Source organism: Aplidium turbinatum, chromosome 13 (assembly GCF_918807975.1).
Source record: "Aplidium turbinatum chromosome 13, kaAplTurb1.1, whole genome shotgun sequence".
In the NCBI taxonomy this organism is placed as follows: Eukaryota; Metazoa; Chordata; class Ascidiacea; order Aplousobranchia; family Polyclinidae; genus Aplidium; species Aplidium turbinatum.
In genome coordinates, this window is record NC_137484.1 from 1946581 (window position 1) to 2018669 (window position 72089).

The 72089-nt window shown below is 39.0% G+C and overlaps 1 protein-coding gene across 1 annotated transcript; it reads right to left on the reverse strand.

Moving 5' to 3' along the window:
- Nucleotides 1-1108: 1108 nt before the first annotated feature.
- On the reverse strand, nt 1109-45972 carry LOC145782248 (uncharacterized). Its single transcript, XM_082594032.1, has 10 exons — nt 45805-45972; nt 23253-23382; nt 22856-23037; nt 11664-11809; nt 11461-11523; nt 11161-11295; nt 7896-7979; nt 6896-6973; nt 6355-6652; nt 1109-1778 (listed from the first exon to the last, which is right to left on the reverse strand). The coding sequence occupies exons 1-9, from the start codon at nt 45905-45907 to the stop codon at nt 6362-6364; spliced, it is 1212 nt and encodes a 403-aa protein (XP_082450158.1). The 5' UTR covers nt 45908-45972; the 3' UTR covers nt 1109-1778; nt 6355-6361.
- Nucleotides 45973-72089: the final 26117 nt, after the last annotated feature.

Consider the following 72089-nt stretch of genomic DNA (forward strand, 5'->3'; position numbering starts at 1 on the left):
TACATTTAAAAACGGATTATGATCCAACAAGCTCACTAAATGGAAGTCGCTGGACGCATAGGCGTAGCCAGGGGGGGGGGAGGGGCGAAAGGGGCCATGCCCCTCCCAAACTTTGGCTTCCGAAGTTGAACCCTTTGTTGAAAATATAATTTGTATAAATTTATATCGTTTTCCAAGACATCTGGCTATTAACACTCCCCAGGACTTGTTTTAGACACACAGAAAGACACCAATAAATTTTGCAAATCGCGCTAAGTTTACGCGATTTACGCTTCTTTTAACTAATACGTGGAAGCAATTTCAGAATCGCTGCTCTGCTGGGTTTTTGTGTAGCTGAGTTTTTTGTGTTCTCTAATTTTAGCCGCAGTTTTTGCCCGTTTGTGTGTAACAGCTACCTTTAATAAGTTAATACTGTAGCTGTTTCTCTGCTAATGAATTTCATACAAATATTACCCTGAAAGTGTTTCCAGAAAGCGCTATAAACCATTATTTGAGTGTAATTTTGCAAAAACTTTCCGGGGGAGCATGCCCCCGGACCCCCTTAGAATACGCGTGCCTTCGGCACGCTCTAACCCCCACTACCTTTATTGCTTAACCCACCAGGATACGCCACTGCACATCAGGTAGCGATGTCTTAAATCAAACACTTTGTCGTTCTCTTCAATTCATCAAATATTTGCTCCCCCCCTAAATTTTTTTTCTGGCTACGCCACTGGCTGGACGTGGATACTTCTCAAATCTGCTCGATGACGTCATTGCCAACAAATCAAATTTCGGTGCGAAATTATGTTGAGAAACATCGAGACGACGCGCGCGGCCGAGATGCCAACACAGCCCGAGGCACAGTTTCATAAGAGCTCTCGGTCTTGTTGACACTGAAGCTACTTGTTTATTGTTATTGCCAAGAACACAGGCGCAGTGGAAAAACAACATGAACCACCTCGCTAAACGAGGCCGATCTTGCTTCTCGCCAGCCAACCGAGAGTTCACATCTCATCCTTCTGCACCCTCAAGTGGGTAATCCATGAATCTCGAACGATAAAATGTGCCATGACTGAGTAGCAGGCCTACCGCTGGTTTAAATTAGACACCAGCCTGCAGTCATATAAACTTTGACGTACTAAGCTGGTTTATTTCTAAGTGCAAGGGAGTCGAAAATCGGCAACAAATTTCATGAAAAACAAACATGTTTGCGACGATGGATTACAAAATAATCATTTAAAAAATAAAATCAAGTAAAAAAAAACTACTGCAGCTAAAACCTTGCACACGTTTCTAATGCTGGTGCCGAGATTGATGACGTCAGCCACCGCACACAGATATGAACGAAGTGAATGAAAAGGTTACCACCGTACAACAGCCACCACACAATATGAGCAAACCACGATAAGCCACAATCACTTTTACGAATATTTCAACCCCATTGCAGTGGCAGCATTTATTACGTCATCGACAAACCCAGGTTGACGAACAACCCCTAAAGTTAAGCACGGACTGCGGGGCGAGTGCCCAAGTTTTCACTTGAACAGTCAACTCAGAAGCACAGCGATTAGGGGTTAAGAGCGATCGAGAGCAGCCGAGCGGGGAAGGATTCAAACACTTGTCGTTTCGCGGAAATCTAAAAGCGCCGGGACCGCAAGCACTGATTGTCGTTGGCCAGTCAAAATGCAAGAAAGCTTGTTCGACGCTTTTCACAGGAGCTCGTTGCAGAGTTGCATCTACGACTGACTGCGGCATAGACAAATGCGTTGGCCTTCTGTAGAATGATGGGGATGAGCCTGCGAATCAAACAAAACGTTGTCAATCTACAGATAAAGTTGATGGCCACTGCGGGTGACGGGGAAACTAACGCCGAGTAACATTCACAAATTGCACTGAAATGGTACGATATACATTACAATGATATTACGCTTGGTTCATATTTCCATAAAAAAATTAAAAAAAATCAATCAACATTGAATCTTTATTTTCGGATTGGGAAAGCTTCTTGCAGAGTTAAAGCTTAATCCTGGTTGTTTTGCATAGCCTACTTGCAGAGACATTGAATCAATGACGCAGGGTCAGTCACCGTGATTGAGATAGTGATGTTTCTGATTGTTGAAGTCATGTTGCCTGGGAATTATTCCATCCATTAGATGCCGCTGAATGGAGAGCAGTCCTTAACGTGCGGTGCTCAAGCGCACACCCCGAGAGTCGAACCAGCGCCGCTTGATCTTGAAGCTTCTTCGTTCCAGAAGTCACGTGCTGGCCAACCGAGCTCTCGGGGCGGATTGCGGCTAGGTAGACAGTAGACACGGTGAGCCAAGTTAATGAAGCAAAATTGGGTACTTTTTCAACAATTTGCCTACAGTTTGGAGAACAAATGCTATGTTCTGAAATAACCCTGATCAGTTGACCACTCGTGACCTCGCGCGTCAAAACTTGAGAAAAAGGCACAAGGTTGGTTTCCACAGCGCCAGCCATTTGGTTCGTTCAAATGATCGAAGCCTCGCTTCGGGTTACCTAATCTGGCTAATGAGTTTGGTTTTGAATCTTTATCCTCGGACTGACAAAGCCTTGATAGGTTATTCCTGGTAGCAGTGGCGTAGCCAAGGGGGGGTTTTGGGGGTTACAACCCCCCCCTTTGGCACGCGTGTGACGTCATGATATTGAGAATGATGCTTTCAGTCTAAAAAAATTGCCTAACTTTATACAAAACTGCATTAAAAGAGTGAGTTTTGCCAATACCAAACATTCAAACATCTCAGCCAGGAATTAGCAACAAGAAAACATAGACACTTAAAGTTTTATTTCCGAAAAATGCCGAAGAAAACATGATTTATCCTTTTGCTATGCTACCGGACAGCACCATTTTGCAGTAATATTCATACCCACATTTTTGTTGAAAATGCTCTCAGAATGCACCAAATTCAAAGTAATTTTTCAAAATTTTCTGGGGGAGGCCCCCCAGATCCCCCGCCGCTGGGTGTCGTTTTAGGCGAAAAACCCCCCCTTTCAAAATTCCTGGCTACGCTACTGCCTGGTAGTTATTCCTGGCATACTTCTAGAGGCTCTTGACGCCGGTTACCGAGATTGACAGAGTGAAGTTTTTCGAGTGAAGAGTGAAGTTTTGCCGGGGGAATTATTCCATCCATTAAGGCGCTTAATGGAGAGCAGTTCTGAAATGCATTGCTTAAAAGCACACCTCGAAAGTCGACCCAGCGCCGTTTGGATGCATGTTATGGCATTCACAAATGAACCAACCCAGAGGCGTGCACTGTGCTCGCTGAGAGTATCCACACACAAGTGGTTCAAACAAAATCTTAATCTTCAAACACCAGTCGCAAGACTGGATATGACAAAAAATAATTAGACGTGATAGAAGTTACTTAAAGTTAGCTGTCATGTAATCAAAGTATGCCAATAAATTCATTTACTTATAAGCTACTGCAATGTGAAAGGTGCGCCTGGCTTTGTGCATTTGTAGCCTTGGTCTTGGTCAGTGCAGAAAAAGCCGAATCGCACTTGCAGTGTGTCTCAGCAGTAAGCAGCAATCCTTGCTTAATTTGAAAACCTGCTCTTAAGCGGCAGGGTTGATCTCTTAGTGGTCAAAACTGGTTTTAACCACTAAGCGATTTAAACCTGGTTTTAACCGGTGAAAACTAGGTTTAAACCGGTCAAAACCCAGAAAAATATTTTTATATAGTGAATGGTCGGCTACCTGGGCTATGGGCTATTTAGGAAATATAAAAGCAGTTGTGAGTTGTGACCATTTTGATATGCAGGCCTCGAAATAACTGGCGGCCATGGCCGCCTGAACTTTCATTAATGGCCGCCAATACTGACCTGTCAGACAAAATTTGATGGCAAATGTTTTTCATAAAAATAAAATTTGTTGGAATAAATTCCTGTACTTCAGTTGGCTGTGCAAATTGTTCATCGTTCTACCAAGCATTTTTTGGTTCATCAGAAACTTATTTTTAGAATTTGAATTTTCTCAATAATTAAAATACCGTAACCAACTAATTGAAATATCAAAAATAAACTGAGAAATTGAATATTTTTTGTTCCAAATCCAGCATTTAGGTTATTGTTGATCAAAACAAAATATAGTTGAACATCATTACTGAACATGGAGGATAATATTTTTAATTCAATTGAAAAGCAACTTGATTCATACACCAAAGGGGTTTTGACCAGTAATAGGTGGTCAAAACTGCCTGGTTTAAACCAGGTTTTAACCGGGAGGTTCAAACCGCCCCGGTTTAAACCGATCAACCCTGTTAAGCGGCCCAGTTCAAGCTGGTAATATGCAGAATACGAGATTTTTATTTTGCAGTTAATCGGACGAGTGGTTTCTTGGTACCGTAATCAAAATAAATTGTCGGCGATTGATCGGCCCACAGCAACACGAAAGCAAATATACTCTCTTCTAAACTAATTTGACACTTTGCAGGTTTGCGCTTATGGTTGCAACGTTTAAATCACCAGGCTTTCACGGCACATCACTGTGCCGCGGTACACAGTTCGGGAACCTCTGGTGTAGAAACAAGTTTATTATTGCCTTGACTAGACCATTGCAATAAAGACACTCACTTTCTCATTATATAATTTCCAATCGTTCCATACATTTTATTTCAAGTAACAACTGTTTTCATTAATTCCAATTAGAGCAACCAAAAGTCAATAAAGTCAAACATTTTTCTGCCTTGTTCAAAGTTTATAAAACGTCCATAAACTAACTTTCAGGCTGACACGAAGAGAAGTTTCAAAGTTATTAAGTAAAGAAAAGTCAAATTTCATGGTTAGGTCAAAATTTTCTTTTAAGGTAGTTTTTCTTCTCTCTATTGATATTTTATTAAAACTACACAGATACTGATTTTTTGTTGCAATTTCTGTTGCTATTCTGACGTAATAATCCATTTGTTGCAATTACTGAGGTAATAATCTTGTTTCGCCTACTACTGACGATTGAATATTAAGTTTAAGTAGGCCAGGCGTGGAAGGAAGGTACCGGTAACGTGGTCTTTGTTCTTGGTTAGGTGAATGCTCAAACCATTATACTTATACATATAGTATTGAGTTTTAGCTTCCTGATGTTCTCAAATTTGTCTTTAGCTAGCCTATAATTATGCACAAGGTTAAACAATATATTGAAGCAAGAATCTGAAGGAATGACATCAGTATTGTGCAAAAGGGACGAGATGATATTTCACCACATTTATATAGCCTGCTGAGGAACTCCCAAGCAATTTCAGTATCAGTAGAGAAGCTTCTCCATTTTAGGAAAATTTTTGGCGAGAGACAGGAACTTTAAAGGCGATAATGTGAAGCATTACTTGACGTTGAAGTATAATACTGCAGAACCCTCTCAGTAATTTCGGGATATTTAAAGACACTCCATATTTATCTTTTGCAGTTTTTCGAGTGACTTTCATTATGTGTTCGTTAGCTGTGGTGTGGTTGAGTCTTCCACATTTTTCATTTATTTCATTAGAAAAAGAAGATATCCTTACCTAACGGTTTGATTTCTAATATGCTTTGTATTTCGCATTTAGGTTGCAACGCAGAAAATTATTGGTCAAAATTAGGTCAAAATTTTAAGTGTTTAGTTCACAAAATTGGTTGCCCTAATTATAATAAGAAACAGCAAAAAAAGTTGTAAAATTATAGCTGCAAAATAACTTATTATAAATTAGTTTACTGTAATTTTTGCTTAGTTCTGTAAGTCAGAAATGTGGCCTCATGCCCAGCAAGTGGCTATTGATGAAATGTAAAAGATGGTTGAGATATCGCTTGGTCCCAGCCAGTATGGACCCTTTGTGAAGAACTCAACTGTATCCCACTTGGACAGTGGTGACCATGCTAATAGTCAACCTCTTTTGTTGTTTGTCATAATTTATTTTATTAGTTTATTTATTTCTTTCATTGCATATAGCCTGCTATGATGAGTAAATGTTTCATTGCATATAGCCTGCTATGATGAGTAAATGTTTTTAAAAGTCCAATTGATGAATCTGCAGTCTAGTCGACTGATGCTTATCGATATCTTAATTATTTCATAAAAAATATTTTAGAGAAGCAAAAGTGCAAAATTTGTTCCAGCATTTAAAATTTAAATAGATCGCTTACACAAAAAAAGATTGTTATTTAAAAAAAAAAACATGTTTAAAAAATGACTCACATCCGTGGTAACGGCCAAGTAAGATTTTGAGTGGACAAGTGTATTTCAGTCCACCTGACTGCACATAATTAACTTCGAGCGAAATCAAACATGATCAAGCCACATAGCGTGCTAAAACAGGGACTTTAGCACCAACTCACGGCTGTTATTTCGCAGTTAAGACAATAAAATTGACCACTAGGTGCACCCACCTGATCATCAAGTTGCACCCTGTGGCCGCACTGGTGATTGTGTGAACGACGTCGTGGTGTCGCCGATGCGGTGAGATGTCTTGTCGGATGAGGAAGCGATGGCGTCACCACCAAGATCCCCATCGGGATGAGAAGTTTTCTCACCCGTAGAGTCATGCGACTCTTCAAACATTTTTTCACCAATTTTGGTCTCCCGTGCGATGACGGCAAGTCGGGTTTCTATCGCCTCCAAGCGCGCCAGCATCCTCTTGCTCCGATCTTTAAGAGCAAGCACTGTGGTATTAACGGAGGATATACCCTGAAATATAGACGAGTTCCATCAGTCGGACTGTAGCGGATGACCATGCAAAGGCTGTCGTGGCATGAACACATGCAATACTGGAAAGGTAAATAGTCATTTTGTGAATATACATTTCCTCAGATCAACACCAAAGAACACAAACACAAGGCACAGCAGGTCAACATAAGATAAAGTGAAAGCAGTAGCTTGTAATCTTGACCGCATCGTGCGTCTCATGTGTTGACGACTGATGGTGATTACCTGAGACAGGTGTTCGTACAGAGTTGCAGTGGCTTTCTGTCTATCGCTTCCTTCCATCGAAAACAGTGAAGTCTCCAGCTGAGACACAAGGATTAGTTGAGTTTACATGGAAATCAAATACGATCAAAAGGTGTAGCCACAACTGCACTTGTCAGTTCCCCGCGTTATGCGGAGAGGCTAATGTCGCAAAACAAAAGTGAATACTGTCCGGTCACTCTCAAATGTTACCGTGGTTGAATGAAACCTAAATTGAAAGGAGAAACCTGTTGGTACGCAATGGTCCAAGTAATATCCCAGCCCTTCCACCCCATCTTGTGGTGGTGTAACTTTGACATTTTACTTTAGCTCGAGTGATCCACCCATAGCCCGAGGGGATTTCCAATAGTCTTGAAGCTGCAATACGAGTACCAAACGTCACTTCTTCGCCGTAAAACCAGCATCTAGCCACTTCCTCCTCGTTCTTATGACACGAATCTATATTTGAATTGTTTTTATCAAACACCTCATTACGGAAGAAAATCCTCGTGCGGGCGAAACACTTATTTGACGCCCCTTAATCTGCAAAATATTCCCGTTTGCATCTTTCTATAGTTGTGTTTTCAAAGTTTTTAGGATCACGGCACACCAGACTTTTAGAATCTATCGCGATACATCGACTTACTACTGTACATCAATGGCCTTTCGAAATATTGTTCTTCGTTAATTCTTTGATCCATTACGTTAAACAAACTATCCTTGATAGAATTATTTAAAGTTAGTTTTACTTAATCAGTGAAGACCAGTAGAATCATATACTTTCACTGCAATGTAAAAAATGTGCATGTCTGGATTCGAGGCTTGACAAGAGTTGGGAATGGTCTGATGGTCAAGCTTGGATGACGGCTGAAACGTTCCATTCATCAGACTTTTACAGGAAACTTTCGAACTTTTTGCGGCATACACTTGGGGAACTCACACTTGTACAGTTAGTCTTAGTCTACAACTTGATATGTCAACCTACCGCAAGCAGCCGGTCCATGATGAGATGAAGGGTGGAGTTCGTTGCCTCCACCTCAGAGTCTTGGTGGATCCGCGTGGTGATTTCCTACGGAGCACGGAATCACAGTTACGTCAGTAGGTGGTTGTCGAAATGTCAAAATTAGACATGCGTCGATACCGGTATAACTTTCTGTGGCCAATAGCAATATTTTTACCGATACTTTATATTAGTGTTGCAAGAATACGTAGCAATGATAGTCAAATTACATAACAATGAGTTGTATTAAGCCACAAGACGAATTTTGCTTGCACAATGCTAATCAAAAACGGGCTCATGTCATATTCGTTTGTTTCATTGTTGCTTATCGATTGCTTTTGAGACGTCATAATAGCTACAATAAAGGAACGCAAACTATGATAAGTGTTTTGTAAATTAAACAAAGAGCTAGCGTGAACTCTCACTGAAAGTAACCAAACGGCGGTACCATAGCGTGAGATCTACAGCCACACGTCGCCTACTTTGGTGTAGTTTACGTGTTTTGTTCAATGTCTATTGTCTACGTGTGATATATGGAAAAACATTTTTATTTTCATTATTCAAGTCATATCAACAAGTCAAGTAGTTTTATGAGGAGGGAACGACCTACATGGCAGTCAGCACAGGGCTGTGTAGTGTGTACTCACTCAAACACCTAGCAATTGCGTTTACATAACTCTGCAACCGCTATAACGATGTAGCCTCCATACTGGTCATTAAGACTTCCCAATCAAGAATGTTTATCGGCGATCGATTGTAGCAAGAATCGACCGCACTAGACACGTGTTTCGTCCACTCCAGATCCATGGGCGAAACTTGTTAAAACATCCACACACAATCTATGCGTAATATGCAATGCGTATTCATGCCCACACTAGTAACGGGATTCGGTATTCAACCTTGCGGCGCTGTTAATTATTACTAGGGAGATTATTATTAGTTATAAACTTATAATTATTTATAATTCAATGACGAACCTTAAGACTAGAAGTATGGCCGAAACCGTTTATTGCTTTGTTTCTTCTATTCTGTTAAATTCCGGGTCGTTGTCGTGTTTCGTCTGTTTATCACATCACTAAATAGCGCAACTTCAACAACTAATTATTGACACCTAGTGAGAGATTTAAATCTTTGATAAGAGTTAGAAGTTTGATCAAGTACGTCGCTCGAGTCTTGCCGCCATAAAGTCGCTCGAGTCTTGCCGCTTTTATTTCTGACCAGTCGAGTGAAGCAAGAATTGACAATGATACAAACGACTGCTGAGAAACATATGTTTTTGGAAAAAACTTGATGGTAAGCGTGGATGCTACACTGATATGTTTAGCGAAACGTGATGCTCGCTGTTCTAGTGAGTAGGCTGCTTAGCCTTGCGCTGACTGCCAGGTAGAACTTACACTGGTCAACAATTTTTTTAAGCACGAGATGTTTTAACGGATTCTGAATGAGTTTGGAATGCTGATTCTAAATCTGCAATCAGTTCGTTTTTACATGCTCTTGTTTTTGTAAAAGCGACAATTATTATTTTTGATGGTATAATTTCAGTGCTTAAATATGATTTACACGAAATCATTTTTATTTATCCGTGCCCTTTTCTTTTATACACATCATTTTCAACTATTGCAAACATCAGATTCATGGCTGATTGACTTGCACGTGGTGGAGTTCAGTAGCGAATCCGGGGAGTACTAATTGGTTATGTGCCCCCTCCGTCTAAATAAAAATAAACAAATATAATTTGTTCTCTTATTTTTCAAATTTTTCTCGCTTGCTTTGCTCGCTCAAGTCCATTTAATTAACTTGTCAGAGGCATTAGGTGCGCAGGGTTTCAGGAGCAATGAATTTAAGGATGAAAATGATTTCTGAACTCCTCAAAAAAAACTATAAAAATATTGCAATAGCCTATTCCGAAATAAACCAATTGCTCATTCAAATAGTTAACAATTATATTGAGCTATTTCATTGTTTATAAAATTTAAGGTGAAATGTGCTACGAAAGTTTACTAAAAGACTACACAACACTAAACAAACCTTGAAAAAATAAATCATTGAAATCCTTGTGTGGTCATAAGAAAAATATTTAAAACGCACTTAATTTTAAAACAAAACTTGTCACTCAAACCGCTAAGGAAATCCAGTTTTGATTTGATAAACTTTGGAAGATACAAAGTGCAAGTCTTCACGGCCCAAAATGTTGCCTCAAGTGCATCACTAATTACACGTCAGGCTAAGCACTTTACATAATGCATAATTTTTGTGCAAACTGTTAACAATTTCTTTTTTGAAAGTAGTTTAATGATTTTCAAAAATACTATCTCCACACAACAGCTTCTTGATTGCAGTGGGTACGTTTTCACGGGTAAGAAGAGGTGAAAGTATCATTTTGAACATGTATTAACAGACAACAGTGTCAGCATTGAAGTATTCATGACCACTAAGCACAGTACTTATTTTCACTATTTTCCTACGTTGTCATTGTTGAATATCCCTGACCTACATTTTGAACTTGCAATTATTTGACAAACATGACCAAAATGTCACATTGTAAAGAATTAACATTAAAAGAGGTTGGTAGGCTAGTCAAACATTTTACTTCATGAAAAGGATGAATATATGTGTTTGTCTGGTATTAGTTCCATGACGACCATAAAATGTCCACTCAGTCATTTGGGGCTCTAAGCATTGGGGTAAAAAAGGGCAATTTTTGTCTGATAGGGTTTCAGACCCTCATAAGATCTACTTTAATGGCACCACACCTTTTTAATTCACATTAGCAGAATACAAGCTTTCAAATATTACAAATAATTGTGTTTTAAACAAATAGTTTGATTTGTTTAGATGTTAGTAGCATTTAAAAATTGAAAAAACACTTAGCCTATATGGGGCAAAAACATAGAATTTTGATGACCCACCAAACAACTGTGCATCAAGAGATATTGTTTTATACTATTTAATTGTGTAGTATAGTTTCTAATGAACTCGTACAGAAATTTTTAGTCCTCCATCACAATTATAATAGAAGTTATAAGGCTCTGCAAAGTACAAATGGAAAAAGTTACTATACGCTACCCCCACAAGCCAAAAACGAGGTATCGCCGGATATTGAAATGGCCGCCTTGAGCAAACCGTTTGAGATATTGATCTAAAGCTTGGAATTTGTAAAATACAATGATAGCTGCTATAATTTCATGATCACTCAAACATTAATTCATATAGACAAGTATCGATAGCTTGTTGTTTATAAAAATCGAACCTGCACAGCGCCCTCCAGGGATTGAGTTTTTGCACGCAACCCATCCACTGCAGCGCTCATGATTGAGTGCTTCGAGGCGATCTGTACCGCTGCACTGCTCGTGTCATGGACAGTACGTTGCATCTTCGATAGCCTCTGCAACAGATACAACATATCGGCAAGTGATGAAACCAGCGAAAGGTATGAAGCAGAAATATGGTAATGCCAATTCTCCCAAGTTAGCTGAATTTTAAATAGTTTCCAATACAGTAAGGCTTTGCAATGCAGTCACGTCCCAGAATCAGCAAAACACGTTCTCACGTTTTCCAGCTTATCAATGTCCTCCTTGCCCACTAATTGTTGAACCTTCGGGAGCGTCTCCATCTAAACAAACGGAGAAGGCATTGAGGTTGATTGAGAGTAGTACGACTCGGTTCACCCATAAATCCTTCAGCATATTAATGTTTGAAAGGATTATAATTGATGAGCACCATCAACTATTTTCAGTAGGTGGCATGATGTACCTGGTCAGCGAGCATCGCAATCTTTGTATTGGCTGCCCGGACTCCGGTGTTTCCCTCTCTGAGATCCGTCAGGTCATGCATGAGCGACGCCAACGACGCCTGCACATCCGCCAGAGAGGCAGGTTCGTCATCCTTCCATAGCTCCACTGAAAGCATAATATGGTTATCACAATGGAATGCAGTGGGTTGAATTATAGTAAATGTACAACTCATTGGTAAAACAAAACAATGCTAGCCCAACCAAACAAGCGCTCGCTTCAACCGAAAGATTGCTGCATCCCGAGGCAGCATGAACATTTGAATAATCACTGAGACATTTTAATTGAACAAAGTGCAAAATTAATACGGTACTAATACTTTGACTACGAAAGCTCATTTCTTCAGCTACATTCACATGACGTTTTTTGAGACCGAAATGAAAATTTTCCGTTCCGGTTCGTCTGCCAGACAGGCAATCTGTGTACATGTGATGAGTGATACGAGATTGGTGGCGGTCTGGATTTCATGTCGGCAATTGCAACAGAAATGAAATCGAAATCAAGTGGTCGCGGATGATGTAAACACACCGCAATGAGTTCCTAGCAACTAGATTAGCCCTAACAGTTCGCAGTCTGTTAGAGTAGCCTATTTATTTGTAGTGTAGTAAGAAAAGAGAAGTTGAGCATTACATCAGTGCAATGGCTTTGTGATTGTGAAGTCATGATGATATACAATAATACATTTTCAACTGGGACTAGCCCAGAATGTTAGTTGCTTTTGGACTGAGCACAATAACTTGAAAAAACTTGTTGCCAACGCCAACTCTAATCATTTGAGAGATGCACAAGACATACACTGGTGTACTACTAAAGCGCAAACAATAATCAGTCAATAAATTAAGCCAGTCCATTCTTGAACACAAATTGCTCTGAACTTGTAATGTTATTGACGAAAAGAATTTTGAAAAAACTTGAGCTATTTCAATAATGGTTACCCTCAGGAATTGCATGTTTTATTGTAGAATCTATGTTTGGAATGTAGAAAACTATATCATAGTATTAGAATTCCAAGAGATTGGTTTTCAAGTAAATACCATTTGTTTGTATTATACAGTAGGTTTTTAATTTATCATGCAGTACTCTACACCAGAGAGAAATGAAGGAATCGGGAAGTGGGTGTTGTACATGTCATATTGACTGTACTAGTGTACCAACTCGCGATACCATTTGGTCAACGTCACAGTCGATGGAAACGATTGTAGAGAGAACTATGCAGCAATAACTAGTTCTATTGTGCAAACCTAGCAAGTGCATGCTTCTGAACTTGGCCAGACCAACTGAAGATGACCACGTTTAAGATTATGGTGTGTAACAAACAGACTTTTCTTATTCTGATGAGTAAATCTGCTTTATGTTGATGAGTTGTTCTCTGCAAATGACTGGTCTGGATTACATAATGGCAACTGCAGACATGGGCGCCGGGTTTTGAAAATCGCCGGGGGGGCCAACTTTCTAGCCGACTGATTGCTTACATTCAAAATACTGATGTTTGTTTGTCAGCATTGATGCTTGTTTGCGTCTATATGCCATTGTATATCGCCAAGCTTTATAATGTAGGCTCAGACCTCGAAATTCACGGCAAACATCGGACATGTCCGCTAGGGTGCATCATCTGCCCCTCATTTTTTTGTTTGGTTTTCTGCAGTGGATTAAAATGTTCCTTTTTATGATTGTTGAAGATGTGCAACTTTTCAGAAGAATTCATTAACATCTAGGGGTACCACAATTAGATAAAATTATGTCATTTTTTGTTATTTTGGGGTCACTTCATGGCGACTGGTGCAGTTGTTGAACCATATGTCGTAGATTTTTATGAAATTTGATATGAAGAATCTCCATGCAATTCTGAGAAAAGTGATACCAATTTTACCAAAATCGGCCCCGTACTTTTTGAGATATCGGCGATTGAAAATTGGCCCTTTTCGTGATCGCTCATGCGTAAAAATCAACTGCAAATTTTGTTTGATCTATTACACTGGTCTACACAAAATTTCAGGTTTGGGTTTTGACAACTCATTTTAGCTAATTTTGGGGCGCTGAATCCGAAAATGAACTCAGATTTTCTCTATCACATCACATTTTTGAGATATGAAATATCCCTAATTATTGAAAAAAATCAATTTTTGCCCCCCCCTTTGTTGTCAAAACAAGAAATTCTGATGCAATAAACACTGTTTTACCTGCAATAATCTAGCTTTAATTAGAAAACAAGCATTCTATATTATATTCACACAAATTTGCGTTGTCTTTATTAAAATTTCATGCCTTGGAATAAAAAATAGGCATGCAAAAGAGCAACCATAATAACATCAAACGCTACATTATGCTGACAAACATGTCGAATGTCGATAGGACAGTAACAAGGTATTATCTGAATTATAGCCTACAGTTCACACAATATGCACGTAGACATCCAATGGAGTGCAGAAATTCTGAAGACACACACAGAAATAGCAAAGTGCCAAAATAAAGATTGACTCAAAGGGACTTGGGCAGGACGAGTTCAGAAAAAGTCAAAAAAAGAGCTTTCATAAAATATGAACTCTTCACTTATAAGCTGAAAAATGCTCTTTTGAGGGACTTTCTTGTATGAGCAGCATCTGGAATTTCTCTTTTAAAACTCCAACAATAGTCGGCCATCATATGACAATCCCACAGACCTTGATAACGTTCCTCCATAATTTTAATATCCTGGTGGAAACGTTCACCCTGTTCTTCACTAACTTTCCCATGGTTTTCTGGAAACTCATCCGCATGGCTCTTCAAATAGTGAACTTTGATGCTCATCCTGCATCCCAAATCTTCAAAACTAAGCAGTAGCTCCCTTAAGAGATCTTTATAATTTTCTGCTTTTCTGTTTCCCAAAAAATTTCTCACAACAGCACCGAAAGCATTCCAAGCTCTAGCCTCGAATGGCAACATTGATTTTACAAAATTTTCATCCTTCAACAATTGCCTGATTTGTGGTCCATTGAAAATCCCAGCTCTTTTTTTCTCTTCACTGAGACCAGGAAAAGCATACATATATACTTAAAACACTCTCCTTCATGATCCAAAGCTTTTACATATTGTTTCATGAGACCAAGTTTGATGTGAAGAGGAGGCAAGAGGATCTTTTTGATATCAACTAACTGATCTCGTATGATATTTTTGTCTCCAGGTGTCAAGGTGAGCCTTGGAGGCCACTCTTCTTTGTTCCAGTGCTGATCCTTGGCCCTGCTGTCCCAGTAGCATAGGAAACATGGGTATTTGGTGTAGCCAGTTTGTTGCCCCAGTAAAATGTTCACCATTTTTAAATCTACACAGATGAGCCAACCATGCTCATAGTAGTTTAACATTTCAAGAACGGTTTTGATGTTCTGATACTCTTCTTTCATTGTCACCGAATGTCCTATCGGAATAGAACCGTACAGTCGTACACGTTACCATTGTGAAGTAGAACACACTTCAAACTTCATTTGGAGCTATCAATGAAAAGTCTCCATTCGTCTGCATCATACTGTGGTAATCCCATTTCTAGAAGAAGCCCTTCTATATTGTTGCAATAAACGAAATCATTGTGGGAAGCAAAATATGGAAGCAGTTCTTCTTCTCGTTTGCGATAAAATGTCACGCTTGTACCAGCTTTGAAAAGTTTCCTTTCCTATAGCCTTGATGCCAATAACTCCGCAGATTGCTTAGGCAAATACAAATCTCTCACTAAATCATTTAATTCCATCTGATTAAACTGGGAAGGCTTGTCTAACAGATCTTCGGGTGCTGGTTGAAAAATTTCACTTTCTCCTTCACTAAAAGATGCTTCTGAAGAAGAAATAGCCTCTTCGTGTAGTTCTGAAAGTGATGTAAATACTGGCAGTGGCTTTTCATCACTGTGAAGTACTGGCCGCAATGCCGAATCCAGATTTGGATATTTCAAACGATGTTTACTCTTTTTGTTATACCCTTTCACACTAACAAGACAAAAATAACAATCGTCAACATGATTTCGTTGCTCTCGACAAATCATGGGTATTCCAAATTTCATTTGTGAAGCTTTTCCTTACGACCAACTTCTCAGACATTCAACGCAAGTCTTACACACTTTATGAAGAGCCCAGCTTTTGTCCTGGTTCCCCAACTTGACTTTAAAGTACCGGTAAGCAAGATATGCCCTTTTTACAAACGTGGTAATATTGCATTGTTGAGACTTCAACATGAAGCATCCACAAATGTAACAAAATATATCCGAATCATTGATTTCTATTTCAAACAATAATGTTTGTCGATTTTCCTTATTTTTGTTTACGGTACACAGTAACTATTTCCGTAACTAAGGAATTACGGTACTTTAATTATTTAGTTTAGGTGAAATATTTAGCTATATTGCTAAGCCTAAGAATGTGTTGCTAATTCAGTGAAATTGCTTCTTAGTACTTGAAAATTGAGTTGGCCCTATTTTTGGCCCCTTGTTTTAAAAGTTGGCTCTTTTTTTGGCCTTTTTTGAACGTGCAGTTGGCTCCTTGCCAAATTTACATCTGGTAACCCTGCTGCATAGAGATAGCAGCTGACCCACAGATAACGCCCGAGAAGCCAAGACAGGGAGTTCTAACCAGCATGAAAAAACTCAACGCTACCAATCTCCACTATGTCCTATTACGATTATCATAACAGGATTTTTTTTATTTTAGAGAAAATCTGAACCAATTTATGAATTTAGTGTAAAAATATCTCTATGTTTGAAAGTTTATAGCTGTCAGAAAATAATTATATTTGACATTTTACTGCACTAAAAAGGGTAAATATTGGTCAATTTCATAAAATAATGGCAACGATAGAAAGAAAACTTGATGTGATAGAGAAAATCTGAGTTCATTTTCGGATTCAGCGCCCCAAAATTAGCCAAAATCAGTTGTCAAAACCCAAACCTGAAAAAAAAAGTTGAAATTTGTAGACCAGTGTTATGAAGGTGTTTCAAAGGGTAACTTGAAAATTCCAATGCATATGAGTTATCCAAAGTAAGGAGATTCTGAAAAAATATATTGTTTGTTTGTTTTTATATCACTACAGGCCACCAAGTGGCTAGTTTCACATTTGACTATTTGCGATCAGTCATGCATGACGAAACTTTGGATCGCTTGTAGCAAAAAACATTCTACTTCGATTTTTCTGCTACTTGGCTTATATGAAAGGTAATTTTCTTGGCTTTGTAGCTTCCAAATATGAAGTGGGATATTTGAGTGGAAATGAGGTAGTTTGCTGTAGTAAGTGTACCATGTATTTTTTAAAGTGAAGGAAGGATGGGTAGCACAGTATAAACAACTGACTGAGGGGAGACGTTAAAACCAATTCCGTGACCGGTTACAACGTCTTATACAACAGTTACAACGTTAAATTGGGATTCTCATGAATTAGAAAAACACAAACTGAATGGGTTCTGGAAGCTCCTGCCAAAACGCACCATTTTGGCATTAATGTGCAAAATTTTGACAAACCAATCTTCATATCTGGTTGTATCTTTTTAAACTCCTGATACAACTCATTTAGTGTCACCAAAATCAATCTTCCAAAACCTCAACCACGTCAACAAAGGGCTTTCCCTCAAGAGATTATTGATTCTGTATTGAAGTTCTATGAAGATGATGAATTTAGTAGGCCTAGGTCAAAAGAGGGTCAAAAGGATAAAGTGTCTGTGGGCAAAAAATGCTATCAACAAAACGATTGGTTTTGGTGACACTAAATGAGTTGTATCAGGAGTTTAAAAAGATACAACCAGATATTAAGATTAGTCTGTCAAAATTTTGCACATTAGGGCCAAAATGGTGCGTTTTGGCAGGAGCTTCTGGAACCCATTCAGTTTGTGTTCGTCTAATTCATGAGAATCCCAAGTTACTGATAGAGGCGGGAAACTTGGCAGAATCTTACAGACTTGCTTTCTTTAATGGTCTGTGATATTACCGGTACTTAAAAAGAATGCATGTTTTGCAAGTGTGACCAATGTCCATCTTCAAAAGTTTTGAGAAGCCACCTTAACTCGCTGTTGGAGGATCATGATGAACAAATCACTTTTAAACAGAGGACGACAGTTGATGGAGCAGAAATTGTTACGATGATCCCGAGTGTTTCAGATTTCATAGAAACCTTGATTGAGAAGCTGGTCTAACTTTTTCCACATAGTTATGTGTCCAAAGCACAATCAAATTATTACAAGTCCAGAAAAGAAAATTTGCAAGAAGGTGAAGTTTTGATTGCAATGGACTTTTTAGAAAATTATTCCTTTCATGTGCAAAATGAAATCTTGGGCTTTCACTGGACACACGCCCAAGCAACTGTGCATCCAGTACTTTGCTATTACAAAAACACCGACTCCGACATGGTTGAACACTTATCCCTTTGCTTTCTATCAGACATAGCCTACTGGTTCATGACGTGCAAATGGTGTATTATATTCAAACTGCAAAGTTTAAACGTCTTGTCAAATTTATCTTGTCGTGCTATGGCTGGTACTGGTTTTTAGCATTGTGCCAAGTCAATGCACCAACAAACGACTTGCGCTTTATTGAAGTCTTACACCAATACAAAGAAGAAGACAAGCTGGTAGCAGAGGTAGCGCTCAAGTATTTCATGCTACACACATGGTACTTGTCTGAGGAACTTGCTCCCTTTGCCCTTTTCAGCACCAAGACACTGCCAGCTGAGAAAGCAGCAATGGCAAGAGCAATACTAAAGAAAATGAAAAGTTTCAGACAGCCATTAAAAAGATTTGTAGAAGGTTTTGGAAAACCAAGGTTGATTCTAGTGTTGCCAGCCACCAAGTAGTTGGCTGATCTAATCAATGAAGATTCCTGGTTCCTTTTTGCAGCACTAAAGCTTGGCCATTGTACAAGTTTCATGGACAAAGATGTTCTTCAGTGAGACAGCTGTCCTTCATATGCAGCTTGCTGCAGCACAGTTGTAAGGCAGGATGCAGCTGAACGGGGCCGTCAAGCTTGGATGCGACTATCTTTCATCGGCAAAGTGTGAACAGAGATTCCAAACTGTTCTGCAGACTGTTGAAGGGAGCTATCGGCAGTGTCCGAATTTACGGAAAAAGGAAATGAACAATAATGTTCAATGGATACTGCATATTTAGTTGAGCAGGAAACTGTGCCTTTTCCAACTGTGTTATTTCAGTTCGGAAATTTTGCAAATTCAGCAAAACAATGTGCATTTATTGGTGTTTTGTGACCAAAACAGTGAATGTTAAAGTTTAGATAAAGTTCAGCGAATATTTTTTTGCAATAAAATGATCAAAAGGTGTGCAGTTTAGAGAGAAAAACCCTAAAATGAATGATTTAACGCTTTTGGACTAACGGTACATATGTGTACCACAGACATGCCATCTGAAACTAGGCTTTTCGCATTTTTTGCTCGACGTCTATATGTCAAAAATTCATTTGCGATGTGGTACCCCTAGATCCAAATCATTTCGCATAAAACTTCACAGGTGTGTTTACTTTGACAAAAGGAACACTTCTGACAACTGCAGAACAAACTTTAAACGAAAAAGGGCAGATGATGCACCCTAATGTCCGCCCACAGCATGTGATGTCCGCGGGAAGTACCATCTAGATCGGTCATATTTGTCCGCCGAGAAATAACACAGGAACTAGCGATACAAATCGTCATTGCATAGCACGAACAATTGTTGCAATAATATATTTTCCATCGCATTCTAGCGCGCATCTAGAAAATGTGAATGCTGTATCCCTTAGCTTCCATTCAAGGAGGAAAACTTTCGATTTTTACGTTGCTTCAACGGTTGATGACATTGAATCAGCGTAACAAAGGTGAATTCTTCGCTAAGAGTCGATAGGAGTACAGGTACTTCTACAGTGCACCAATCAAGCGCAATTTAGTTCAAGTTTTACGTCACAATGTCTGGCTTTGATCTCCGAGTAATAATGATACGGCAAGGTTGGTTACAAAATTAGATTATACGAGTAGGCTATTACAGCAAGATGCAACAAAATTTGTTAAGTTTTGGTAATACAATTTGGGTAGAGAGGTAACCAGGGGCTCCGGACACTTCCTGAGAGTGGGGGGGGGTAATTTAAGCAGAGCGGGAACGATGTTTTGACATCGACAGGGGGCTTATTGGATTATCGCATCACATATACTTCTGGGAGGTCGCTTCCCAGACCCTCCTTCGCATTCCTGAAAGCTTCAGTTTCTTATACAGCGTCTTAGGCGGCATGTTTTGCGCCGAAGGCGCAAAATTTTTGCCTTTCAGCACGATTTAAGGTCGAAATATTATTTCAACGAATCTAAAATCGCGAGCAAAAGCTCTTTAATATTTGCCACATTTTTTGAGGTTTTTAGACAAATTTGACTGGAAGAGGGGACGTAGGCCTACGCAAAAATTCCTCTCTGTATTCTTCCTTGGCTCAAGTCTTCCAAACTTTGCGCTTCAGACACTAAATGGTTAGATTTAAAAGATCAAAAGCGTTAAGGTCCAAGCTTTCTATAACTTAATTTACAATTGCATGAATACAACACGATAACCTGTGCCCTAACATCCACAGTGAAAGAAAAAGTTTCGGCATCTAGGGTCTAGGCCAACGGTGTTTAACCTGCGGCCGTATGCGGCGTCGATGAATAATTATGCGGCCGTTAACACGTAGCCTAATTTCATAAGCATGTGTTGGCGACCGTGTCCTATTGTTGAAATGAAAAAATTATTTCATTAAAAAAATGAAATGTATTTTAAATATTATAGACTACAAGGATATCTAAAACCACTGGATACCTTCAAATTTTAGAGCTTGAAATACATTTTCATCGTAACTTTTTGTAGGCTAGACTGTATTGTTAAAATCGTTTAGAGACAAAACTTTTTCCTCGACCCAATTTCATTGTAACATTAGCCTACATTGCATTATGTCCTTAAAAAGAAAAAGAACACTAGCAGAGCAGAAAAGGGTATTCAGTTCCAAATGGGGTTGGATTATTTCATGATCGAGACGGCAGCGCATACTATGATGTGTCTAATATGCAGTCAAGTAGTTAAAACTGTTAAAGGAGATAATGCAAAGCAGCATTTTCGTCGTCATATGTCACACAATTACGCAAAATTAGGCAAGTCGAGGAAAATCTGTGTCGAAAATGTGGAAAAGTGCACTTGATTATCCAATGTTGCGAGAATTGGCAAGAGAAACTCTTGTTCTTTTCGGAAGCCCTTAGGCTACGTGTGCGAGTCTGCCTTTTCACAAATGAAGTAGCCTACCTGAAAAACGAGTAGCCTACCGAACGCGATTGTTGGATGGAAACCTGGAGTCTCAACTAAGACTGTATCTCGAGAGGTTCTCAACTTAGCAATTTTATCTGCTCGTATGCAAAATCAAGGGAGTCACTTGTTGCAATGTCGCAGACGGAGTAAATTCATTTCAAAAAGTGTTATGGCGCTATTAGGTATAAGTATGATAAGTTTAGTAGATATTAACGAATAAATTCTTCTCTTTAATAACGCAAATTAAAAAAAAATCATTTAAAACTTACTAGCGGCCGTGCTTTGTAGAATTAATCTGAATGCGGCCGGCAATAGCAAAAAGGTTGTGCACCCCTGGTCTAGGCCTACATTCAATTCACAAAAAAAATAAAAATAAAAGCTAAAATGCATTAACTTTTACAACAACCAAAAGTATAAAGACATTGAAACAGTGCAACTGCAGTGGGTTTCGTTCGTGAGTGGTAAAAGCGAAATTAAACAGTTTGTAGCAGTGAGAAACTATGACGTCACACACAGCGCATTGCAATGCGTATATTTTTGACAGGATTCATAGTTTGGCCATAGATGACTTGGCGTTGTCTTGCGAGTCGGAGTTTCCAAGCAAAAACCTCAAAAGTTGTGCAAAAAAAATAAAACATAAAAATAAAACACAAAAGTAAAAAATATATTAAAAATGAAATTTTTATCTCTACATTAGTGGGGGGTAATTTTGCATTAGTTACCACCCCACTCCGATTGATGGGGGGGGGGGGTAATCATCCCCCCGGCCCCCCTCTAACGGAGCCCATGGAGGTAACTCTTTTAAGTTATGAGTTATGTCTGTTTATGGTTTTGGTATTACAGTAAGAAAGAAAAGACCCAAGGAAAATTCACTTTCGCTCACATGACACGCAAAAATAAACTTAAAGAAAAAAGCCTGTGAAACTTTACACAGCAGAAAATAGTAGCGTTAGTGTAGAAATTCTCCGACTCCTGCCCAGAGCATTGTGATGCAATAAGCCACACGACCTCGTTCGGTGGAAGTTAATCAGTTATGTGGCGTATTGACCAGCTACACGGCGCTTTGACTCTTCAAGCGCACATCGTTGGTCTGATGAAAGCCTTTCAGAGTGACTTTACTGAATTTTTAAAAAGCCTTCTAAAACCGTAGTTATAGTTCTGAAATGGCGAAGAATTATTATCAAGATAAAGTGATTAAGCATGACGATCGACGGCTAAAACTAGTGTGTCAGCCGTAAGACTTAATTTGTCCGCCGAGATAGCTGCTCAGACCGGACACGTTTGTCCGCCGTCAACAAAAACGAATTTCGAGGCCTGTAGGCTACTTAGAATTATATACTAGTCACTTTGAACTTTAGCTCTTAATACGTGTAGATACTAAACTGAGCAAACTGCAAACCGCACCTCGTTATTGACACTCCCAAGAAAAAACAAAGCAAAAGAAATCAAGAAAAACGTTTTTCAGTCATTGTTACTATGCTTCAACGGCACCACGCTGGCGTTTATCAGCTACCGTACTTCTGTTTCTTTTGTTATCTTAGGAACAGCGCTCTTGTTGCAACAAGTAGATCTTTTAATTGAGATCGATCCGCAATGAAGGTCAAATTAACGCAAATCTGAACTTAGAAACATTTGATTTAGGATTTTTTAAAATAATTTGCGGGGGGGCAGCCACCCCAAGATAAATTCACGGGGGGGCGCCGCCCCCCGTCCCCTGGAATCGGCGCCTATGACTACAGATGACTATGAAACACCATGACCACGAAAGTGGCTAAGTAAGCAATGTAAGTTTGTAATTTGGAGTGGTCACTGATCAGGCCAATACAACAGTAGACTGTAGACAACAGTAGACTGGATTTTAGGATAGAAAAATAACATTGGTGGACTGTACATTACAACATTTTACTTACATTTTAAAATTCTGTCTTTAATCAATTCCATGTCAGCTTTCAACTGCATTTGCATCCATACGATTCCTATGGAGCTTGTGACGCAAGCAGCTATCAAGGCAAGAACACAAATGGGCAGACACAGACAAAAGAGGCGTTTTGAAGTGCAACCACCACTTTTGGAAGAGATTCTTTTCCCTGATCTAAAAGTAAAGTGCAGCCGTTATCAAGCGCAGGTGTAAATGGGGGTCGAACATCATTTAGCACTTTAACTACAATGAAACAAACCCTCCACAACAAGCACACATTGAACGTTAGCTGATCAAAGGATGATATGCATTATGCAACAAGCAATGCGCTAACGTTTCTGAATGAGCTGAGAACTAGAACGTCATTCTAAAGCAGTTTTGTAAGTCACCTTTTGGGTAAAGTGGAGAAATGCTTGGAAGACTGTTGAAAGTATATATCACCTTCTCTTGAAGAGGAGCTCACCATTGCATGCCCATCAACTCTGCGGAATTGCTCATATGCTGAGCAGCCACGGTTCCCTTTGACAACATATGAATACAGACAGTTAGAATACTTTTTACAAAGACTTTGCAACAGCATATCAACACAGTTAACGCTTGACAGTAGTCATTTTCATGTTCTTTCCTGGGATAACAACACTTACGTTTTTAAGAAAATGTTTTAATTTATATAGATAGTAATAAAAATAATACGATGAACACCCCGATGATGTTCAGCCAAACATGACTAAGCCGTTGAAATTAAAAAAAACTTCCAGGGAAAAGTAATGGAGAAGGTTTGGAAATTGCAGGGGGAACTTGTGTGGTTTAATGAGTGAGATGATCATAAAGCTCATTTGATTCAAGACTTATTCTGGCTTGCCAGGCTAGCTTATCTTGTTGACATATTCGCTTAATGAGTTCAACGCCACTCTACAAGGAAAGGGAATTGATATATTCGAAGCGACCTCAAAAATCACTTCATTCAAGCAAAAAATTCAAATTTTGAAAGAAGAAATCTGCAGTAACAGTTTTAAAAGTATGAGGACGCTACAGACCTTCATGTCTACATGTAAATGGGGAAAAAAAAAAGAACACAAGTTGGAGCAGCGTATCATGAAGGTGGCGAGCTCTCATGTGCCCACTCTGCTTGATAGTTTTGAACCTCATTTTCCAAACCATCAGGCAGAAGCATTAAAAACAAAGCTGTGGGTTTTGAACCCCTTCGGTGAACAGAAGCCTCCGGAACCTTTGGGTCATACTCTCAAAACCGATTTCTGCCAGTAAGCATTTTTCAATCGAGGAAAACATGCTGAATTTTAGATAGGAGTTCTGGATACTTCTTATAAAGATCTGGCCATCCAAGCACTAGAAGTTCTTGTACAAAACCCCAAAACTTATTTGGCCGAAAAGGGCTTTAGTGCACTAGTTGACATCAAAACGACGAAAAGGAGTTGTCTTCTTGATGGCCTAATGCAGAGCTTTGGAGCAAGAAGTTGTGCCTAACTGGTCTGAAATTTCCAGAAATATTCAGCAGCAACCGAGTCATTGATAAACCAGTAGCCTACTTGTTGGATATTTGAATAAAAAAGTGTTAAGTCTCTTTATTTTCTTTTTGTGTAATAATTTTCGGTTGGTTTGTGCGGATAAAATTTTTGCAAAAAAAATGTGCGGATGGTTCTCATAAAGGTTGAAAAGCATTACTCTAAAACATTACCGGTAAATACATTAGATCTGATTTAATCAAATATAGTAATAACTATATTTGATTTAATTCGCTCTGCTTTGCCTTTTTGCTTGGCATTGAGCACTTTTTGTAGTATTAATAGTTTTCATTTGTTTTAGATCTGATTTAAATACCATACATCAGTGGTTCCCAACCTGGGAGTCGTGATCCCCAAGGGGGTCGCAGAGCATTTTATAGGGGGTCGCGAAGCTGTTGCTCAAGCAACAACAAAAGTGAATGTAAGCAGGATGAGGTACCGGTCCGCTAGTAGTATGTGCTTTAGGCTACGTTTACATGACGTTTCATTGCGGCCGAAATGAAAATTTTTCGTTTCGGTTAGTCTGCCAGACTCGTAGTCTGTACTTTACATGCGATGACCGAAATGAGATTCGTGGCAGTCTGGAATGCATGTCGGTAGCTTCAACAGAAATGAAACGGTTGCGGGTGATGTAAACACACCACAATGAGATCCTAGCAACGATTTTCGTTTGTCTGGATGCAGGTGGCATTCCTGATGAAATACAAGATCAATATTTTGATCTTAAGAATCATTCTCTACCATGAAAAGTCACTCTCTCAATTTTGGTGTGAAATGTATGATTCATACCCACAGATTTCAAAGCTGGCTTTTCAAGTATTACTGCCCTTTGCTACGACGTATCTAAGTGAGAGTGGTTTTTCAGCTCTTCTGCATATGAAAACGAAGGAAAGAAATAGAATGGATGTGGGAGACGACATGAGACTGGCTCTGTCTAGCACGCAACCTCAAATTTCATGGTTAGCTGCAGACCTACAAGGTCAGGTGCAAGTATAGAATCCGCCACACTGGTCAACATGACGTCACAAAACGGACGCAACTACTACATAAAGGGTGAAAAAAAGGATGCTGAAAAGCGGCGGAATGAAGGTGATAAAGAGGAATGGATATGGATTTTTTGACAATTTTACTGTATTTTTACAATAAAAACATTAAACCAACGTCCAGTGTTGAATATAACTAACTAGAATGACATAAAATTTACTAAATTGCATCAATTCAACTAAAAATTTACCCATTAAACTTTAAAAATAAAAATATGAAACGTTTGCAACTAAATATGTTGTAAAGTTCTATCTAATTTCTGCTCGCATTTTAATTTTTACAATAAAAGTACCAATGTAACGCAACTGCAAAGAGTATGTCTTGCTTTATGCACCTAAAAAGTTTCAGGTTTATATCTTATCTACAAAACGGGCAATCGTCGTTCAAACGTAGCCGCTGGGCGACACTTTTTTCCAATGCGTTGTAAAGGCGAATCGATCCTTATTCAGTATAAGCCACCCCCTGTTTGCAGTGATCGGTAAATAGTGCTTCTACTAAACTTGCTGTAGTTTTCTCGTTTGTGCTCGGACTTTAACAATTTTGCCATCGTTGGAAAGCACGATCATACATCTACATTCTACACGAATCAATTAAACAGTAGCACAAAATAAGTACTTGCTTTATCTTGTGATAACTTAAACTTCACCAATTTGTACCGATTCTCAGCAATTTAATTTTTGCAATAAAATCATTAAATTTTTACAAACTAAAAGAATACGTCTTGCTTTATGCACCTGGAAAGTTTCAGGTTTATATCTCATCTACCAAACGAGCAATCGTCGTTCAAACTTAACCGCCCAGCGAAGTTTTTTCCAATGCATTGTAAAGGCGAATCGATCCATTTCAGTATACGCCACCCCCTGTTTGCTGTGATCGATAAATAGTGCTTCCACTAAATTTGCTGTAGTTTTCTCGTTTCTGCTCGGATTTTAACAATTTTGCCATCGTTGGAAAGCACGATCATACATCTACACGAATCAATTGGCTACAAATCCAAAACAAGTACCATCTTTTTCTTGTGATAACTTAAACTACACCAATTTGTACCAATTCTCAGCAATTTACTTTATACAATAAAATTATTAAACTTTAGCAAATTGAAAGAGTATGTCTTGCTTTATGCACATGAGAAGTTTCAAGTTTACATCTCATCTACAAAACTGGCAATCGTCGTTCAAACGTAGCCGCTCGACGACACTTTTTTCCAATGCATTGTAAAGGCGAATCGATCCTTATTCAGTATACGCCACCCCCTGTTTGCTGTAATCGGTAAATAGTGCTACAACTAAACTTGCTGTAGTTTTCTTGTTTCTGCTCGGATTTTAACAATTTTGCTATCGTTGGAAAGTACGATTATATACCTACCTTAATCAATTAAATGCAAGCACAAAGTAAGTAGCCTATTAGATTTATCTTGTGATAACTTAAACTTCACCAATTTGTACTGATTCTCAGCAATTTACTTTATACAATAAAATCATTAAACTTTTACAAATTGAAAGAGTATGTCTTGCTTTATGCACCTGAAAAGTTTCAGGTTTATATCTCATCTACCAAACGAGCAATCATCGTTCAAACTTAACCGCCCAGCGAAGCTTTTTTTCAATGCATTGTAAAGGCGAATCGATCCTTATTCAGTATAAGCCACCACTGTGTGCAGTGATCGGTAAATAGTCCTTCCACTGAAAGTGCTGTAGCTTTCTCATTTCTGCTCGGATTTTAACAATTTTGCCATCGTTGGAAAGTACAATTATATATCTACCCGAATCAATTAAATGCAAGCACAAAGTAAGTACTTGCTTTATCTTGTGATAACTTAAACTTCACCAATTTGTACTGATTCTCAGCAATTTAATTTTTGCAATAAAATCATTAAATTTTTACAAACTAAAAGAACATGTCTTGCTTTATGCACCTGAAAAGTTTCAGGTTTATATCTCATCTACCAAACGAGCAATCGTCGTTCAAACTTAACCGCCCAGCAAAGTTTTTTCCAATGCATTGTAAAGGCGAATCGATCCTTATTCAGTATACGCCACCCCCTGTTTGCTGTGATCGGTAAATAGTGCGTCCACTAAACTTGCGGTAGTTTTCTTGTTTCTGCTCGGATTTTAACAACTTTGCCATCGTTGGAAAGCACGATCATACATCTACACAAATCAATTGGCTACAAATCCAAAACAAGTACCATCTTTTTCTTGTGATAACTTAAACTTCACCAATTTGTACCGATTCTCAGCAATTTACTTTAAACAATAAAATTATTAAACTTTTGCAAATTGAAAGAGAATGTCTTGCTTTATGCACATGAAAAGTTTCAAGTTTATATCTTATCTACAAAACTGGCAATCGTCGTTCAAACGTAGCCGCTCGGTGACACTTTTTTCCAATGCATTGTAGAAGCGAATCGATCCTTATTCAGTATACGCCAACCCCTGTTTGCTGTGATCGGTAAATAGTGCTTCAACTAAACTTGCTGTAGTTTTCTTGTTTCTGCTCAGATTTTAACAATTTTGCCATCGTTGGAAAGTACGATTATATATCTACCTTTATCAATTAAATGCAAGCACAAAGTAAGTAGCCTACTAGATTTATCTTGTGATAACTTAAACTTCACCAATTTGTACCGATTCTCAGCAATTTACTTTATACAATAAAATCATTAAACTTTTACAAATTGAAAGAGTATGTCTTGCTTTATTCACCTGAAAAGTTTCAGGTTTATATCTCATCTACCAAACGAGCAATCGTCGTTCAAACTTAACCGCCCAGCGAAGCTTTTTTTCAATGCATTGTAAAGGCGAATCGATCCTTATTCAGTATATGCCACCCCCTGTTTGCAGTGATCGGTAAATAGTGCTTTCACTAAACTTGCTGTAGTTTTCTCGTTTCTACTCGGATTTTAACAATTTTGCCATCGTTGGAAAGCACGATCATACATCTACACGAATCAATTGGATACAAATCAAGAACAAGTACCAGATTTATCTTGTAATAACTTAAACTTCACTAATTTGTACCAACTCTTAGCAATTTACTTTATACAACAAAATTTATAAACTTTTGCAAATGGAAAGAGTATGTCTTGCTTTATGCACCTGAAAAGTTTCAGATTTATATCTCATCTACCAAACGAGCAATCGTCGTTCAAATTTAACCGCCCAGCGAAGGTTGTTTTCAATGCATTGTAAAGGCGAATCAATCCTTGTCACAATCAATGTGTATTGCCTCGCGATGGGTTGCTTTGTGTCTTCAATGAGCGTTGTTTTGATTGTAAAATTCTGGTGTGATGTGTTAATATCGGTCATGACCTGAAGTAACCTTGGATTGCGAATCTTTGTTATGAAACGTAGTTCTGGACCATTCTGTAAGATGCGAACCTCGTACATTCTGTTGTTTTCTCAATCACCAATTATCGTTTGTCATGATGTCACAAGGATGTTTACCAGTAGATGTCCAATTGCGAAATATTTATTATGTAAGAATCTTCTACTCCTATGTGACATTCTTTAGACTTCTTTAAGCTTCTGCTTGTTGACATTTATTGCAACTTGACAGAACAGTGTGACATTACGTAACCTTCTGAAATTTGAAATTTGCAAGCTGGCGTGCGGACGTTTCTAGAAAGCAGTGGTAGCGCTCACGCGACTGTGCCTTTAACCCACGTCAGTTAGCTTGTTCGTTTTTCTGAATACGCGATTACTCAAGGCAAAGCAGCATGTCAGAAGTTGAAGCAAAGCTTGATACTATTCTGTACAGCTTGAACAATCTAACATCCAAATTTGAGGAGATGAGTGACAAATTGCAAAACCTGAATAAAAGACTGAATAAAGTTGAGGAAATAATTGACCGAAAACACAGTCACCTGGAGACGAGTATCAAAAACAAAGCTGATAAAAGTTTAGTAGTGGAATTATCAAAGATAATCGAAACATTAGAATTCTTTATGGACAAAGACAAAGAAACAAATGCACTCTTGCAAGAAAAAATTACAAACCTAACCAATTTAGTGACCCGTTATGAACTGCAAACAAAAGAAGATTTGATCATGAAGGACCTCTACAGCAAACGCTTTAACATTCTGATCCATGGCTTAAATGAACAAGAGAGCAAGGCGTGGGAAACCCGACAAGAAACTGATGACATATTTCGAAAATTTCTGAGAACTGCTCTTGACTACAAAAACCCTGAATCTCTCAAACTCACAGACATACACCGGCTTCCTCAGCATCCAATCTATTCTAACAAGCAGAAACAAACAAGACCAATCATTGTCAAACTCACCAACATTTTTGACAAGCAGGAACTTATGAAGTCTCTCTATGATACAAGCTAAAAACCTTCAACGAAAAAAGGAAAACCGATGCTCAAAATTCATACGTATATGTGACTGAACATTTACCAAAAGAACTTCAACAACAAAAAAAGAAACTTTTGCCGATATTCAAAAAAGCAAAAGCGGAAAAAAAGAAAACAAACTGGTCAGTGACAGAAGGTAAATACTGTTTGTATGTCAATGGTGTGAAGCACTTATCCAACGAAACCTCGAACTAAATTTGTACCTAATTTTCTCAGGATTTATTTTTCCACATGTTTATGTTTAGTATTATATCTGATAACTGTTGGTGTTCACCGTGGCATCCGTGTGGTTCTACTGGTTCTTTTTATACCGGCCTGGACCACATGGGTGCTGTGGTGAAAGCTGACAAGTTTGCTATTATTGTTATTTTTTTCCTTGTGTAACGTTCTGTTTGTTTCTTACCATAAGCCGAGCTAACTGACATAAATGAGCCTAGCGCTCGAGGCACCAATTTTTATTTCTGTTTTGTAATACTTTCAGGCACTCTGCGTGAGCGCCGCATGTACCTAGACTCTACTAAAATTGCTAACGCAACTCTACGAACTCCTAATAGATTTAACTTGAATGATTCACTTACGTCCTCATTGACTTCTAATATTAAATTGTGCAATTACTATGATCCTGATACTCCAACCTTCAGTAATAATCGACAAAAATCGCTACTGGTATTGCACGTTAACATCCGATCCATACAAAAAAACATTGATTTACTACATGAATTTCTTGAATCCTTTAAGAAAGCCCCTGACGTCATCTGTATAAGTGGGTCATTCTATTATAATACAGTCACACTGTGTAACCCACCCTCTCAGAACTTCTTCATTTTTTAATATGTTAGAGCTACTGGAAAATAATAAAGATTGGCATTTACGCTGTCAAAATCCATCAAGCGGTTTTCAAGATATCGACAGTTACATTTTTGCCACTAGAGGCGCTGTTTTCGCATCACAAAAACAAAAAAGGCTTATAATTCTTATTTTATAAGATACAGAAATAATGAAAATATGTATTCTTATAGTTTTTGGGGCAAGGAATTCAAATATGTTATTACATTTGTGAAAAAAGCAAAGAAAAACACTTTAATTTATTGAACAAAAGTTTTGGGGTGCTTCATTTCAATGCCCCATATCTCAAATCTGCAAAAAGATTTTTTGCCCCAACCAATGCTAAACTGTCAAGAAAAGCTACCTGCTTCATGTGCAAAAGTATGATAAATACGTTTTGTTTCAAACTTCTGCAATTGACAAAAATGTTTCATTGCTATATTCACAATGTTTTCAATCAATAGACTTGAAGTGTAATATGGTACCTAATACATGATCACATTTTATTCTGTTTGAATTAAGGCACTAATGATGCTCTACAGTAGCAGAGCGAAATGCATATTCCATAAATAGGGCTCTGCTGATTCTCCATGCACTTTTAATAAAAAATACATGATCACACAGCATATGCAATATGCATTATGATGTCAATCATGGTAAATGTTCTGGAGTAACAAGATATCCAGGCTATTGTTTCATGCGTAAAAGTAAGATCAATGTAATTTGTTGCAAACTTTTGCAATTGTCATGAAAAAAAACAATATTAGACAAACAACATTTTATGGGTAGCCTACTTCAAAATGCACTTCTACACAGTACACAATAGTTAGTGATGCTATCTATGATTTGATATGTAGATTGAATGTAGAGCATACACAAAACTGCAATATATCAGGACTGAAAAGTGCCAGTAATAAGTCAAGGAGAAACCAGAATAATGAGTGCAAGATTTTGCAAGGTTGATCGGTTTAAACTGGGGTGGTGTAAACTGCCCGGTTAAAACCTGGTTTAAACCGGGCAGTTTTGACCACCTATTACTGGTCAAAACTCCTTTAGTGTATGAATCAAGTTGCTTTTCAATTGAATTAAAAATATTACCCTCCATGTTTAGTAGTGATGTTCAACTATATTTTGTTTTGATCAACAATAACCTATATGCTGGATTTGGAACAAAAAATATTCAATTTCTCTGTTTATTTTTGATATTTCAGTCAGTTGGTATTTTAATTATTGACATTTCAATTGCGTGGTTATTTTTATTATTGAGAAAATTCAAATTCTAAAAATAAGTTTCTGATGAACCAAAAAAAGCTTAGTAGAACGATGAACCATTTGCACAGCCAACTGAACTATAAGAATTTATTCTAACAATCTTTTTTATGAAAAACATTTGCCATAAAATTTGCGCAACATTTGCCCTCCCGTTGCGTAGCACATAACACGTAGCACGACATGTAATGTCTTGTTTTTGGCGGCACTGAAACAAGAGAAAAATCCAAGATAATTATAATCTTTCGTATGAATTTTACAGGCAGCCATCTGTGGCTGCCTGACAGGTCGGTATTGGCGGCCATTAATGAAAGTTCAGGCGGCAATGGCCGCCAGCTATTTCGAGGCCTGCATATCAAAATGGTCACAACTGCTTTTCTATTTCCTAAATAGCCCATAGCCCAGGTAGCCGACCATTCACTACATAAAAATATTTTTCTGGGTTTTCACCGGTTAAAACCAGGTTTAAACCGCTTTGTGGTCAAAACCAGTTTTGACCACTTAGAGATCAACCCTGATTTGATAGTTTGACAAAGATTTCTAGCTAATTAGTACAGTGGCAGCCAACCCTCAAATAAAGAGAGGGCACTTAATGATGATGAATAGAAAATTACAGCTTCCACTAAGATAATAACGCAAACTCTGCATCAGTAATTTGATAAACACGTCCAGTTCTGCTGATGCTCGGTGCAGCAACTTTTGATATAACTTAAAATTGTCTTAGGAACATATAAAATATCATTATGGTTTGACCATTGAAACGTTTGACGTGGCCCACTGGGATGCATGAACTTGACTAAAAGTTCTTCATCAGCTGCTGCATCATTCAAGATAATACCAATCCACCATGCCTGGTCGTATTTCACTGCAACATACTCCTCAACATTGAAGTTTTCAGTTTGCTGATGGCTATCAAAAAATTTGAAACCACCTGCAAACAAATGATCCTCTGCTGTGAATTTAAACCTGATGCTTGCAATACATTCCGAGGAAAACAAATGATAGCTTCTGGTCCCTGGTATTGTGTGGCCTTGAATGTATCTTTTATTTGAAGCTAGTCGAATATCAATGAGCTTTTCTTTGGATAAAAATAAAAACTGATTGAAGGCATAGCTGATTTGCAATAACTGTAAGCATCTTTCGCTGTCAGAATTTGATTTTGGCATGGCTGAGCTAAATTTTTGTGGAAAAGTTTTCGCTTAATTGCCCCACCAAGTCCATCACAAGAAGTCTTGTCATGACTTGTAACGAAGAAATTCTAATTTGCAGAAAATCCAAAGAGCTGTTGATGATAGGTCAGACTTAAAAAAATTTGAAGTTTTTTGTATTGCCCAGCACACCCATCTGAAAAGTACATACTCGATGGGTTGAATGAATGGATAGTTTTGTTTCAAATAGTGAGCCAATTCTTCTTGTATTGCAAACACAAACCTTGTATTCTGATTCAGGTCATCAGAAAAGAAGGCCATGCTCTGTTGAATATAAGATGAAGTAGATACTGCAGAGCATCATTAGTGCCTTAATTCAAACAGAATAAAATGGGATATGTATTAGGTATATACCGTATTACACTTCAAGTCTATTGATTGAAAACATTGTGAATATAGCAATGAAACATTTTTGTCAATTGCAGAAGTTTGAAACAAAACGTATTTATCATACTTTTGCACATGAAGCAGGTAGCTTTTCTTGACAGTTTAGCATTGGTTGGGGCAAAAAATCTTTTTGCAGATTTGAGATATGGGGCATTGAAATGAAGCACCCCAAAACTTTTGTTCAATAAAATAAAGTGTTTCCCTTTGCTTTTTTCACAAATGTAATAACATATTTGAATTCCTTGCCCCAAAAACTATAAGAATACATATTTTTGAAGAAAGGCGTTCTTCCCGTCTATTCGATGCTACAATCGGCTGCCAAAATAACTTAAACGTTTAATTGGAGGTCTCAATGGCTGGCGTGGAAGCTACACCGTTCTGGTTAGCAAAGCGTCACTGCAGCACGCTGTGCTAGTGAGTAATCAGCCTTGTGCTGATAGCCGGGAAGAACGCCTTTCTTCACATTGACCTACCCCTGGCACCTGCTGGTTTTGTTGGCTCTTTCTTTCCACAAAGATAAGAGTTAAACTGACTGGTAAAGCGGCGGTCGATTACTCAAGTGGCAAGAATACGGTGCGATACTGATGAGCCCAGCCTCATGGGCGAAACACGTGTCTATCGCTGTCTATTCGATGCTACAATCGGCTGCCAAAATAACTTAATACATATTTTTATTATTTCTGTATCTTATAAAATAAGAATTATAAGCCACTTTTGTTTTTGTGATGCGAAAACAGCGCCTCTAGTGGCAAAAATGTAACTGTCGATATCTTGAAAACCGCTTGATGGATTTTGACAGCGTAAATGACAATCTTCATCTTTTTCCAGTAGCTCTAACATATTAAAAAATAAAGAAATTCTGAGAGGATGGGTTACAAAATTTCAAAATTTTGACTGTATTATAATAGAATGACCCAAGTGAAACACGGATTAGAGATGTGCCATGTGTAAACATATCACTAACAGGTTATGATTATGTGTTTAAAAATTCTCATACCTCGGCAGGAGGAGTATTGATTTATATTTCGAATAATTATAAATTTAACATTGTAACAGAATATCAAATTGAAAGTAACGACTGTGAAAACCTATGGGTTAGCATTGATATAGACTCTTCTCAATGTAAGCTTATAATTGGAGCAGTTTATCGCCACCCTAGAACTAGTCAAACTAACTTTGTTGAAGCTGTTGATGCTACTTTGTCCAAACTAAACAACTCGAAGAAAAAATACTTCATACTCGGAGATTTTAATATAAACATTTCTGACTTAAACAGATGTCCCCTTGCAAACAATTATCTTACAATGCTTGCAAGCAACGGAGTTTATCCCTTAATAACTAAACCCACGAGAGTTACTGAAAAATCTTCGACCATCATCGATCATATCCTTACCAATGACATCTCTCATTGTTTAACGCCGGGAGTTATTAATTACGATATGACTGACCATTATCCAGTTTTCTGTCTCATCACGAGTTGCAATTCCTCATCTAAGTATTCAACAACCTACTCACGCGACAAACGAAGTTTTGAATTGGAAAGTTATTGCCAAGAAATTTCTGATTGTGTGGAAAAATTCATGCCTTGCCTTACGGCTATATCATCTGTAAGTCTAAACGATAAATTCTCCGAGCTAATTGAAATAATCAAAAATGTAATAGATAATCATGCACCGCACCCCTTAGAAAAATCTCGCGTAAAAAGGCTAAATTGTATAGAAAACCCTGGATATCTAAAGGAATTTATGTGTCCATTAAAAATAAGCAAAAGATGTATAAAACTCATTTCTTAAAGGGCAATGACATAAGTAGGTTCCTTTACAAAAAGTACTCTAATAAACTAACAAAAGTAAAATCTTTCGCAAAAAAGCATTACTTCGAACAAAAACTATATACAAATCGTAATGATGCCAGGAAAACATGGCAAACTATTAACTCGCTTTTACCAAATAAAAAATCATCCCAAGCCACTGTTGGTACTATTAATGTAGAAGGAACACAGATCTCCCAACCAAATATCATAGCTGATAATTTCAATAATCATTTCTGTAAAATTGGAAAACACTTGGCCGATAATGTTGAACCCAGTAATGATGATGATTATCTCAGGTATCTAAATAATCGAGTCAAATCTTCCATCTATTTCGAACCAACGGATGAAACTGAAGTAGACAATGAATTACGTCTTCTAGATACTAATAAAGCGTCTGGTTATGATAAAATATCGCCATATTTTATCTGACCTGTATCAAGTATTATCGCACCTCCTTTGACAGCTTTGATCAACTATTCATTCTCATATGGCATTTTTCCAGACAAGTTAAAAGTTGCCAAAGTTATACCAGTTTATAAGTCTGGTAACAAACAAGATGTATCTAACTATCGACCTGTCTCGTTGTTATCGTGCTTCTCAAAATTATTCAAAAAGATAATATTTAAACGGATTTCCTGTTTTATTGGTAAAAATTCTGTACTCATTCCTACGCAATATGGATTCCGTACTAATCGCTCTACAACACATGCCGCTCTCGATATCATCAGCACTTCCTATGATCAAATGAAGACCAACGATTTTACAGGGCTTGCTTTCTTGGATCTAAAAAAGGCTTTCGATACTGTTTGCCATAAACGACTCTTGCGCAAACTTGACCACTATGGCATCCGAGGAGTAGCAAACGACCTTGTCGCATCCTATTTGAATGACCGTCAACAATATGTTGAGATTAACAATTACTCTTCCACTCATCAGCCTATTGAGTACGGCGTTCCGCAGGGATCCACACTAGGCCCACTGCTCTTCTTGTTATATATAAATGATGTGTCCAATAGCATATCATCAATACCAAGATTGTTTGCGGATGACACGTGTCTCATTGTCAAAGCTGAAAACTTAAGTCTGTTAGAAAACAAGCTCAACTCGGATCTAGTCGAAATCAATAGCTGGATAAATGCCAACAAGTTAACTATCAATGCTTCCAAATCAAACTTATTAGTAATTCCGCCAAAAAAAAACTACAGTAATCTTGATAAAATCAATGTTCTCTACAACGGTGATAAATTAGAAATAGTTGACCACGCTAAATATCTTGGAATAACTATTGACAATCAACTTTCGTTTAAACCCCACATCGATGATATAAAATTGAAACTTGCTCGGTCCGTCGGCATCTTGTATAAATTGAAATCTTTCATTCCTCCGAAAACAAGACTTCAATTATATCACTCGCTTGTGCATCCTCATATACAATATGCAATAACAATATGGGGTTCCACTTTTAAGACGCATGTCGACAAACTCCAAACATTCTAAAACAAAGCAATAAAAATAGTCGCGGGAGGTCGATGGTCGGATCACGTGACTCCATATTTTAAACAACTAAATGTTCTTAAAATAAAAGATTTGTTCAAACTCGAAACTTCAAAATTAATGCACAAATATGAAAACAATTCACTACCATGTACTTTTTCTAATTATTTTAAAGCAAAAAATGTACATTCTCGCAATACCAGAAATGCAATTGACAAGGATAATTTTTATGTTCCTCAACATTCATCTTCAAAACTTCAACGTAGTTTCAAGTATACAGGAGTGGAAATTTGGAATTCAATCCCATTGGAAATAAGAAAAAAATCACCTAATTCATTTAAAAAAATTTATAAAAATTTACTACTATCATTTTACCAATGATGATGGCTTCAGGACTATGTAGAACTTATATTACATGATGTATTTTGTGTTCATTCAAGCAATTATACCGTAAATTTATGTTTTAGATTCTTTTGCCTCGCTTCATTGATGTTTAATTTGTTACTTTTTCTTTTGTTGAGGGTGGCTGCTCGACTAGAAGACCTTCCAGGTCACTTCGCAGCCACCCATTGCAGTATCCACACATAATACATTTTACGTTATCGTTTGTTTTATCCGATTTTGTTGAATATGTGTGTTTATACTCGCAACAAATAAAATGTCAATCAATCAATCTTCTCGATGTTACTAGACCGAAACAACTTTCTATAAATAGTGGTGTAGTTTGCGTAATGATTATTATTGAGTTGATTATGTGATTATGGGAGTTGTATTATGACGAGTTGATTATGAGAGTTGTGTTATGAGTTGTGGATTGGTAGTTGGTGCAGAAATTATTGGTGATTGAGACTTGAAGTAATTAAATACCAGTAGATGAGAATTGGTGCTGATATAAATAGTGTTCGAAACTAGAGTTATTGAGAAGCCGTTCGTTAAAGCCCTTCAAGAAGTTAGATTATCATTTCACTAATGGAACCATTCGACATTTAATTGACTGCTTTTCGGTTATAACCCATTAAACTACGTCATTGAATCTTTCCAAGTCTTTTTCCTGGTAAGAGATAGAAAGAAATCGTGACAATCCTTATTCAGTATACGCCACCCCCTGTTTGCTGTGATCGGTAAATAGTGCTTCTACTAAACTTGCTGTAGTTTTCTCGTTTGTGCTCGGATTTTAACAGTTTTGCCATCGTTGGAAAGTACGATTATATATCTACCCGAATCAATTAAATGCAAGCACAGAGTAAGTACTAACTTTATCTTGTGATAACTTAAACTTCACCAATTTGTACTGATTCTCAGCAATTTAATTTTTGCAATAAAATCATTAAACTTTTACAAATTGAAAGAGTATGTCATGCTTTATTTACCTGAAAAGTTTCAGGTTTATATCTCATCTACCAAACGAGAAATCGTCGTTCAAACTTAACCGCCCAGCAAAGTTTTTTTTCAATGCCTTGTAAGGGCGAATCGATCCTTATTCAGTATACGCCAACCCCTGTTTGCTGTGATCGGTAAATAGTGCTTCCACTAAACTTGCTGTAGTTTTCTCGTTTCTGCTCGGATTTTAACAATTTTGCCATCGTTGGAAAGCACGATCATACATCTACACGAATCAATTAAACAGTAGCACAAAGTAAGTATTAGCTTTATCTTGTGATAACTTAAACTTCACCAAATTGTACCGATTCTCAGCAATTTACTTTATACAATAAAATTATTAAACTTTTGCTAATTGAAAGAATATGTCTTGCTTTATGCACCTAGAAAGTTTCAAGTTTACAATTTATCTACAAAACTGGCAATCGTCGTTCAAACGTAGCCGCTCGGCGATACTTTTTTCCAATGCAATGTAAAGGCGAATCGATCCTTATTCAGTATACGCCACCCCCTGTTTGCTGTGATCGGTAAATAGTGCTTTCACTAAACTTGCTGTAGTTTTCTCGTTTAAAATTAGGCAAACTTTGTTTTAGAGACATAAAGACTGAAAGCATCATTTTCAATATCGTGATGTCACACGCGTGCTAAAGGGGGGGTTGTAACGCTCAAACCCCCCCCCCTTTGGCTACAGAACTGGTAGGAAGGCTATGAGCTACCCTCCAAACAATCCCAATTCGAAGGGTTTAATTTGTGTAGCGTGTTCTTTGAACTGGACGAATGACAAAAACGGCTAGCATCTTGCTCTTTTCCTAGATGTGAGATAGGCTGGGCCAAAAAAGGGGTTATTTTTAAGAATTTATACTACGAGGTTGTAAGTCACCTAAAAGTTGTGAATGGGTATCAGGAGCAAACCCATGATAAAATTTTTATTTTTTAATGAGATCTTACGGTCAGACAGTCCGTTACCATAGCAACCGTTTCCGGCAAGACAACAAATTGATTAAATTGGTGATTTTTCAGGCTGTGAATGACTGCCAGTGCCAGGGCTCACTTTGGTATCAAAATATGCAGAAAAGACAGCCAAAGAGCATGGAACATATACACGATGTCTATGAAACAATTAATTCCACTTTTAAATAAAAAAAAAACATATTTTCTTCACATCTATGGTCAATTATTGAACAAAATGAAAATTAGTTATCCCGAAATCTACCAATGGAAGTCAATTGCTTCCAAGTAACATCAGTACACAATACACACTCATACAATAAACATTCATATTAGTCCCGCACAAAACGGAGGCCAGAAAATTTTTTGTCACAACCTCAGTTGACGTTGCCTGTCCATGCACCTTCTCTCGGACACCCTTCATAACTCTGTATAGTGCCTGGAGCGGAGCTGCTCTTCAGATTTGGAGGCTTTTTGTGTTCAAATCTGTGACGAGTCCTAGTGCCCGCTTTGCTGCGTCATTGACAACACGGAGGTTGGCCACAACTTTCTTGCCATGACGGTAGTTGTCTGAGGTGGTCCATTGTGCAATGGGGAGCTTGACAAAGCTGGAGTCTCAAACATGCTCCAAAAGTCATGTCCAATGAAGTTTTTGAGGGCTTTTGTGCCCAATTGATGTGAGGCTGGCATCTCCTGTTTTCTTGTCTGTGTACTGTCTGTCGCGTCATGGTACCTCAGCAATCAGTATAGCCTTTCTCATCGTCTTTTTGTCAGATAATGTACGTTCCGAGAAGAGTGCCAAAGAGACCAATCTCTCTGAGATACCACATATGGTTTGTAGCTTCTGTCTGGCCAGAACAACAAAGGAGAAAAATTTCGCAGGCCACTTCATTGGGTCCTTGCTGATACTGGCCTCTGCCTTGAGGAGGTTCTTCATTAGTGCCAGGTCATTCGATGGTGCATCAGCAGCACTCGGGCACGTTAACCATGCTTTTGTGTAGAAGATTGCCAAGACTACAGCAAGACTGGTGAAGAGTGGTGATGTCTTCCAATTCTTCGGGTGCATATACATCTCCAAGCTGGTATCGAAAGAGTGCCATCTTAAACGTGTAAAAAGTCTTGCTAATCCAACGGGCGTGGTGGAATGCCCCAGGCGCTTTGATGGTGATGGATCTCCGACTGGCAGGGACAGTCCCTCCATGAAATAGCAGTTTCAGTTCTCTCAGCTCCAGGTAGTCATGTCGAAGTGTCTCCTTGGTGCTGTTCTCGATCCATGTCTAAAGGAAGGTGATGGTGTTATGTACTGTATATAGCCTGTCAACTCTCTTTATGGAGCAGTCACCTCGACCAATGTGTAGTTGTTGTGATTCTATTCGCTCCAATTGTTGACCAGTCGCTTGAACAGCTGTTCATTGGGTCCTGTGGTTGGGCCATACACAATTTAGCAAGATGCCCCTCAATCAACTCATGGATGTGGTGTCTACATGCCAGTTGCAGAAGACTTCTACCAAACTCTGTCTCCAGTCCAAAATGTCTGCCTCGTGTTGCCAAAAACTCCTCCTTTTTTGGTCTCTGTATCTGTTGACCTATTCCTCTTACTTAGTTTGTATTCTTCAATAACTGTAAGGATCATCTGCTCTATGGCTTGCCACGATTTAAGGATAATACTAGTATTTTCTCACCAGTCCTGCAAGTCCTTTGTTACAAGTCTTGCGGTATCCAATGCACTAGACTGAAGATGGCTGGCTTGCTACAGTTGTTTATGATACCCTTGGTATTGAAGAAGAACCTGTTCCCCAGTTTGGTGGATAAGGGCCAGTGAATCTATGGTTTCCTGGTAGAGCTCGACCGATATATTGTATCGGCTATTTTTCGCCGATTTAATAAACTCTCTTGTTTTAATTATGTGCATGCGGCTGCACACAATCCAATTTTGCACGCAGCACATGGGTAAGCTTTCAAATGTCTTGTTTTGTGCACGTGGAAGGACGCTCTTCTAACTGCCTATGTAGTTGGTGCTGCCTGGTTAGAGTTCCCGCTCCAATTGCTGTATTTGTGCTTCTGTTTATCGGGCTAGTGGCGGTGACACCGGTCTTTGTGCAAATCCTAGCAGAAACTCCTGTCGTGTTGGACTGATTTACGATGACAAAAGATGTTCTCTTCTTGGCATTAATGCTGAGAAACTATGTTTTTTGAACTACAATTTGAAACTGTTGAAGTTTGATTATTGATTTGAACACAAAACAGTAGGCCTATTGCATTTGGTTGTTTCTGTTTTGTTTGGTGTTTTTTTTTTGTGATTAATGTTAAGAATAGTTTTTCTATTAACTCAACCAATGCATAAACTTTCTCGGACTGGTTTGTTGCTTAATAACTTTAGTAACAAATTTTTCGTAGTTGATGTATATCATATCGATATCGGCCTAAAAAAGTGATATCGGTCAAGCTCTATTTCCTGGTACACTGAAGATGGGGGGACACTTGTAAAAGAGCCACAGCAAGGTCTTGGTTTTGATATTCATGCCTTTAGAAATGAGGCCCAGCAATTAAAAAACAAATATGCCTATTATTACAGAAAGTTTGAATTTTATACACAAACTCCGAAACAAAAATGACTTTTTTGCAAATATTTTTTATTAAATTGTATCACACCCACTGTCTAGTTGTCATATCATCTTTGGCTTTCAATTCTGCATCATTTGGTACCAGCAGCATCTCTGAGGGTCATTCAAAGCGTGATAAATCATTATTTCAGGGCATTTTATGTAGTTGTCGGTAATGGTTTCCACGGTAACAGACTGTCTTTAAGTAAGACGTTGATTTTTTTTCATCAAATTTATATTTTTGTGTTTCTGACACTCACTCACAACTTTTAGGAAACTTACATTAAATTCTGAACAACTTGTTTTTTTTGGCCCAGCCTAATGTGAGATGTATCAGTGTTGTCCAAATACGAACGACGTTTGCTCGCTTTATAGGTAAGACATCAACCTGAACTTCTCAGCTGCATAAAGCAAGACCTACCCTTTCAATTTGCTAAGGTTTAATGTTTTTATTGTAAAAATTAAATGCTGAGAATCGGTACAATTTGGTGAAGTTTAAGTTATTACAAGATAAAAATAGTACTTGTTCTGGACTTGTAGCCAATTGATTCATTTAGATGTATGATCGTACTTTCCAACGATGGAAAAATTGTTAAAATCCGAGCAGAAACGAGAAAACTACAGCAAGTTTAGTGGAAGCACTATTTACTGATCACAGCAAACAGGGGGTGGCGTATACCGAATAAGAATCGATTCGCCTTTACAATGCATTGGAAAAAACTTCGCTGGGCAGTTAAGTTTGAACGACGATTGCTCGTTTGGTAGATGAGATATAAATCTGAAACTTTTCAGATGCATAAAGCAAGACATACTCTTTCCATTTGCAAAAGATTAATGATTTTATTGTAAAAATTAAATTGCTGAGAATCGGTACAAATTGGTGAAGTTTAAGTTATTACAAGATAAAGATGGTACGGTACTTGTTCTGGATTTGTAGCCAATTGATTCGTGTAGATGTATGATCGTGCTTTCCAACGATGGCAAAATTGTTAAAATCCGAGCAGATACAAGAAAACTACAGCAAGTTTAGTAGATATAGTAGTTATACAAGTTTAGTAGTTATTAGGGTGGCTCTTAAAATTGAGTTTTTGAATTTTGCTTGGGACACCCTTTCAAATGGTGAGGTTGTCAGAAAAAATAACTCTTGCAAATTTTTTTTAAATTTGAAGTTGATTTAGAGGTGGCCCTCTCCCCCTAAAGTTCTGTGCCCTCCCTCGAAATACCAAATCTGCGTATCTCGAAAACCACTTGAACTAGAGATACGGTTTTTTTGTGTTAAAAGATGCAGAAAGCATGGTTTTCTATCTGCTTTCTGAACATTGAATGCATCTATCTTGAGTAGAAAAGCAGTTATTTAGAAAAAACGCATTTGACCAAATCTTGATTTTTACAACCTTTTTTGTGACCACGAAACCGTCTACAAAATTTCGTTTTTTTGTCTTAATTTTTGCACCTTAGAGGGAACACTGGTAACGATATTCATTTCAAAATGTAATTCTGGTCAGTACTGCAAGAAGCGATATTATCGACAATATTTTATATATTGCCTTGCGTGTCATGGCAGGATGCCTGCGACCTACACCATCGGACAATTTCCCTGTCCTTGCAGGCAACCAACCAGCTGAGTTTCGTCACGAAGAAGCCGTCCTGTCTCTTTCTCGCCGCACTACGAACCCCAACCACTTGCTCCACTCAAGTCTCTACGAGTCTGTGAGCGAGCAATCGAGCATCCTCGGCAACTGAAATCGAGACACCCATTTGTATGTGACGCACAACTCCTGATGAAAACCGCTGAAGACCAATCCATCAGCGCGGCTACCTGGGAGGACAACAAGTGGAGCTCAGAGTGGAAGAAAAACTCCTCAAGACTCTAAAGTTGTATCTCCGACACCAGCCCCCATCCAACCGGAATGCATAATTCGCCAAGGAAAGCCTGGTGCGGCTCAACCGCCTGAGTACTGGGCTACTGGAGTAAGACTATTCCGCTCCAACATGCACAAATGGGGGATGGCTGCATTCGCAATCTGTGAGTGTGGCAAAGACGAACAAACTACAGACCACACTATCTGTAACTTCGCCAAATGGTGTGCGTGGTCTGCTTGAACTGGATGACGAATCAATGGACGAATCAAAGGATTGCTGCTCGACACCTGTTCAAGCATCTAAACCGCATCGCCACTGCCCAAGGGGGGTAAAAGACAGAGCCCTTGACCCCTGGAGTAACAAAGAAGGTTTAAACGAAGAAGAATCGACAATATTGTTCTTGGAATTCGGAAGCAGTTTCCTGTGTACAGTAACAACTTGCAAAAGAAACTGAAGTTGGTACTCATCTTCAGTTAAGATTTTGTTAAAATCCTGGATTAGACTTAGAGCAACTCCTCTCTCTGCTCTGTCATTGACTACTGAAAGTCCCTTCGCCATGTGTAAAGCTTGAATAAATGCACCATCTTCAGTCCAATGAGCAGGATCCTTTGAAAGTATAATAATTATTGCTTCATCTTCACCCCAAGCCATTTTGAATTAGAGGTGCAATACTGTTCTAGACCCTTATTGCTAAGAAACGCATCTACTTTGATGCTTGGTCTCCTTGGTGGACGTTCTCCTGTTTCATCTAACATGGTTGCCACCATTAGCTTTTTACTTTCCACAGACAATCGAGAGTCAAACAAGGCTTGTCCACATTTCTTAGGACAGATACCATAAATGCAGACCAAGCTTTTTGCATAAATCGCCTTCGCCATCCAACAAGTGCGATGCATAGCACCTCAGAAGCTTGAAAGCGGATTCCACGCTCAGGAGTTTCTCCAAGGAATATGACAAAAAACGGCATTTTAGCTATGCATGAATGCATAAAAGTTTAGGAATACTTATTTCGTTTATTGCTTTACCAGTTTTACAGGTTAGCTTATGAACTTTGTTTATTGAATAGCTTGGGCCACAATACTTGTTTAGCACTGTTTTGTGCTAGAATACCGAAAACAGGTTTTTTCTAAATAACTGCTTTTCTATTCAAGATAGACGCAATCACTGTTCAGAAAGCAGATAGGAAATCATGCTTTCTGCATCTTTTGACACAAAAACCGTATCTCTAGCTCAAGCAGTTTTTGAGATATGCAGATTTGGTATTTTGGAGAAGGGCACAAAACTTTTGGGGGGGAGGGCCACCTCTAAATCAATTTCAAATTCAAAAATTTTTTGCAGGAGTTATTTTTTCTGACAACCTCACCTTTTAAACGGGTGTCCCGCACAAAATTCAAATTTTTTTCATTTTTTGCCAAATAAGAGCCACCCTAGTAGTTATACTGAATAAGGAACGATTCGCCTTTACAACGCATTGGAAAAAAGTGTCGCCCAGCAGCTACATTTGAACGACGATTGCCTGTTTTGTAGATAAGATATAAACCTGAAAGTTGCAAACGTTTCATATTTTTATTTTTAAAGTTTAATGGGTAAATTTTTAGTTGAATTGATGCAATTTGGTAAATTTTATGTCATTCTAGTTAGTTATATTCAACACTGGACGTTGGTTTAATGTTTTTATTGTAAAAATACAGTAAAATTGTCAAAAAATCCATATCCATTCCTCTTTATCACCTCCATTCCGCCGCTTTTTACCTTCCTTTTTTCACCCTCTAAATAATAGTTGCGTCCATTTTGTGATGTCATGTTGACTAGGGTGGCGGATTCTATACTTGCACCCAAGGTCAACCATCGCATTGATTTGTCAATAAATGCAAAAAAAACATTTTTAGTGCTGCCTTTTGTTGTATTATTTGTTAATAGTATATATACTTGCATTTAGGAAAGAATATAAGTGGGGGTTGCGGTATCTACGAAAATTTTTAAAGGGGGTCACCAAGATAAAAAGGTTGGGAACCACTGCCGTACCGGTACATTATAACTGTAAAATATAGCCTAGTCAGTTACATATAATCAAGGGTTGAATAATGCATATTATGTAGGCTAATTGCTAAAACAAAATAGTCTAACCTACACATGAACTTTTCTGTCAATTGGAAACATGCAACACAGATTGTAGCCTAAGTGCACTAAACACTGTTAAAAATTGCATATCTTCTAATTTTTACCTAATAGAGCATCAAGTTCTTTACGTTTTTTCATTTTCTTGCTTTGGCCATTAGATTGTGATGGACGTTGCACATGTGCCCACACTGGATCCAGCTTACTCATTAGCAATGCCAGCACAGGTCAAAACACCCTTAACAGTGACTTCACCGGCTTTTGGCTTAAATCTATTGATGAATCTTTGCATTTGAAAAACCAAAAGTTTAAAAGCCAGAAAAAAGCATTACCGGTAATAATAAACAAATTTTCACAGGTCTAAATGATATATTACTCTATTTCTACAGATTTCGTGCTTAAAACGAAATATATATATCATACAGTATTTGAAATCTTGGGTAAAAAGTACGGTAGCCAATGATCATATATCGGATAGTATATGCGCTGCGCAAACATTATTTCAGACACGGCATGGCAAGAGATCATTTTTCAAGGAGTTAAAATCAATTCAGATCGCTACATCAACAATATTTTGGTTTTAGTCCTCAAAGAGATGAAGAAACACTACAAAGATCAGCCGTTTACATTCCAACAAGATGGTGCACTATGCCACACTCAAGAAAGACTCAGGACTGGTGCTCATGTCAACTTCCAAGATTCTAGAGCAAGGAAATGTAGCCTCCCTCATCGCCTGATTTGAATCCCACGAACTTTTGTGTGTGGTCGTTATTAGAGGCAAAGGCCAGTTCCGCTGCGCACCCAAGTGTTGATGCTTTGAAACAATCACTCCTGCAGGAATGGGCCAAAATACCCCAAGATGAGCTGCGTGCCTTGGTCAAAAATTTTCGACAAAGAATTGGAGAGAGTTATCCGAGTAAAAGGCGACCACGTTGAAAATAAATAAAATTTTATTGCTAGTATTATAAGCTCTCATTGTGATACCTTTTTGATGAAATTTTATTTACTTTCTAATAAATAATACGTAAATCATTTGTAAGTTGGTCCAAGGACTTTCTGTTCACCCTGCACTTCAGCAAACTGCTTTCAAGTTGATTCAGGTCAGACTTTTTTATGATTAATGGCAGGCTAAATAAGCTGCATTTTTGAGTTGTAGTTGAAAAACACAGTCTTTGACTATACAGTATTTAATGGATTTTGTGATACATTTTTGCCCATACAACACGCAAAATATCTGATAGTTGTGCACTTGTGCTTTAACTCGCCTTCGCCTTCGTATGTCTAAATTCTATGAAATCTGAGACAAGACAACTAACGAGACGACTTGGCAACACTGGTGCAAGTAATCTTTTTTAAATTTATGAAAGGTTATAATAACAATAAATAATATTTATTTGCAGTTCATATCCAAAACAACACAACAAAATAATACACAAACTGCAAATGCACAAAGGTCACAGAGAGCCACTTTGGATGTCGTCAGATTAAACTCTCACTAAATAGGCTATCTACTGTTACAAGTTTACAGACAATGGTACGGTAGTGTTGCAAGTTAGATGAATTGAAAGTATTCAGAACGATAAAAACAATCAGATGACATGGCAGCCATCAAGACTAGATAACAGCATACATACAATTATTATAATGAAGATGGTAATTTGATATACGATGGCAATCGGACCTCATCAGGGAGGCAACAATAGAGTTAGATGATACTTCTCATCTTCCAACAAAAGAAAAAAACATATTTCAGAAGTAATGCATCAAATGTTATAATGTTGCACAAGACTTCATGTTCACGTACGCTATAGTGTTTAGGAAAATTGTGTATAATTCTAAATGCATTATTGAAGGCAACACGCAGGCGATTAATTTCACGTTGATGATAATTTTCCCACAGATGACATGCATACATTGGAGTAGGCCTACAATATGAACGGAATAGAACATTTTTAATATCACTGGAGCACTTGTAAAATTTTGATTTTAATTTGTTTGCAGAACAGTAGATTGATCGCACTTGTCGATTTATATCCATGTCGTCACACATTGCCGTGTCAAGAAAAACACCCAAATATTTGACACTGTCTACGAATTTGATCTCACTTCCATTGAGCCGTACAATTGGATTCAAATTTAACTTTAAGTGATTGGTTTGGAAGTACTGTACACAGCAAATGACTTTTTGCGGTAGCCACTTTAAAGGGGTACTAAAGGAAAAACTTGACTTGGCGATTTTCCACGTTCTTTGTGTTTAACATGCTACCATAAAACGATTTTCAATAAAATTTTGCCCCATTGCGGTCTGACCAGTGGCGTAGCTAGGAAATGTGCCGCCCGGGGCGGATTCAGATTTTGCCGCCCCCTCAAGAAAAAGCATGTGAAAATGAAATGCGTTTTTTTATCAGCATGGCAATACGCAACGTGCTATTTTCAATTTGCGGTGCAAAGTCAGACGAACGTACCATTATCAGTAGCGTAGCCAGGAATTGTGAAAGGGAGAGGTTTTGACGGCCGGCGGGCGAAGCCCAACGGTGTACTTGTCGAAGACGACACTTATCGGCTGGGGGTCTGGGGGGCTTCCCCCAGAAATTTTTGAAAAATTACTTTGAATTTGGTGCATTCGGAGAGCATTTTCAACAAAAATGTGGGTATAAATATTCCTGTAAAATGGTGCTGTCCGGTGGCATAGCAAAAGAATAAGATCATGTTTTCTTTGGCATTTTTCGAAAATAAAGCTGAAGTCTTTATGTTTTCTTGTTGCTAATTCCTGACTGAGATATTTGAATGTTTGGTATTGGAAAAACTAGCTCTTTTAATGCAGTTTCATTTAAAATTAGGCAAACTTTTTTTGTAGAGACATAGGTTGATTGCTTTTTTTTGCGAGATTATTACAGTTTTATTATTTATCAATCTACTCCTTAGTTCAATCAATTTTCTCCTTAATCTGCCTAGGGCAGCGCTTAGGCTAAATCCGGCCCTGTGTTTTGAACGTTGCCATTCTGTTTGCTTTTATTTTTCGTGTACTTTTGCATTATAAAAAAAAAACGTCCTGTCTGAAAGTGCCGCCCCCAGACGTACCGCCCGGGGCGGTCCGCCCCCCCGCCCCCCCCTAGCTACGCCACTGGGTCTGACCACCATTGTGGGCGTGCTTTTGTCAGAGCTTTCAAAATGAGATTGAGCCTGAGCAACGAAGCGTGCGACTGTGCAGTCTACGTCATAAAGGCTAGCAATCAACCGATCACGCAATAATTGTTACTGCGGGCGATTTGACTGTAGGCTATGTATGTATTTACATCAAAACAGCACATTTTAACATCAAAACAGCAGACAGTTTGCTCAAAACATCAGATTGGTAACGTGGCTTTTGTTATTGCTGGCCTTTATGACGTATTCTCGAGCAGTGTTTGCACGTTTTGGTCATTTTGAAAAAAATGAAAATAAATGAAACTCTGGACTTTGGGCCTTGCCAGCGCCATTGAAAACAAATTTTTTTCGGTAATTGTTTTTGAAATGTATTCTTGAATGTTCAGTTTACTCATTTTAATGCTTAATTCCGATTTGAAATTTTCCTTTAGTATGCCTTTAACAAGTCGAAATTCTGCCACTGAAATTGACTAGAATGAAACCGCCAACCAATCATAAGCTACGGTTTAAGTGACGTAAAAAATGGCGAAAAGAAGATAATAGAAAGCAAATTAAGTGACGGAATTTTTGTCAGCTGGTTAGCTTAGGGGTTAGGGTTAGGGCTAGAAAGTAGTCATTTCATTGACGCGGGTTCGATTCCCACTACTACTATTGCTCTTTTTCTTCTATAATTACCAAATAAAGTTCAAAACAAGCATTAACTATCTGGATGAGTGCTAGAAGGATCACAGTTGGAAGGTAGCCTCTTATAACATGTTCTGATTGGTTGACGGTTGCATTGTAGTCATTTGCAGTGGCAGAATTTCGCCTTGTTAAAGTGGCTACCACTTTTTGTTGCAACAATTATTATGTAAAACATACAAAAATAGGACAATTTGATACTACTGTAGAGAACAAAGATTAAAAAGTACGATACGATGATATACTGTAAAGGTAAGTTATCCTTTGTATTGAGCACTTAAAGGTAGGCTACGCATGTATATTCATGTTGTAACAGTTGGTTTTGACATTTTTTTAGCGATGGAACGGTAAATCTTTTATGTCGTGTAAAATTTCACTCCACACTTGCACACACAAGAGATGGAGTGTTTTTTGCCAAAGTTTGTTTCAAACCTGGGAAGAAAAAATTTGGTTTTAGCATTATAACTTGTACCATATTGATGTAGCCTGTGGCGCTCGAGAGCTATTTTCTCTGACGTAACGCGCTTCACTTCACTGACGTTAAGTCGGATTCTGGAACATTGTCTGTAGCGCTCGAGAGTTCTTTTTCTCTGACGTAACGCGCGTCACTTCACTGACGTCAAGTCGGATTCTGGAATATTCTGCGCCAATTAACAAATAGGCCTACCCAGGGCCGGATTAGCCATTAGGCTAATAAGGCTATAGCCTTAGGCCCTGGAAAAATTCGGCCCTCAATTTTTTTAAGGTTAAATTTTTGTAAGGCCGATAGTGATACTGATCCAGTACAGTAGCCTACAGTTTTTGCTTAAAAACGAATGACCGAGTTGAGTCAATACATATGAAGAGGCCATTTCCAAAACCACGTAGGCGCCACTTTTACCGAAATTGAGTTTGGAGCAGGGGTTTTCATCCTGGGGGTGGCAAGCCGTTTGTCGGAGAGTCGCGGGCGCTTGAAATTCCAGTGTAGGCCTACTGTATTCTTTTCAATTATTTTTTGCCAGAAAAGATTAAAAATTGTGTTTTTTTCGCAATCGACCATTCCTCTATTGAAGTTATTACAATATATTGTTTAAGCTTTCAGACGTTGCAAAAGGCTTTAACTATAGGAAAGCATTCGATATTTTTCACCAAATTCTTGTACGTTGCTTTGTGCAGAATAAAATTAACCAGTAACCACGCTATGGTAAAAAAGCAAAATTATGTAGAATCTTATGCAAAATATAGATTTCTCAGTATTGTTTTCAATGGCATTGAAAAAAATTAATGTCGGCTATTTTGTTCGAAAGTTCTTTCAGCAACAGGTGCACGCATTGACAAACTTAATAGTTAAAAATATGCAGCACCAACCATCTCACTGAAATTGATTTAAATAAATCCATAAAAGATTGCAATAAATTTAATAAAAGCCGTAATAACATCGCAAAAATCGTTTTTCGTTTCGAAAGTTTACGTTGGAACAGCAAAACTAAATACTGTGTATCTGGATGTCGGCATGAATCAAATTTGGTTAAATTTTTTATTAAATATGCTGTTGTTGAATACTTTTATGGGATGTAGCGAGACTGCATTGATTGCTCTGAGGAGGTCGCGTTGGGAAAAAGGTTGAAAATCCCTGGTTTAGAGTGACAAAAATCATTAGGTAGACTGGTAGAGTATTACCATAGGTACCTACTATCCATTTTTTTTCTTTCCAAAATCTTTTCCATCTGCTTTAAATTTGACACAAAAAATTGCGTTTGTTTCCTAAACCAATTACGCGTCATCAGTAGCTATTTTTCTGTTACGTTTATGTTATTTTGCAGTAAATAATTTGAATTTTTCATGTGGGCTATGTATTCTTATTACTTTTGTAGCTTGGTTTGCAAAATTAGGCCCTTCTCTAGTAAACAGCCTTAGGCCTACAGTACCCTCCGGCCCTGGGCCTACCGCGTGCTCTCGGAATGCAGTCTTGTAATCAATTTTTGCTTTATGCCTGAATCGCATTCCTACTGTGTTTCATCGACACGTAGATCTACCGTTGTGTTGCGTTATACAGTCGCGTGTAGAGTTTGCGATGCTTGTGGCTGCACCTTTCCAATCAAAACTAGAGTTCTTTTTAAGAAACTGAAACTATGGTTCCTGATGTGGCTTGTAGGATGTGGCTGGTGAAATGTAATATGTAAAATGTAGCCTAACTATGAAACTAGGATTCCAGATGTAATATGTAAAATTCTATAGCTTTGGTAGAGAGTTTGCTTTGTTGAACCATAGAGAAATAAAACATAGTAACTTAACTTTAGCAGGATTAGCATACTTTACTTCACACAAAATATAACATAATTAAATAAAATAAACTCAAACGTTTTCGACACGTACGTGTGTCCTCATCAGGAATTAAATCTGCAATACATAAAATGAAAAATCGTAAGATAAATTTGACTATGCACTGTAGGCTAACTGTAACGACACTCTGGACTGGAAGCACAAACTGAATAAAATTCTATTTGTAATCAAGATACAATTGTAAATGAAAGTGAAAACGAAGTTCTTCAATTCCGAAGTTGAAGTTCTTTCCTTTGTAATGAAGTTAATAATGTAGTACGCCAGTATGCTGAACTAAGTTTTGGTGGTGGAGTTATTAGTCGTTTGGTGTTTTCATTTTTGGTGTGTTTGGATTCTGTTCTTTGGAAGTTAGAAGTCGAGTTAATAAATAACGCAGCCTTGAAGAACTCTACTTGTGATCAAGTATTATTCTGTTAAGTTCAGTCGATAGACAAGACAGTAGAGAAGGCGACTTCGTGTCCCGGTCATTCCTCGCCAGTTATGCCCAGGAATGTCGCCGTCCTCATTGACGGCTGTATATGAGCGCTCGTGTTGACTACAGCGTCCGCTACATAGCCTATGTCGTCTAATTTAACAAAGTAGCCAGAGAAACATGCTGGCAAAAAATTATTTTCGTACTTGAGCATGCACTGAACTATACCAAAGTTATATCATCATCATCATTAGCCTATGTTCCTTCCTCGTATTGAGGGTTGGATACAATGCGCCATTGTTCTCGACCATGAGCTGTGCGTACTGCACTTTCATAACTTAACTTTGTCCATTTAGTAATGTTTGATGTCCAAATCATTCTTGGTCTGCCTTTGTTTCTTTTATCGTTTAAGTATAAGTATAAAGTTATAAAGTAGACAATATTCGAACAACTTTGCCTATGATTGTGTACAAAGACATGTTAAGTATTGTAAAAAAACGAGAAGATAACTCATTCAAATTTTTAAGAAGTCCGTTGAAAAAAATATGTCTGCAAAATTTTTTAAATTCCCCGCATTGCCAATGACTTTGTAGCGGACGTCGAATTGTCTGGAACATCCGCCCATACCTAGCTGTAACTGTATAGCAACATCCCGAGTACAAGCATGGTAGTGGGTATGATCTGAGAATGATACCTTGGTTTTCTACAAGTATGAGTTTATTGCAAAGAAAAAAAACTTCCAGATCGAAAACGTCGTAGCCAAGCAATGCCTTACTAACCGATTGCAACCTCTCATAGAAGACCAACTCATTAATGAACAAGCAAGTTTCCGACCTGGTAAATCCTGCACAGGACAACTCTTGAATCTAACACAGCACATAGAGAATGGGTTTGAGGAGGGTTCCGTCATTGGAGCTGTCTGTAGATCTATCTGCAGCGTATGACACTGTCAACCATCGTCTCCTTATATCAAAGATCCTCAATATCACCGAGAACTTTCGATTCACTAAGCTGATACAATCATTGCTTAGCAATCGCCGTTTCTATGTTTATTTTTGTGGCAAAAATAGCAGATGGAGACAGCAGAAAAATGGTCTACCACAAAGGAGTGTTTTAGCCCCCATCTTGTACAACATTTATACAAACGACCAACCAATCCATCCTGGTACAAGAAGCTTCATATACGCTGACGATTTGTGTATAACAACACAACACAACACCAACACTTCACTTCCGCGGAGAGAGTACTCAGCGATGCTCTGGATGGGCTGACAACATACTACACGGACAACCACCTGCGTGCCAACCCCAATAAAACCCAAGTCTGCGCATTCCACTTCAGATCCCGGGATGCATCACGCCAACTAAACATTTCCTGGAATGGAACCAAACTGGCACACTGTATCAATCCCACATACCTCGGTGTCAAATTAGATAGGTCCCTCATATACAAATCCCATACCGAAAAAGTAAGAGCTAAGGTGGCTTCTAGAAATAATATTTTGCAGAAACTCGGAAACTCTGATTGGGGTGCCCTTCCTGACACAATACGGCCAACTGCTTTAGCCTTATGCTATTCGGTTGCAGAATATGCTTGCCCAGTGTGGGAACGCTCAGCACATGCCAAGAAAATTGACCCCATATTGAACCAAAGCTGCCGTCTGATTACAGGTTGTCTCAAACCAACCAACATCACGTCGCTGCACATTCTGTCTGGAATTGCTCCCCCCAACATCAGAAGAAGCGTGACCAGCAGAAAGGAAAGATCTTTGGACATAGATTTGAGACACTTCTCAGGACATAGATTTGAGACACCCACTGTATAGCCAAACTCCAGCACACAGGCGTCTGAAGTCAAGAAAAAGTTTCCTTGTTTCAGTTGTCCCATTAGATCATGACGATGTCGCCGCCAATGTGCGGGTTCAACTATGGCAGGAGAGACTGGCAGCCGGACCGACATTGGCCAATATGGAGCTCACACCCATGGAGAGCCTTCCTCCCGGAAAACTTGAACCGTGGAAGTATTGGCGATGCCTCAACCGCTTAAGACTGGTATTGGCAGGTGTAAAACCTTGATGAGACACTGGGGGTATTCCATGGGGAGCACAAGTCGCAAATGAGGACAGGAGCAAACGATGCAACATCTACTCGAATGTCCTGACCTAAAAGCAAGGTGCTCTGCACAGGATTTGGCCGAGTTCAACGATAGAGCAAGAGCCTGCGTGATGCTCTGGGCTACGGCCGTGTGACACACGATGAAGAAGAATGCCTTACTTGAATTCAAACCAAATGAAATGAACTGAATCGAAATCATGATTCAAAACATAAAACTAAACTACAACCAGAGATGGGCAAGATCACCTGTTTAGGTGATCTTGAAGATCAAGATCACCAAGAATACGTGATCTTGAAAATCAAGATCACACAACAGTGTGATCTTGAAGATCAACAAGATCACTTTCAAGATCACTTTTTAGGGTACCGTAGAAAACAAAATTAAAAACTATACAAAAAGGGATAGCATCTATTTACACATTTTAGGTATTATTTTTTTTATTCTTAGCCTATAGGCTATCTTAAACAATTCTAAGTCTGGTTGGTTCACTGCAGTCTGCAATAAGCCACTTCACATGACCAAAGTCGACTAGAGTCCATTTTTTAGCATCCCCAACCTAAACTTTTCAAACATTTAAGATTGGATCAACGAAAGCGAACAAATTTTTAGAATTCGCAAAACAGCAATGTAAACAAATTTTAGTCATTTCTTATCATCATCATTACGTTCCTTCCTCGTATTGAGGGTTGGATACAATGAGCCATTGTTCTCGACCATGAGCTGTATTAAATTTGGATAATACTTTATCGTTGGTGATCTTTTGTTTCCATGAAATTTTTAAAATTTGCCTGCATGACCAGAGCTCGAAGGCATCGATCCGTTTTTCCATTTTTTTGACACTGTCCAAGGTTCAGAGTTGTATTCTCATGTGTTGATATACAATCGTAAGCTGGTTACCACACAAAGCTTTTTTCAATTTTGAAATGGCAACACCAACCAAACTCATTGAGATTTTAAATCAACTTTTATTAGACGCATGAGTCATATTAATAGTGGTTAAATAGTAGTCTGTCCCCGATGGTAGTACGTAATTACTACTAATTAGGCTACATTGTACAGTACCAGTTCAAAAAAATGTCTCGATAATAATATATAGTAGGTCAACTTAAATTCCAAAGTGATCTTGATCTTATTGACTTTCAAGGTCAAGATCTCACAAAAAAAGTGATCTTAGATCAAGATCAAGATCACCAAAAAAAAAGTGATCTTGAAGATCAAGATCAAGATCACCGAAAAAAAAGTGATCTTGAAGATCAAGATCACCAAAATAAAAGTGATCTTGAAGATCAAGATCAAGATAACGATCTTCATCTTGAAGATCACTTGTGATCTTCAAGATCAAGATCACGCCCATCTCTGACTACAACCATATCTGAACTGAAACCGTGACCTCAAGAAAAGAATCCTTGGTGGACTGACTGAAAGTAACGCACTCCCAATGACAGAGAAAAACCATAGTGATTTTTGTTTCACGCTAGGGTGATTTAAGGGAAACTCTGTGTGAATAGAATGCTCCAAGCAATGCAGCATGCGGCAGATGCACAACGCTAAAAAGACGTAAAACTGCGTATATGTTTATCAAACTGCCGATTGCAAGAGAACGCACAATTACTGTTAGCGTTTCAAATGCCTAATACACGGCACAAATTCTTAAAGAAAGGGCCAAATTCCAGCGTTTCAAATTCCTAACAAACACAGGTTTCACAAGGCAATAAGACGCAAGGAAACATAAGAAAAGCCGCAGGCGCTACAGACACTCTAGCAAGAAGGAAAACGGGGCGAGTCATTTGGCTTCTGATGAAGATGTCTGGCAAAACATAATGCGAAAAAAAAGACATAGCCTACAAGACGCAGTATAGGCTATTATATGACACAGAAATGACTAAAATGAAACAGTAAACACGGTGAACAGAAAGTGGGGTCGGATCCCCTCCGCACGGCGTGAGAACTTCCTCTGTTTTCAAGGTTGGCTCTGACGATCGGGCGAAGCAGAGATCTCGTGCAGCGGACATCCGGCCAGCAAGAAGGCTATTCTGTACGACAAAAATTATGCCGTTACTAGTGAGGGCGATAACAAACCTAAGCAGTGGGCTACGATTAATATTGGTGAAAACTGCGAAGGCAGCCTACTGTTTGCATGCAATGCACGAAGCCTAATGTCTATGAAAAATGACGAAGCATGTCAAGGGGCGCAGAGCGTCCTCTCTCTGCGACGCGGGGAAACAAATCGCACAGCAGCCGGACGAAGCAACTGTACGAAACGTCGCCCACATAGCGACGCGAGAGCAAAGCGTCATGACAGCTGGATGTGAGTAGCCTACTAACTAATCGGGGGAAGGTAAAAAAAACAAAAACGAACAAACGTTTTAATTGAAACGGACCAGGACTACAGTGCCAGGAGACACACCAGGGGAGAGCGACGGGGCTGAAAGTACCCAGCCTCAAGACAACCTGCAAATGCAAGAAGTGAAGTAGCATGGTAGCTAGATGAAGTGACTGCATGGGGAACAGGTCCAACAGGGCAGGAAGCGGTGGACACGTAAATGCGAGTGCCGAATAACATGTAATATCTATAACATGTCAGTGAAGACTATAGCTTCTTGATAACGTTAATGAACCACTACATAGGAAATTAGCATTAGGCTAAGTGTAACACGCTGATAGGACGAGACGCCAGCAAGTATACTCTATCTGAACATATAAAATCATGAGCCGGTAAAATTAATTTACCCTACGTTTAAGAATGTCAAATAAGATTTTGAAATGTTCAAGGAAGGCTATGCCTAAAATGGGATTTAGGCATAGTATACGCCAGCAAATATCTACACTTCTTGTCCCTTTCCACTTGTGGGTTCAGCAAATTCCTGACATTTCTTCAAATCGTGTTTTTTTACAAATTCTTTTTTCAAAATTTTCCAACTTGACGTGTCACCAGGCCTTGATTTTTTATTAGTCAAATTTTTAAGATTGGACCTGAAGAGCAAAAATTTCGCTGCCGACTTTAAAAAGCGAGGAGAAAAAGTGCATGTCAAGAAATCTGGGAGGGGCGGCAATGAATCGTTGATAATGTCTCCACTGTGTCCGTATGGACGATTTCTTGTCCATTATTCTTTTCATTCATGATTTAGATTATAAGTCTTGGTTGTTTGGTTGTAAAAGAAATGACGTAATTTTCGTCTAGGGGTGTCCAAACTTTTTTCCAGGCAGGCCAAATTTGATAACGCGAAAGTGCCCACGTGCCAAAATCTCTGATATAATCTTTCAAAGAAATGTGCAACAAAGCAATAAAGCAACAAAGCAATAAAGCAACAAAACAATATACAGATTTGAAACTTTTAGGTAGTTTGTTAGCCTACATAAGTTACAAATTAATTATTGGAAGTGATAAGTTAGGTTATATAAGTTATCAGCTTTTGTGTTATTAATTAAAACATCCAGAAATTTTGTAAATCACAGCTGTGTTAACTTGAAGGATGAAACTGACGTCTTGATTTCAATATCAGATAGAATTTGGTTCGGGTTAATGCATGGATCATTGAATTAGAAACCATAACTTTGTATGGCATAAGCAGAAACCATTAAACTTGGAGAAAAGCGACGGCCCTGTGGTTGTTTCTGGCTCAAGTCAAGCTGTTCTAAAATAAATTTTAATTTTCCAATCATATTGTCATCATACGTGGATTCAATACATTTTTGTAAGCTGTCTGTACAGATGTTAAACCATGAAATGTTTTCAGGACTTTGAAGCCAGCTTTTAACTAAAGACATCATATTGATCACATGAGATAATGTTTCAATTCTTTCGTTTGTCAGTAAGTGCTTAAAATCTTTGGAACTGATTGGATTGCTATCAACAAAAACTTTCAATTGCATACTTTCCTCTATCATGACAGTTTCAGAAATAGATGACATCAAAACATCATTCAATTGAATGTAGCATACATAGAGAATGTTATCTTCCAACCAGACATGAAATCCTAAAAGGCACAATTAAATGTAAAATTTAAGCCAACAATGTAGGCTACAAGTATTTTTGCCGAGTTATAATAAAGTGCCAATGGTGTGTTGAACAATTTTTAAACTAATCGATATGTGACACGGCACCATAAGTATTGCCACCTCCTTTTACCACTGCATCAAAAACCAATTTTTAGTTTGAACAAAATGTCAGAATTAATATACCATTGCCCTGACAAGGGTCCATTTTGATAAACCTAAAATGATAAAATGCTTAAGTTAAGCTTACCTTTAGGTGTTTTTTCTTGAGTCTTGCTTAAATCTCACTTAAGGTATAGACACGATCCTTCTCAAACATTTCATCAATAGATTGTATGCAACGTTGCTTCATTATATTAAGTCTAGATGTAGAGGTAGCATTCCCTGATCTTGAAGTTAATGGAGAAGACACAATATATTTAGGAAGATTTTCAAACACAGTTGGAATGGCACAAGGTTTTAATATTTTGCGAACCAAGTTCTTCTTAAGTTTTTTCTTTCTTGAAACATTTTTATCTACACTGGTTGAAATGAAATCACTTGGTAGAAAGTGCAATGAACATATGCGACTACTTTTGGTAGGAGTAAAATTCTCACGACTGATATTCTTCAACCACAACTTCAACAAACCTGGATTGTTTCTCGGATACCTATGAATTGAAACCCCAGAAGGAATTTTTGAAGTTCCATAACTAATTTTACAGTTCAATGCTGAGCAGCAATATGGCATTTTTGAATCACAAAGTAAGCCTAAGTTACTTATACTAGTTCTGGAATAAACAAATAGCTTCATTGCCTATATCATTAAAGTTCATTATCATTCAATTTTGGAGTTCCATACCGTAACCAATTTAGTGCTGAGCAGCCATATAACATTTTTAAATCACAAAGTAGGCCTAAGTTACACTAGTTCTGGAAGAAATAATTTTATTGCCTAGCCTATAGCATTGGTTAGCAGGACAAAATCATATGCAAATGTAGCAACCTAAATGAAGACTTTAACCCCTCAGTGTCCAGCTAAACTTGGTTAAAATAAAAACATAGCTTCATTGCACATCTACTAAAATATATTTCTTAAGATAATGTAAAAAAAACTACCCTACTGCCTGGCTGTACATTGCATGCAAGCACTTGAATAGCCTAAACCACTGTATCTGGCTGTGCATGAATCACAAGCAATGGAATGATAGAACTTGGACTACTGGTGAAACATCCTAAAAGCGGAAAAAGCGGACACGGGACACTCCAATCCTTCTAATTCCGTAATCCATGGTTAATGCTACCCAAGCATAAAATACGCGTAAAACTTGCGAGAGTCGCTCTTTTTGATTTCAAGCAGCTCTTGTTTAGGTTCATAACCAAGAACGTATGCTCCCACAAATATGTTGGAAGCAGATGTTTTATTGTTTCATGTAATTGTTTGAATATTAATAACGTAATATTTGTTTTTCGTACGCCTATATCTCTTTGAATGAAAGAGTGTAGACTCGACGACCTCTCACGCCTACACACGGCTACGGTCTTTCGCATTCCCCCTTTGGATGCACGATGTATGTTTTCTTTTTCTTTTTTATATGTGCGTTTTGTTTTGCACCCGAACAAAAATATACGACTGACTGACTGTTGAGGCGAACAAGCCCAACGTTTTTTCTGCAAAACGTTTGCAATTCTGGATTTTTTTTTTATTCAGTTGCTGGTAGTAAAAAAGCACAAGGGAAAGATGTTGCTGTCGAATGGTGAGCCTCATCAAGCATCATTGTTCACGCAGCAAGAAATAAATAGCAATAAGTCCTTTTCAATTACGACAAAACGCCGAAAGCGGTAGTTGAATTATCTAGCAAGTAAATGAATGAACAGTCGAATGTATGGCGGTATCACTCATCACTCATTGCTGTAGCTTCCCCTTCGGGGTAATGATAGTTGATTTAACAATTATGATTATAACTTTTCTTGCCTGACTCTTGTCTGTGAGAAAATGCATTCTTAATTTATTTTTAAATGCAATTTGAATTGGTATAACTTCTGTGTGTCTGAGGGCCAAAAAGAACACATTGTGAAACAACAAGGGCGGGCCATAAAAAACGTATCGCAGCCAAATTTGGCCGAAGCCGGACTTTGGTTACCCCTGTTTTTGTCGATGGGTGTTTGGTTTTTGTTGGATTACGTTTTATAATAGAGAGTTACTCCCAAGTATTGCCAGCTTCTTGAAGTTTTGAGTTTAGTTTGGTTGTGATTTTTCCTCTTCTGAGATGTGGTGGAGGAATTCCGCTCATCGTGGGTAGCCATTGTATTGGGGTCGATTTGAGTGCTCCAGTGATTGTGCGCATTAACTCTCGTAATTGAACGTTAACTAATTCGTATAAGCTTTGGCGTGATGCCAGGGTGGGCCAATCTTGCTCTGACAGCTCAACCGTTGTCAAATCAAATATGGGAGTTCAACGATCTTGTTTGCCTGAAAGATTCCTCTGTGCTCGCAGCCTCCACACGACAACAACGTGTCGGGCCAGGTCGTGGAGGTCGTAACGGATCATCGGCTGCAACAGTTCAACGGTGGTAACAGTTCAACGGTAGTAACAGTTCAACGATGATAACGGTTCAACGGTGGTAACGGTTCAATGGTGGTAACGGTTGAACGGTGGTAACGGTTGAACAGTGGTAACGGTTGAACAGTGGTAACGGTTCAATGGTGGTAACGGTTGAACGGTGGTAACGGTTGAACAGTGGTAACGGTTCAACGGTGGTAACGGCTCAACGGTGGTAACGGTTGAACGGTGGTAACGGTTGAACAGTGGTAACGGTTCAACGGTGGTAACGGCTCAACGGTGGTAACGGTTCAACGGTGGTAACGGCTCAACGGTGGTAACGGTTGAACGGTGGTAACGGTTGAACAGTGGTAACGGTTCAACGGTGGTAACGGCTCAACGGTGGTAACGGCTCAACGGTGGTAACGGTTCAACGATGGAAACAGTTCAACGGTGGTAACGGTTCAACGGTGGTAACGGTTCAACGGTGGTAACGGTTCAACGATGGTAACAGTTTGATGGTGGTAACGGTTCAACGATGGTAACGGTTCAATGGTGGTAACGGTTCAACGGTGGTAACGGTTGAACGGTGGTAACGATTCAACGGTGGTAACAGTTCAAAGGTGGTAATGGTTCAATGGTGGTAACGGTTTAATGGTAGTAACGGTTGAACGGTGGTAACGGTTGAACGGTGGTAACGGTTGAACGGTGGTAACGGTTGAACGGTGGTAACGGTTGAACGGTGGTAACGGTTGAACGGTGGTAACGGTAGAACGGTGGTAACGGTTGAACGGTGGTAACGGTTCAACGATGGTAACAGTTCAACGGTGGCAACGGTTCAACAGTGGTAATGGTTCAACAGTGGTAACGGTTCAATGGTGGTAACGGTTCAACGGTGGTAACGGTTCAATGGTGGTAACAGTTCAACGGTGGTAACAGTTCAGCGGTGGTAATGGTTGAACGGTGGTAACGGTTGAACGGTGGTAACGGTGGAACGGTGGTAACGATTGAACGGTGGTAACGGTTGAACGGTGGTAACGGTTCAACGGTGGTAACAGTTCAACGGTGGTAATGGTTGAACAGTGGTAACGGTTCAACGATGGTAATGGTTGAATGGTGGTAACGATTCAACGATGGTAATGGTTCAATGGTGGTAATGGTTGAATGGTGGTAACGGTTCAGCGGTGGTAATGGTTGAACGGTGGTAACGGTTCAACAGTGGTAACCGGTCAACGGTGGTAACAGTTCAACGGTGGTAACGGTTGAACAGTGGTAACAGTTCAACGGTGGTAATTAATGGTTCAAAGGTGGTAACGGTTCAACGGTGGTAACGGTTCACCGGTGGTAATGGTTCAAAGGTGGTAACGGTTCAACAGTGGTAATGGTTCAAAAATGGTAATGGTTCAATGGTGGTAATGGTTGAACGGTGGTAACGGTTCAACGGTGGTAACAGTTCAACGGTGGTAATGGTTGAACAGTGGTAACGGTTCAATAGTGGTAATGGTTCAAAGTTAGTAACGGTTGAACGGTGGTAACAGTTGAACAGTGGTAACGGTTCAACAATGGTAACCAGTGATGGATTTCCAGAAGATTAGCTTCCGGAACGTTAGTTTTTTACTTTCCAAATGCGCTAGGTGCCGTAGAAGAGATTTAGAAATATGCCCTTATAAGACTTTGAAACAACACACTTGATGTACCGTACGTAAAACGTTGCTAAAGTAAGTATCATGGTCAATAGATGATATAGCGTTGTTCAATGCAAATATTCGTATTTTAGTGAAACAATAACACAAAAAAATACAAGTTATAGCCTACAATTTTTTAAGACATTTGTCGTATTCTAAACCATAAGTCCTCTGGCAAATTCGGGCCTCAATTGCTGGGTTACGTCCCTGACGCAACCAGGATCCAACATACTTCGCTGGTGAAAACTTTCTCAGTGGAGGATCAATCATTTGTATAAAGAGTGAACTTGAAACAGTGACAGTGTATAGAGAAGGACGGTCAGATGTCAGTATGAGGTTCATTTGTGAAAATCCGCGTTCACACTCGCTCGATGAAATTGGAAGGGATCTTAGTGACGTTATCAAATTGTGAAGACTCTGGGATCTTCTTTTCGTAGTTATATATTATTCACGAAGTCCTCTCACAGCTTCGCGTTCATCTAAGCGCAATCTCTTTGTCACTTCAAAGATTTCGTTTTTTCCGTGTATTATTACTGTGTCCTCTGGCCAAGTAGTTGAATCAAGTAAGTTATTTTGCAGCTGTTAATAAATAACAAGTCTGTTGAATTCAACAAGCGATTTTGCTTGGAATTTCCTAAGTGATGATAGAAGATGCGGGGATTGATTAGCGGGCTATTTCTGCAATTGTTTACATGCAATTCCACACCTAAGAACTCTAAGTTTTCTTCAGCATCCTTGGCAATGCGATAATGTCGTACGGGTTCGTTCCTACGTGTTTCAAATAATTTTGCAAGATTGTTAATTTTGTTATCTGCATCCCAAATAGTACATGCTCTGTTTTGCAGTTCGAGGCTTAGGCTACTTCGGATATTTCTTGCGAGGATTCGTACATCAAAGCCAAGTCCAACAAGAAATCCGCGGATGTTATTTTCGACAAGAGTCCTTGATATTTTGCACGTTCTCGAGAATCTATTGTGTCGCTACTAGCTCCCTTTTTGAAATGTTCGACAAGTGCTGGGAAATCATTCTAGACGGCATTAGCTGTGCAGAAACTCGAGGCTACCCAACGTGTGCCCAGTAGGCTTACCCTTTCGATTTTTAACAACTGCACTTCAACAGCAGCTGCACAGTGCACATTCACCCAATTCTCTGCGCTATTGTTAGGAGAAGCTTGGTGAAGGATATAGCGCTTGTCCATAAAAGATCAAAATCGATTCACATTACTGACTGATTTTACAACATCACGAACCGATAGTTCCAATTTATGGTTTGCACAAATGTCTGGAATTTCATCACGAAGCAATTTTGCCACGCCTTTTTTGCAACTTAACATCACAGCCGCGCTATCACATAGGCTACAACACCAATCAAACAAGAAGATAAAAATGTTGTAGACATGCCATATGATTTTAATTTTAGGCAGCTCTTCAGGGAATCAAAGATGCCATTCGCAATAAGACTAGCGAGCTCAACAAGATCTACAAATACATTCATAGGTCGGTTTCTGTCAAGACTGGTACGAAGATATATTATAAGAGTGGATGCACGATTTAACGTGGTCGACTCATCAAGAATTATAGATATACTTTTACTCAAAGCATAACAAGGGCATAAAATATTTGAGCTTCCCGAACGCCGTTCCGGACAAGTCAACTTTTTGATCCAGCTTCCGGAGCGGCGCTCCGGACCGTTCCGGCTGAAATCCAGCCCTGGTGGTAACGGTTGAACGGTGGTAACGGTTCAATGGTGGTAACGGTTAAACAGTGGTAACGGTTGAACGGTGGTAATGGTTCAATGGTGGTAACGGTTCAATGGTGGTAACGGTTCAACGGTGGTAACGGTTCAATGGTGGTAACGGTTCAACGATGGTAACTGTTCAATGGTAGTAACAGTTCAACGGTGGTAACGGTTCAACGGTGGTCACGGTTCAACGGTGGTCACGGTTCAACCGTGGTCACGGTTCAACGGTGATCACAGTTCAATGGTGAAAACCGTTCAAATGGTGGTCACGGTTCAACGGTGGTCACGGTTCAACGGTGGTCACGGTTCAACGGTGGTCACGGTTCAACGGTGGTCACGGTTCCACTGCAATCCATGAAGCGAAAAATACCAAAGTGTCATCGACTTTTCCACATATGAACGTTAACCCAATTAAGCTTGCATGAAGAAAATTGATTCTAAACCCGTCGTTTGAAAAGGGTTCGGCATACGCTTTCCTTTAGAAGACTTGTCTTTTCCGCCATCGGATTTGCACGTGGCCATCAACAACTGGTCGTCCGCAATGGAGCACTTGTTGTGTTTTTCTTTGAATCTGTAAAATATCCTTGTTATTTTTATTTCTCACCAGGGGTAGATCAAATGTCATCAATTCATTCTCCGAGCAAATTCAATATTAGAGTTGATTTCTGCAGCCGATATTTGTTATGTCAAGTTTGTTCGTCTACCCCGATAGCTGTTGTTTAAAGCGCCCGACTTTGTAGAAGAAACTGCAAGATCTAGGTATTAGCGTCGCTGGTTCCACGTCAGAGGTGAGTGCTAGACAGTTCAAGGTTAGCTTTCCATTCAGTGGCACACTGGCACCTACAGGATGGAATAATTAACTGACAACACTTCAACACAATCGGAAACTTCATTGTGTCAATTTTGTGAACGGGCTTGCGTCAGTGGTTCAAATGATCGAATCCACAGATCTGTTTCATAGCAGTCGGAAAGCCTGGAAAACAATTAAATTACTGTCGGCCGACTACACTAAACCAGACCACCACCACACTGTATCTGCCAATCAAATTGCCCATCAACTCCTTCTAAATGGCAAAAGCAAAAATAACATGAAAAAGCAGTCTAAACCCCGGTTAATAAGACCTCAAAATGAACGCAACCCTCGTCTAACATCTCCTTTCTCAATTGAAGAACTGAGGAAGGGCATTGAATTTCTGAAACAAGGTAAATCTGCTGGATTAGATGGAATTCGGACTGAACAAATTAAACATTTCGGTTCAATCGCTCTCGGATGGCTGCTAAAGTTTTACAACAACTACCTCAGCTCTTACCAAATTCCTAAGCTATGGAGAAAAGCCAAAATTATTGCATTATTGAAACCAGGAAAAGACCTAACTGACCCTAAAAGCTTTCGTCCTATATCTTTGCTGTGTCATTTGTTCAAGTTGTTTGAAAGGCTGACATTAAACCGATTGCAACCTCTCATAGAAGACCAACTCATTAATGAACAAGCAGGTTTCCGACCTGGTAAATCCTGCACAGGACAACTCTTGAATCTAACACAGCACATAGAGAATGGGTTTGAGGAGGGTTCCGTCATTGGAGCTGTCTTTGTAGATCTATCTGCAGCGTATGACACTGTCAACCATCGTCTCCTTATATCAAAGATCCTCAATATCACCGAGAACTTTCGATTCACTAAGCTGATACAATCATTGCTTAGCAATCGCCGTTTCTATGTTTATTTTTGTGGCAAAAATAGCAGATGGAGACAGCAGAAAAATGGTCTACCACAAGGGAGTGTTTTAGCCCCCATCTTGTACAACATTTATACAAACGACCAACCAATCCATCCTGGTACAAGAAGCTTCATATACGCTGACGATTTGTGTATAACAACACAACACAACACCAACACTTCACTTCCGCGGAGAGAGTACTCAGCGATGCTCTGGATGGGCTGACAACATACTACACGGACAACCACCTGCGTGCCAACCCCAATAAAACCCAAGTCTGCGCATTCTACCTTAGATCCCGGGATGCATCACGCCAACTAAACATTTCCTGGAATGGAACCAAACTGGCACACTGTACCAATCCCACATACCTCGGTGTCAAATTAGATAGGTCCCTCACATACAAATCCCATACCAAAAAAATAAGAGCTAAGGTGGCTTCTAGAAATAATATTTTGCAGAAACTCGGAAACTCTGATTGGGGTGCCCTCCCTGACACAATACGGCCAACTGCTTTAGCCTTATGCTATTCGGTTGCAGAATATGCTTGCCCAGTGTGGGAACGCTCAGCACATGCCAAGAAAATTGACCCCATATTGAACCAAAGCTGCCGTCTGATTACAGGTTGTCTCAAACCAACCAACATCACGTCGCTGCACATTCTGTCTGGAATTGCTCCCCCCAACATCAGAAGAAGCGTGACCAGCAGAAAGGAAAGATCTTTGGACATAGATTTGAGACACTTCTCAGGACATAGATTTGAGACACCCACTGTATGGCCAAACTCCAGCACACAGGCGTCTGAAGTCAAGAAAAAGTTTCCTTGTTTCAGTTGTCCCATTAGGTCATGACGATGTCGCCGCCAATGTGCGGGTTCAACTATGGCAGGAGAGACTGGCAGCCGGACCGACATTGGCCAATATGGAGCTCACACCCATGGAGAGCCTTCCTCCCGGAAAACTTGAACCGTGGAAGTATTGGCGATGCCTCAACCGCTTAAGAACTGGTATTGGCAGGTGTAAAACCTTGATGAGACACTGGGGGTATTCCATGGGGAGCACAAGTCGCAAATGAGGACAGGAGCAAACGATGCAACATCTACTCGAATGCCCTGACCTAAAAGCAAGGTGCTCTGCACAGGATTTGGCCGAGTTCAACGATAGAGCAAGAGCCTGCGTGATGCTCTGGGCTACGGCCGTGTGACACACGATGAAGAAGTGGTTCAAAGTCTTTACAAGTATGCGAAACTGCCAGGATTAAGCTCTCAAAGAAGCTGTCTCCAAGGATGTCATAACGAAGCAACAGTTGCAACACCACGAAGAAACCTGAATAACATACCTGATGAAAGAAAAAAACTCACCATATTGAGAAGAAAACTGTAAGTTTTTTAGTTTATTTGTTTGTAATTTTGAATAAAGTCATTCGTAGGTTACTTTTTGAGAGATATCGCTTCCTAAACGAATATCAAATAATTTTCTCCCAAAGTTATAGTATAATATTTAATGCATGCACTTCCACTTCACGTACATGGTTTAAAATTACCTCCTAATAAAAGATGTTAGAAGCAGAAGAGCTGTCAAGACGACAAAAAGCGTCACGCCGATCGATGTAGCGATAACAGTTGTGTCAACATCTGAACGGCTTTCCATTGACATTGCGGCGTCATTGAGTTGGAACCTGTAGGGGATAGATACGTGGTTAATGATTCCTCCACAACGCCTCGATTCCGGCTGCAGCACAACATTTGATCCAACTCAAGTTGATTTCTTCACAAGCTTTCAAAAATTAATGTTTAACCCAGCAGTTCTCAATCAGTGGCTCACTGGTGTGCCATGAAAACATTTTGAGGAGGGCCACAGACCTATTAAAATTTTTCTAGGTTTATTTAAAAATTTCGTTTCATTTGTGTTACTACAATAGCTGTTTTTTTAGTAGTTATGGTTGATTGATTGTAGTAACAATGAATGATGCTGCTTTTTGCTACAGAGTGGTAATTACGTTCTGATTGTTGAAACAATCGTTTTGGTGGCGTGATACAATCGGTGCCAGCTATTGCATCGTATACGGACGTTGATTTTAAGCTACCACAACAGTGTGGTTCACAAACAGGAGACGTTTGTAACTTGAAGGAAGGAATAATCGTTCGGGAGAAATTTTTACAACACTTTATGAAGTAATTGATTAGAAATAGAACCAAATATTGTTGACAATACTTATATAAGTGATTGATAAGGAAAACTTCATTTGCATAAAACGGATAGTGGGGCATAGAAAGTTTTGCTTGGTGAAAATGGGCCACAAAAAAAGGAGTATGAGAACCATTGCCACAATCAATATTATGCGTCGTCCCACGGTAGACTAAATTGTTGTTCTATAGTGAGTGAACTATTTCATTGAGTAATTCTGTTGAAGTGTTTCGACAATTACTGACCGATACTAACCGTTTCTTACGTAATCTGTTATTGTGAAATAATTGTCTGTTGTGATTCTTTTTTTCTCTTCTTTTGTTGCGCAAACAATCGAGATTTAAACTAGCCTACATGCAATCAATACCAAGACACTTACGGAACCCTTTACACTACGATATATTAGACGTCTTTACTTGGGATATCTTACTTACGTCCGTACTTACGATATATTAGACGTCCTTACAAACCCTTACGAGTTTGATGTATATATCATGATTTGTATTTCACATTTGAGTTGCAAACGCAGGAAGTTATTGGTCAGACTTTTGTTAACAATTTTCTTACAAGCTGCCCGGATAGCTCAGTTGGTTAGCACGTGACTTCGTGAACGAAGAAGCTTCAAGATCAAGCGGCGCTGATTCGACTCCCGGGGCGTTGTGACCGCTCTCCATTCAGCAGCATCTAATGGATGGAATAATTCCCCGGCAACAACACTTCAACAATCGAAAAATTTTACTCTGTCAATTTTGGTGACTGGGCCTGCGTGAGTGATTCAAAGCCTCTACAAGTATGCGAAACTGCCAGGATTAAGCTCTCAAAGAAGCTTTCCCAGTCCGAGAATAAAGATTTAATCATTCAGTCAATCAGTTTGTATACCATATAATCAGTGATGTACGCGCATTCAAAAAGTATTGACGCCGTCAGCGTAAACGCGAACGTTCGAAAAACCATACGCCGTATGCGTCAAAGTAACTTGTAATAAAAGTTGGCGGCGTCAGCGCATACACTAGCGTAAACTCATTTTGTTTGCTAGGTGCCAAACATTAGCACGGTATAAACCACTCGAAACAAACAAGTTTTATTTTGAATTTCCACAAAGAAACACAAGCATCTGAAAGTGTTCATCTGACATTTTGCTGTGTTTTGGTTTCAATATGTCTTTGCCCATTGAAAACATGCTTTCAACTTATTCAAAATTTGGAAAGTTTGATAAAAAAAATACAAACAACAGCTAAGACATTAAAAAGTATGCGTTGACGCTATGCGCTAAAAAACCACGAAAACTTTCCGCCGTAGCCTCAAACGACAACTATCCAAAAAAATGTGGTCGCAAGCGTTAGCGTAAAAAAAATCTACGCCGCAAGTCTACGGCGTGGAATTTGCGGCGCATACGTACATCTCTGCATATAATCAAAATGTCAAGTTTTATGTCATAAATTGGTTGACCTAACAATAACGAAGTATTTGATCTTCTTTCGAGCAAATACGTGATTTCTCCATTTTTGGTGGGGTTTCCATGACAAACGCGAAAGTAAATCAGGGGTTCTGTGATAACAAAACGTTGAAGAGATCTGTACTAGAAACCTACCTATCTTCTGCTATTCCCTCTGTTGCATTTGCTGCCATTGTTGCTTTGAAAAGAATTTGAAGAATTCGACTTTTCGAATGCAACTTGTTCTATCAGAAAAACTGATGAAGTACACCCGTCACAGGGTATGAAGTAGTATAATCTATCTATCAAGTTTAATTAGCAGCAGGCGTAAATATTTCTGCGTTGCAAACCAATGCCCGCATGGGAAGGATAATAATTTAATGGGCTTAAAGAACGCACAGGTATTGACATCAAGTCAGAAGGGCAACGCACTATACCTAACAAACTAAATCTGAAATACAAAAGTCTCTCTGTTCATGTTTTGCTTCAATACTACGTCGTTTGTACAAAGGGAATTGCAAGTTTCTTGCTGTCATTTTGGATTAGAAGTTCTCAAGGTTTGTGTCGCGATACCACGGTGCGTTGTTTGAAGTTTCACAGGGTGTCCAACGAACACTAAGAAAAAAATATTTAAAAGAACTATTCTTTTATATAGAATATGTAACCTATTTCACAAATGTAGATGCAAGTGACATGTTTTAGCCATCTACATCACCTGATAAGTATGCATACGATGATGACTTGGCCATCTTGCACTCTGCGAAAGACTGGCAATCATTAGAAACAATGTTGAGCCAAGACACAACGACCACAACAGGATACCTCCATTAATCGAAATTGAAGCTCAGTGAAAGTAAAACGGTAGCGGCAGCCTTCCATCTCAACAACAGGGAGGCAAAACGTGACCTGAAAGTGACCATCAATGGCAAGATGTTGCCGTCTTGTCCAGAACCAGCATACCTTGGGGTTACTCTTGATAGATCACTCACATACCGTCACCTTTTACAGTCACTACGCGAAAAACTAACATCTCTCGCGTCGCCTTGCTAAAACTCTTGGCAGGTACAGTGTGGGGTGCAGGCGCTGACACCATGCGCACTGCAACCTTGACACTCCACTGTTGAATACAGCGCCCCTGCCTGGTGACGCAGTGCCCACTCCTGCCTCATCGATCAGTCAATCAACGACGCATTGCGAACTGTGACTGGATGCCTGCGCTCAACTCCGACAGAGTGCCTACTAATCCTTGCAGGCCTGCTGCGCTTCGCCGAAAGGGAACCGTTATACATCTGGCTGGCTGGGCAGAAGATTCCAACACCAACTACCTGCTCCATGTAAAACCCAACGTTACACATCAGGAACCTTCCCGGGGGCTAAAGTCAAGACACACTTTAGTATCAGCTTCCCTTGAATTATTTCAACCATTCAGTGATCATACCACCAGCGCAGCACATTCCATAACACTTGGAATGCAACACGGTATGCCGCCATCAAACTTTATGGTTTTATACCTTAACTGGTGGCACGCCCTCCTGGTATGGACTTGCCCCGGCCGACTTGGGTTAAGTTCAATACAATTTGAACAGGAGTCGGCCGCTTCCATTCCAATATGAACAAGTGAGGTTTGGCTCTTTCATTGGCCTGCGAATGCAACGCGGAGGAACAAACTGTTGACCATGTCATTCTTGAATGTCCCATTCACAAGGCACCAAATGGAATGCATGGCATAGCATAATTGGTCGAAGCTATACTCTCACCTGGCTTTCCATCACCTGTCTTGAATCACCTTTTTCATCACCTGCTTTAATCTTCGAGATCACAATCTTGATCTTCAAGATCACCAAGAATCACTTGGCTGTATGTAGCTTATGTATAACTTCATTTTTTAAAGGCATTAGATTATAATCAATGCTTAATTTAGAAATGCAAACGTTAGCCAGCCTGCAGCCTAGTAGCATTAACAGTTTAGCCATGACTATGATTGCAGCGAGATACTGATCAGCTTACAAATAAAAATAATCAGAAATTCTTTCTAGAGGTAACAAAATTTTTTATCAGAAAAACATTAAATTTGCATACAGTCCGGTGTGCACAGGATGTTTACTGTTTAGTCCCGTGTGCCCACATAATATAATAGGTAGGTGAGTTTCACACTTGAATCCAAGCTTCTAGAAATGAGAAGGTAAGGTTTTCATTGTGCATTTGTGCCATGCCATCAGCATTAACGAGAGTAGGGTAGCCAGTTCCTTTCTCTATGCCTCTTTTTTTCAGCTACTACGCCAACCCAATTTATTGCTCCACATACAACATACAACGAAATTTCGTCAATGTGCATCTGTGTTACCAATCGTCATAAGTGCGCCGGAAGTTCAGCAAAATTCTTCCATTCGTGCCGCACCGAAAAAGGTTTGAAAACTACCGATATATACCGA

Excerpts from the sequence above, each read along its gene's own strand:
- LOC145782248 (XM_082594032.1), bottom strand. The coding sequence starts at position 45,907 with ATGAGTAAGCTGGATCCAGTGTGGGCACATGTGCAACGTCCATCACAA. Across the intron at positions 11,296-11,460 it reads ACATTGATAAGCTGGAAAAC|AGGCTATCGAAGATGCAACG; the intron begins GTGAGAACGTGT and ends TATCTGTTGCAG. Across the intron at positions 6,974-7,895 it reads TCATGGACCGGCTGCTTGCG|CTGGAGACTTCACTGTTTTC; the intron begins GTAGGTTGACAT and ends CTTGTGTCTCAG.